Below are 72,089 nucleotides of genomic sequence, written 5' to 3'. Positions count from 1 at the left end.
GCCAGCAGTGAGGCAAAAAGACAGATGACTAGAGGAATGACCAAACCATCCATTCCTTGGTAGGACATAGTGAAATATGATTTCTGCATTAGGTTACGTAAGATTCGGAGTTCTGCAGTCTGTGAGAGATTTGTGGAGAATTGCACAGAAACTGTTTCTTGCCCCAGAAGAGACATCACGTTGTAAGAATTGCAATTTTCACATTTAGATATATTCATTTTGTGCGGCTGAATGTAAGCTCAGTCCCAAAGATTCTGCTGCTTGTATCCAGAGCCACGATGATCTTCAAATTATTCTACCTATTTTGAAGCTCAGACTTTAGCCAAGTCTTTTTCTGAGTATTATCTGCAATGTTACTGCAGATGACGCCTGCAGCCAGATATAGGCCACAACTAGTTTGACGCTAATAAAGCAAATATTTTCTTTAAAAATTGCAGAAACTGTTCGGGTTCAACGCCAGGCACCAATCCTACTTCGAAGCATTGCTGACTTTAGTTTCTTTAGTGCAGGAAGCAAAGATTCAGGTTTATCGCAGGACAACCCAGTCTCATTCCACCAGGATACCAAACACCATCATCCTCTTATGGTTAACATTGACTACGATCCTTGAAGATATGGGGTTTATTCTCATGGAGAATTCTGCATCAGAACAACTCTCAAATGAGCTGAGATTTGAACAGGGTCTCGCTGCAACTAATTGCTTTTTCTTCCTGTCCTTCATTACCTTTGACTAACTATTTGATTTGACACTCCAATTCACACACACTGTGCATGGCCAATCGAGGTGAATAATATGTCCTGTTTACCCAGGACATTATTTGGTTCAGGACCCACTGATAATGGAAAGGATGTGAACTTGAACAATCAATCCTCCGAGCTACTTACGGTTTTGTAATTTTAGAAGCATCTTGCGCAAGAATATCAGCAGATGACCAATTAATGGCACAGGCTGCAGCAACTGCCTGGATAATATGATGCAGAAAACTGAGTGCAGAAACCTCAAAAGGATGCTGAAGGAAATGATTCACTTGATGGATTATAAACACATTTAATATTATGTCCTTTTTTCAAAAATACATTTATTCATACTTATAACTATAAAACTCTGATCTTGGATGTGTATTTTACTTGGATGTGTATTATCCTCTCACTTCTGAGGTATGAGGTTCCCATCTGCTTTAAAAGGGCATCAATAATAACGCTGCCCAAGAAAAGCAAGGTGACGTGCCTCAATGACTATCGACCACTAATGGCACTAATGTCTTTGGTGATGAAGTGCTTTGAGAGGTTGATTATGGCGCATATCAACTCCTACCTAGACAAGAACCTCAACCCACTGCAGTTCGCTTACCACCACAACAGATCAACGGTGGATGCGATCTCAATGGCTCTCCACTCCGCTCTGGACCACTTGGACAACAAAAACTCATATGTCAGGCTGTTATTCATTGACTACAGCTCGCCGTTTAATACGATTATCCCCTCCTAGCTGGTTATCAAGCTCTCAGATCTGGGTCTCCGCGCATCCCTCTGCAATTGGATCCTCGACTTCCTCATTCACAGACCACAGTCTGTCCGTATTGGTGGAAATGTGTCATCCTCGATAACAATCAGCACGGGAGCACCTCAAGGCTGCGTGCTCAGCCCCCTGCTGTGCTCACTCTATACTCATGACTGCGTAGCCGGACATAGGCAAACTCCATCATCAAGTTTGCCGACGACACCACTGTTGTGGGATGAATCACTGATGGTGACGAGTCAGTTATAGAAGTGAGATCGACCGATTGACCAAATGGTGCCAGTGCAATAACCTGGCTCTCAACACCAGCAAAACCATGGAACTGATTGTGGACTTCGGAAGGGATAGGATAGGGACCCACAATCGCGTTTAAATCAACTCGCCATTGATATAAAGGGTGGAAAGGGTCAAGAACTTCAAATTCCTGGGCATGCAAATTTCCGAAGATCTTTCCTGGTCCCAGCACACTGATGGAAATATAAAGAAAGTACATCAGCGCCTCTACTTACTGAGAAGATTACGGAGAGTCGGTATGTCAAAGAGGACTCTTTTGAACGTCTACAGGTGCACAGTAGAGAGCATGCTGACCGGTTGCATCTTGGCTTGGTTCAGCAACTTGAGCGTCCAGGAGCGGAAAAGAATGCAGAAAGTTGTGCCCACTGCCCAGTCCATCATCAGCTCTGACCTCCCCACCATCGAAGGGATCTATTGCAGTCGCTGCCTCAAAAAGGGTGCCAACATCGTCAAAGACCCACACCATCCTGGCCACACACTCAGAGATGAGAGATCCGCTGTCGTCAGGTAGAAAGTACAGTAGCCTGAAATTTGGTACATCCAGGTTCATGAACAGCTTCTTCCCCACAACCATCAGGTTATTAAACTCACCATCAAACAAACTCTGAACTATAACAGCCTATTGCACTTTATCTGATTATTTATGTGTATATATATGGTCTATGCTATATAGACACACTGAAATGTTCTGTATTTATGCTTACAATATTCTGTTGTGCTGCAGCAAGCAAGAATTTCATTGTCCTATCTGGGACATGACAATAAACTCTCTTGACTCTTATATTTATTTATTTATTTATTTGTGTGTGTGTGATCACATCTTCTCGAAAAAACGACGAGGTGACGGTAAACAGATGTACATATTTCGATAGAGATTTATCCCGTAGTTCAAAATTGCCTTCTCGGAAAATGTATGCATTATTTCTCGAGTTATTCATCAAAATGTTCAAAAATCTGAAATAACTTAGAAAATAAAACCGGCTGGCTTTGGCTGATGACGTGATGACGTCACAATGGGTATGCACGCCGTTCCACACGCTGCAAGTGACGTCACCCGACCGCCGCTCGCTGCCCTCCCCTCCTCCCCCCTCCTCAGACTGAAGAAGAGTTTCGGCCCAAAACGTTACCTATTTCCTTCGCTCCGTAGATGCTGCTGCATCCGCTGAGTTTCTCCAGCACCTTTGTCTACCTTCGATTTTCCAGCATCTGCAGTTCCTTCTTAAACATTTTTTTTTCTCTACATTCATTGTACCATCAATTTAACATATTATAATATATTAATATGCTTCAAAGTCACTCCTGTTTCCTCTCCTGTTTGAGAGGCTGACACACAGGACACAAACCCTTAGTGTTCAGTGGTGGCAGGACCCTGACCTGTGGTCCTTCCCCACAGAGCCTTTGCGGTGACTGCCCTGTGCTTCAGTCCATCCATCAGCATGTACTCCTGTACCTGAAATGGGCCACTGCACCACTCATTAATAGTAAGATTAAATGAGAACTTACCAGTTTGAAGTTTGATCTTTATTTTATGAGGAGTTACGTCGAGGGACTACGTGAAGAAGGCCGTCCAGGCGCACGCGCGTCGAACTTCAAAGCAGCGGTGTGAAATCACAGATGATATATACCGAAGCATAATAGTAAGCTACGTGATACAAAACCTAACTTACCTTTGATCTTTGTTAGGGTGGGAGCGGAAGGCACGTAGTCCCTCGACGTAACTCCTCATAAAATAAAGATCAAACTTCAAACTGGTAAGTCCTCGTTTAATCTTACTATTTTACTTCGGAGTCACGTGAGTGGCTACGTGAAGATTTTAAAGCTTCTGTGATTTCAGGCCGTAGATTCAATCACTGCATTTTGATTGACTCTGTGAGTGAAAAACAGTTAATAACATGCAACCATAACATTTGTTTAATCAGTTAATAGTTTATTTTATGATAAACATTATGTGTCCCATTTTAATCACTAGGGACATTTAATACTGAATCCAAAACAGTACCACCAAATACACCAGGGTCTGCAATCTCTTTGTGGTAATACTTGTGAAACATCCTTTCATTTGCTCATCCTGCGGCCGCGAGGATATGGTCTATTGGAACGTCCAAATCCTTGGCCGCCGATGTTGCCGCCGCCCTGGTGGAATGAGATTTAAATTTGTCAGTATCAATTCCTGAATCCAATAGCACCTTCTTTTTTATGGCTGATAAATAATGCGGATTCTACACCTCTAAGGTGCTTGGTGGCCTCAATGTTGTGTTTCAAATATGTAACTACGCATAGTCTTTGATCTGAAGGATATGCTGAAAAAAACAATTTACACCCAGAGACTCCTGGTCTGCTCTGTTTTAGCAGGTCATAGACATAGAATGTAATTTCCTCTGTTGTCATTCCCATTCTGTCTATCCTTAACTTGTGTAATGTTTGTACTCTTTGGGCTGAGACTAAAGCCATTAACATGACTACTTTCATGGTGATTTTGTCTAAATACAAATTTGAGATGGGATCCCAATCCCTAAGCAGTGTTAGTACATCCCTCACATTCCAGATTTCCGTATATCTCGGTCTGGGAGGTTTAGCATTAAAGATGCCCTTCATATATCTACAAATCAACGGGTCTGATCCTAGAACCTGTTGTTCAGATGGTCTCGATAAGTATGCCGACAAGGCACTCCTTGCCGTGTTGATCGCACTATAACTTAATTAGCATCAAAATGCAACGTTGACAAGAATTCTACCACATCTGAAGTGTCTGCAGTGTGGTAAGAAATATTTTGTGTTGAACAAAACTGCTCCCATTTCTTATAGTAAGAAATGTACTGCTTCTGGGTACTATCCCTCCAGGATCCTGCAATTACATCCATAGTGTGATCTGATAGTCTTCTTCCAACATATGGTCTTTTTAGAATCTGCAAATCAACAAATCAATACGATCATGTAAAGAATGAAAATCACCAGTTACAGGGTGCACGAGTAGGTTTTCTTGTCTTGAGACATGCATTATAGGTTCTGTCATCATTTTTAACACTAGTGGATACCATGGTTGTGTGGGCCAGTCTGGAACCACCAACAATCCTGAAGCATTATCTTGTTTGATCTTCTGTAGACACCTACTGATCAGATAAAAAGGAGGAAATGCATATAAGAGCATTCCAACCCAATTTAACGTAAACGCATCTACTCCTGTTGCACCTGGATCTGGTTCCCACGAAACATATTGAGGTAACTGGTGGTTCAATCTGGATGCAAACAAGTCAATTTCTGGTTTCCCAAATCTTTTCACAATTTTATGGAAAATGTCACGATTTAACATCCATTCTGTATTGTCATTAAAAGTTCGTGACCTAGTGTCTGCAATTATGTTGAATTTACCTGGTAGGTAAATTGCAGAAAGCCAAATGTCTTTCTTAATACACCAGTGCCAAATCATGTTTGCCAATCTGTCACATGCTTCTGAGTTGATTCCACCCATATGATTGACATATGCCACTGCCGTAGTGTTGTCAATCTGAACCTGTACATGCAAATTTTGTACCTTGCGGCAAAGGGCTTTCAACCCATGAAATACACTTAATAATTCAAGATAATTAATGCCATGTGTCTCGAGCAAAGGTTCTTCCTCTGCATTCCATCTACCTCCACAGCTTGAGATGTCATCAGCAGCTCCCCAACCTAGTGCACTTGCATCGGTTTGTAAAATGATAGCTGGTGATTCAATCAGAATTTTTCTGTAAGAACAATCAACATTTTTAATGCACCATTTTATATCCTCAATTACTGTGTTTGGTAATTGCATGGGTCTATCGAAATGACCAGAATGTCTTTTCAACGCCAATACCTTTGCTCGCTGCAGCTGCTGATAATGCAGTTGGCCAAGCTGAACAGCTGGAAAAGAAGCAATTAGTTTGCCAAGTAGTCTTGCCATTGGCTGATTGATGGTTGTTTGCCTGCAATTAGTTCCTTACAACAGTCAATAAGCTGCAGCTTTTTGTCCTTGGGTAAGGTCACTTTCATGTGCTCTGAATTAATAGTGAACCCCAAGTAATCAATTATTTTGTTGGGTGTCAGTCTGGATTTATCTGGGTGGATCACGAAGCCCAACTTTTGAAATGTTAGTTTGACTTTTAAAACTGATGCTGTTGTTATGGCTTCAGTGTCTCCCACAATTAAAATGTCATCCAAATAAGCCATTATCAAATGGCCTTGGGCTCTTAACAATGCCAAGATTGGTTTTAGCAGTTTTGTAAACAATCTAGGGGCTGAGGTTAAACTATTAGGCAATGCTTTGAATTGTCACAATTGATTCATCCAGACAAATTTCAAATATCTACGATCTTTAACATGCACGGCCACAGAGTAATATGCATCTTGGAGTTCTATGCTTGCCATATAGCATTCTGTTGAAATTAATTGCAAAGAATTAGTAAATGTCTCCATTTTGAAATGTTTATACTGTACAAAAGGGTTAAGACTTGTAAGGTCCAAAATGAGTCTACAGCCACCATCCTTTTTTGGTCTAGAGAAAATACTAGATATGAACTGGTGGTTTTGATGTTGTTTTCTCAATTACCCCTTTTTTACTCAATGTCAATTTCTACTTGAATGATTCTAATCTCTTCTTTAGAGAAAGGGTGTATTCGTCTTGGAATATGTTGAGTAGGGGGATTTTTATTTTGGTAGAATTCAATTCTAAACCCCATTATACTGCACAGTATATATGCATCAGATGTTATTAGTTGCCATTCTTTTAGGAAGAATTGTAACCTTCCCCCAATTTGTGAGTAGGGCTCATCAGATATGTTTCTCTCAGAACCAGAACCACCTACCTCAGGGTTTCCTGGTGTCACTTTTTGTACCTTGCCCCTTATGGAAATACCATGTCCTCCACGTCCTGATGTCGCACGCCAATATTGTGTATGCGGGTACGAGCGATTTGGTCCTTCACCAGTTCCCATTCGATATGGATATTGCCTTCTAGCTGTGCTGCCAAACATCGGTGGTTTCATCATCCCGATAGTTTTTTATTCTTCGTTGAGAACCTTCAGCTTTTTGGCTAGCTCTTCTCCAAAGAGTAAGTATGGCAATTGTATATTAGATGGTTTACAAAGCCCTGCAAACTTAGGATGTATGTTAGGTCTTATCGCAGTTTTACGAATACAGTTTATTTCAAAATGTGCATTACACATCATTCCCATCGCATCCTGCTGTGACGTTGTCACATTTCCTTCTTCCAGGTCTCTGGCAAATGCCGTAATGCTTGACCCAATTAATCTTAGTGCCCGCTGTAACCTCATTTCTTGAGCACGTACTGTAGTGCCCATATAACTCCACACTTCACTGTTAACAGATGGAACTGCTAGCAGAGCACAATTTTGTGGGACTTCATATTTGTTCACAATATCATCCATCTTGGTTCTTCCAAATGATGGGAAAGCAGGTAATTTATACTTTCTGCTATATCTTCTGGTAGAGGTTGTCCCTTGTGTCTGGGACTACAGAACCTTTGGGCCAGCCCTGGTACTTTTCTTTTTTGTGTTGAGCTCTGGTCCTCAATAGATTCATTGTCAGAGTATTCTGGATATTCCTCCTCATAATGGGTTTCACCTGGCATTTCTTCATCAGGTATTTCATGCAATGCCTCTCTTATCGGCCTCTGCTTTTTTGCCCCTCTTTGGGGTATATCCAGCTCTTCCATTGAGCTCTATACGGGCAGCCCACATTTGGGTGCTGCTCCATATTCTGGGTCTCCTGTAGACCAGCGTCTGTATTGTCTTTCAGACATTTCTGTTGCTGCCTCCGTGCTAGGCCAGTCAACATATTCATCTTCATCATCAGGCATTTCGGTCACTGGCTCAAATCTGGGCCAGCGTTTCCCAGAACCTCTCCTGGGTGTTCCATGCGGTTGCTCTTTAAGCCCGCGTTTTTTATACTCCTTCTGGAGTTTGCCTTTATAAATCATTTTATCCATGAGGAATTCCAGTTGAGAAACTCTGTCTGACTTGATCTCTGGTTCAGACTCGTCCGAGTCTACAGGCCTATTAGTTTTCTTTTTGCCCTTGCTCCCTGTGGGAGTTTCAACGGGACTTTTTTCTCCCGGTTTAGAAGTACTTGGTTTCTCTACCGTCGACTTTTTAGTCGGGCGCCCGCTACTCTCAGACATTTTGTCTTCTTGAGTGCTTACTGCGGTGCGCTTTCCCTTATTCCTCCCATCTTTCTCCATAAATTAAGACTTGCCTGTCTCTACACGCAGTCTCCCCGGGGAAAAGCAGCCTGAAAGTGAAAGTAAAATACTTACGTTCAGGTTTTCTTTCACTCACCGCTTGGAGGTTGCGTACCTCCTTCCCGCGGTCGCAGCGCAATGCGTCTGACGAGATGACGCGCGTGCGCCTGGACGGCTTTCTTCACGTAGTCACTCACATGACTCCGAAGTGAAATGGATATCTTACTCTAGAACAGTGGTTCCCAACGTTTTTTTAGTTCATGGCCCCCTTGGGCTCTTGCCCCCCCCCCCCCCCCCCACCCCCCACCCCCCCCCCCCCAGAATTAGGCCATGAAGTCTACTCCACCATTCAATCAAGAGTGACCTTTGACCTATCTTTCCCTCTCGACCGCATTCTTCTGCATGGAAGTCTGCACCGATCAGTGATCGCCCGTACACTAGTTATATCCTGCACACTTGCAAACATTTACAGAAGCCAATTAACCTACAAACATGCATGTCTTTGGAATGTGGGAGGAAACCGGAGCAACTATAGAAAACCCAAGCAGTCACAGGGAGAACGTACAAACTCCATTCGGACAGCACCTTTAGTCAGGATTGAACCTGGGTCACTGGCGTTGTAAGGCAGCAACTCTAGTGCTGTGCCACTAAGCATCACCGTTGGGAAGTAGCAGAGGCAGAATAAGTGACAGGGCAAACTTGTGGCAAGTGCAGTGAGGGGTGAGGTCATTCAGTTTCACGCAAGAGAAAGTGACCAGTGTATTACATAAATGTGGAGAGAATGGAAATTGAAGGGCTTGAGAAAGCTTGTTGATGAGCGCAAATAGAAAGTTCATAGGTTAACAAAACAATTGCTTTAATCTGCAGAGGGCTATTATCAATAGCCAGAGGATTCACAGTAATTGGTACAGTATATGTTGGTTGGACCTCAGCTGGAGCTCGCCTCTTTTCTTTTGCTGGGTATTGGACACCTGAGGAGAGTAAATTGGTACCTGCGAGTGATAGTGGTATTAGAGGTGGGGTTAGGGGGATAAGGGTGCATTTATTCAATGAACAATGTTAAATTTCGAGGAAGAGTTACGCAACGCCCACTGCCTTGAAAAGTACAATCCTGCTTTTTTAATGCTCATCGACGGTGGAATCAGCTGCACAGATGGCCTGGTGGATGGCTTATCTCTATTATGTGAGCTTTAGGAGACTAATACAGATGCACCGTGTACCAGAGTACCTGTGTAAACAGGCTTTAAGTGCAGGCAAGTTAATGTGAATTAGTGACGTAGAACAAGCTCTCACTAATGATTTGCTGGCTATTGTTTCCAGATGCAGCAGGTAATCTCGACTTCGCTGAAAGATCGGTTTACTGGGCAGAGGTAACTTTGTATTGTTTATAAAATGCCCCATTCAAAAGCAGAAGGAATTACTGCACTGACACAATCATGCATGAGAGGGTCATGAGTGATTCAAATTACTGGAGTGGCAACACGGAGGCCTGGACTAACAGTCAAGTGGTCTGGGTTGAAATCGCACCATGGTAGGCGAGGAACGTAGATCCAGTTAGTAATTTAGAATAACAACTAAATTTAGTAATAACGACTACTAGACTATTAGATTGTGCTATAAAATCATACATCTTCTTCTTTAATCGCCTTATTCTGCTGTTGTTATATGTGATTCCAATCTTTGATTTTGATATAACCAAGCAAACCATTTAGGTTTTGGCTGCTCATTGCCATTTTTCTTAAGTGGCAATTAGGGATGGGCAATAACTACTGGCTTTGCTAGTATCGCCCAGTTCCCAAAAAATGAATGAAGAAACTGTTGTTTTAATCTGTGAGGCACCTTGGTATTTATCAATGTAGCTAATACTTATAGACAATAGGTGCAGGAGTAGGCTATTCGGCCCTTCAAGCCAGCACCGCCATTCATGGCTGATCATCCCCAATCAGTACCCTGTTCCTGTCTTTTCCCCATATCCCCTGACTTCCCTCTCATCCTTCTAAACTCCAGAGTGTACAAGCCCAGCTGCTCCATTCTCTCAGCACATGACATACATATCAGCAATTATTCTAAATTTAACAGTCCAATACAAAATGAGTCCTAATGCATTTCCCAAAGTTTCTATCCCTTTTTCAAACCAGTTATCTCTCCCGTTCTACCCAGTGGATGGACAAAGGCCTATGGCTGGAGTCAACCTGCACCATGCAAGCAACATGCATCAGCGCCTTTCCCAAGAAGATATCTGAAAACCTACTATTGATTCTGTACCAGACACATGAATCATGAATGTTAGAAGATGTAAAACAACATAGAATGCTCACAGATGTGCAGTCTACCTGGTTTGCTATTTATTTTTAGAAGACAAATTCAAGAACTCCCCAGATAGACACAAAATGCTGGAGTGACTCAGCGGGTCAGGCAGCATCTCTGGAGAAAAGGAATAGGTGATGTTTTGGGTCGAGACCCTTCTTCAGACTAGACCAAGTACTCCTCAATGGAATATAAATCAATGGGGATTGGTTTGGTAATTTAAGACAGATTTTCTCCATAAATTCTCTGCTGCTATGGAGAGAGTTTACCAGTGCATAAGGGATTAATATTGTTCAATGAATTTAAAAATGAAATGTTTCTCTGAAAAATAGGATACATTTACCTTGAGCAATTGTACCACCCATGTCAGGTGCTTGGCAGAGATTCTGTTCGACTATAGACCCAAAATTTCCCTGCCACTTTGTCAGAATTGTACCAATACTGAAATATCCGTCAGACACATAGAGAGGTTATATTGGCAGATTGACAGGAAAATTAGGACATTTGGGGCCATATATCCAGTTCCTTTGACATTTATATTATAAATTGAGCTGATTGATTTTAATGGATGTTTTGGACGGAAAGGTCAAAGTATATTTCTTTGAAAAGGGATGATCCTAATAGTTAATTCTGCTTAACTCACTGTCGAAAATAGGAATGGAGGAATACCACATGAAGTCAGGTAGCATCTATGGAAAGAGAAAGTGAGTCTTGAAGAGTTGTGAATATGAAATATTAACTCTGTTTCCTTCCGTACTGACTCATCACAATAGAAATCTCTCGACTGTTCCCTTTTTGCAATAAGGCTTAATTTTTTTTAATGAAATCTGAATCTTCCTTTGGTTGAGTGGAAATTATGGCAATGAGAAAGGAGTTTCAAAGGTTATTTTAGTCATTCTCTGGAAAAGGATCAGATAAGGGAACAGGTAACAGGGACATTGTTTTTCATTCAGATAGGTGGTGATGAACAGATGGGATAGTAAAACAAAGTCAAATTACTGCTAATGCACACATTCCATTTTCCCTAATGGGCTCCCCCCTCCCATAACATATGTAGTAGCCCATTAGGGAAAATGGAATGTGTGCATTAGCAGCAATTTGACTGTTTGACTATTCCATCTGTTCACCACCACCTATCTGAATGAAAAATAATCAGTTGTGCTGTTTTCAAGAGCTACACTTGCTCTGAAGTTTCAGAGAGGCACAGGGGAATAGTGTTCCACAGATAGTTAAACTTGTCATACCGTGCTGTTGTATTGAGAGATCGCAAGGTGAGTGTACAGGAAATGAGAGATCTGAATGCTGAATGCATATAAGAGGAGAAGGGGTTCATTCTATGTATCTTACCACAGATTGTAAGAGTTTGGATTAAGTAATTGTTTCCAGTGGATTAAGATCCATCTCAGCCGAATATTGGAACTGAATGAAATTCAGGAAGCGATTCTAACCATTTAGGATCACTTTTACTTCTCCAAGAGGACGATGAAGACAGTTGATTTGTGAATCCACACTTAATGCAGCAGGATGGCTTCACTTGGTGCAGAATGCACTTTTCTTTTCCACTCTAATGGCTCATCAATCCCAAACTCTACATTTGCCTCCAGCACTATTGCTGAGATATACTTGCGATGGGTTCAGGCTTTGTTGCGGGGCCGAAGTAGGCTTATCATCATCCCTGGAGGAATCTGCGTCTTTGCATCATTGCTAGCCAGCCCACTAGTCTTGCTCGCCATTTTCACCAAAAGCACCCTCCGCCAAGAATCCAGATACCTGCTGCTCGGCAACACTTTGATCAGTGACTTGATTTACTCGGTGATAAACTTCAGCATCCAGCTTTCTAATGCTTTCCAGCTGAGCTCTCCCAAGGTGGTGTGTGAATTGCTGCTTTTCACTCTCACGACTACATGTTGCTGTGGGATTATGACAATCACAGCCATGGTGATAGACACCTACCTGGCTGTTAACTGGCCTCTGCACTATATCACTCTGCTCCCCCCTACTAGGACAGTCAGATTGGTCATCTTCATATGGTTTTTGGTTACTTTGCCACAGTTTATCATCACTATCATAATGATAGCAACACAACAATCTCCATTTTGCAAGTTGAAAGTGTGTGCAGTGGACTACATTTTCCTAATAGTTCCACACGGTGCTGTCCTTGCTCACCTTTTTTATGGGATGTTCATTGGTCTGTTACTGTTATGCATATGTTTGCTGCTGGGTTGTTATTTCATGTTGTACTGGAAGACAAGGAATTCCGGGATATGGAGAGGCTTTACCTCCAGGGCAAGACTCACCTTTCTAATGCACTCTGTTGTCCTCCTCTTTTACTTTGGTTCAATGCTACTGCTTATATTTGAAAGGATTTTATATTATTGTGGCATGATTAAGTTTGAGACTGTTACTTTCATCACCTGGGCATTGTCTAATGTAATAATGATGGCACCAAAGGCCCTAGCACCCTACATGTATGCAATGAGGTACAGAGAACTAGCAAAGGCTATCAAATCATTCTTCTTTGTAAAAAACTTGAATCAGGTGGAACCCTTGTTTTAATCCTGCAAGAAGATAACATTAATGTAATCCCCGTGTTTGTCAGAATGTATTAGTGTTTAACTAAGGTTATTATGTGGGCTCTAATGTTAAATATGTATTCCCCTTACCTACAAAGCATTATCAAATATAAGCACTGCATGAGGGATAGGGCACAGATTTCAAAAGCACAGATACCAGTGAAGCTGCTGGTTGTGACCTCAATGGCATTTTCATGGAGCAATTAATAACAGCACAACAACTTCTATGTCAGTTTAAGTCTGTGTGGTTCGGCTTGTCAGAACATGCAGAATCATCCTGGATCTGCCCCACAGAACTTGTGTGGACTACGGGCCCTGGCTTGGCCCGTGCACCCTGTCCACACTGCATTCCCCACCTCCAGTATTCACACACACTGTCCACTGTCCATTCCCAAGCTCCAGCTCACACACTATGTCCACAGTTTGTACCTTGGATCTGGCCCACACACCCAGTGCACAGTCTGTCTGTTCCCTGTCTTCGGCCACACACTTGGTCCATACTCCATGCCCCTGCTCCTGAATACAGATCCCATCTCCGGCTCACACACCCGGTCCTCGCTCCGGACCCAGGCTGCACCCACATACCCTGTTCACAGTCTGTTCCCTGGGTCCGGCCCACACAAACAGTCCACAAACCGTTCCCAAACTCTGGCCTACACACCCTGTCCACACTGGATTTCCCAAACTCTGGCCCACACAAACAGTCCACACTGGATTTCCCAAACTCTGGCCCACACACCCTGTCCACACTGCATTCATCAACTCTGGCCCACACACCCTGTCCACACTGGATTCCCCAACTCTGGCCCACACACCCTGTCCACACTGGATTTCCCAAACTCTGGCCCACACAAACAGTCCACACTGGATTTCCCAAACTCCGGCCCACACAAACAGTCCACACTGGATTTCCCAAACTCTGGCCCACACACCCTGTCCACACTGGATTTCCCAAACTCTGGCCCACACAAACAGTCCACACTGGATTCCCCAACTCTGGTCCACACACCCTCTCCACACTGGATTCCCCAACTCTGGTCCACACACCCTCTCCACACTGCATTCCCCAACTCTGGCCCACACACCCTGTCCACACTGCATTCCCTAGGTCCAGCTGTACATTTGTCCCATGATCCTGGCCCCAGTAGTTCCTGACTAACCAGACCCAGTTCCAGCCACAGATCCACCCATGTTTCTCACCACAAACCTAACCCAACACTGACCTGAACCTTGATTCCAGCCATACACCTGGTCAGGATTCCAACCAAATGTACTAGATGTCAGTACAAGATATTAAATGCAATCAATCTCATGGAAAACTGGACACACCACGTACCACAGGCGTTGGGTCTGGAAGAACAGGCTATATTTACGAACATTCCCAGTAATTCATGGGCAATCTTGCGAGGGCACATATCCCTGGGTATCATGGATAATGAAGATTTGTCTGAAGAAGGGTCTCAACCTAAAACCTATCCATGTTCTCCAGAGATACTGCCTGACCTGCTGAGTTACTCCTGCATTTTGTACCATTTTGTGTATTAACCAGCATCTGCAGTTCCTTGTTTCTTCTAAGTGAAGATTTATTGTTGTTTTTAAGTCAGTGCAATGTAGGAAAACATGACAACCTGTACGCAGCAGGTTCCTGCAAACAGGAATAAAATAAATCATTAAATCATTTGTTGGGGGTGTTATTTATCCTTGATATAGTGAACTTCCTTGATCACTATTTAGTACTTTCACAACCATTTGATGTTGGTATAAGTATTGGTTTATTTTTGACATGTGCAGTGAGGTACAGTGAAAATCTTTGTATTGAGTGCTATCTGGGCATATTTAATTTCATTGTTGAGTGCTACAGGTTGTGCAAAAAGAGAAAGAAAACAGAATACAGAATATAGTGACACAGCTACAAAGGAAGTGCAGATTTAAACAAATGCAAGGACTGCAACTAGGTAGATTGGAAAATCAGGAATGCATCCATAGCATATCAGATGTCAGTTCAAGAGTCTGATAACAACAGGAAAGAAGCTGTTCTTGAATCTGCTGGTGCATATCTTCAATCTATAGCATCTTCTGCCGGAGAGGGGAGAAGAAAATTACTGGGGCGTGAGAAGTCCTTGATTATATTGGCTGCTTTTCTGAGGCAGAATGAAGTGTAGATGAAGTCGAATGGGGCGGGTGTTGGAGAGGCTGCTTTCATGATGGACTGGGTTGTGTCGACAACTCTGCAATTTGTTGAGGTCCTGAGAAGAGACAGTCAAAGGCATCTAGGATTTTCTCTCTCTGCACTTTCTAATCCACGGGGTTTCAGTTTCAGGTCTTAGCAACAACTCTGATCTGTATTTCACAGCTTTAATGTGTCCTTAGTTTGTTTATTCTCTCTCTCAATGGGCCTCAATAATCTACCAATAATCACCATTGGTTGTGTAGTGGTAGTTACTGCCTTACAGCACCAGAGACCCGGGTTCAATCCTGATTATGGGTGCTTGTCTGTACAGAGTTTGTACGTTCTCCCCGTGACCTGCGTGGGTTTTCTCCAAGACCTTTGCTTTCCTACCACACTGCAAAAACGTACAGGTTTGTAGGTTAATTGGCTTGGTAACATTGTAAATTGTCCCTGGTGTCCGTAGTGTCCCGTGTGTGTGTAGGATAGTGTAAGTGTGCGGGGATCACTGGTCGGTGCAGGCTCAATGGGCTGAAGGGCCCGTTTCCGCGCTGTATCACTAAACTAAACTAAAACTAAACTAAACCATCAACCAGAAAGCAGAATCTCCTTCTCAATTCTGGCCTTCCCCTCTTCCCTTTGTCCCCTCCACCCTTCCCCACCCTCTCCGCAACTTAATGCAAACTAATTTGTTTTCCCACTTCCTTCTTTGAGTTGAAAGATTTTCAACCTGAAATGTTAGCTCCATTTCCCTTTCTGCAGATGCTGTCTGACCCGTTGGTTGTTTCCAGCATTTTCTGTCTTAATTTAAAGTCATAGAGCATCAAAACAGGCAGTGAATATCATGGGTATGAGGTCATTAATATTTCATAATAGTACCAGTCAGTATTCTGAGTATCTTACTTTTGTGCTGGGCGAGTAAAAATAAAGGAGAATGCTTCAACTATGTAGTCAGCGAAGCAATCATAGTTGTTCGTGCTGAGGAGTCACATATCCTCAGTTACTATCCGGAGCAGGATCCCTCACCGGGGATCCCTGGAGAGGAGCTCCGACCGCCGGTCCTGCAGTCTGCGGTGCTTCTGGCTGCGGCGCGGCGGGGACTTTAGATCTTCGACCCCCGGTCTGCGGCCTACACCATCTTGAAGCTGCGGTCTCCGGTAGGGAAGCACCGATTTGGGACTTACCTTGTCTGCATATCCGGCCGCCCGCAGCGGCGACTGCGGAGAGTTGTGGTCCCGACCACAGGGGAAAATGGAGGAGGACTGACTAAACTTTGTGCCTTCCACCACAGTGATGAATGCTGTGGTGGAAGTTTGTGTTAAATTTTTTATTGTGCATTGTGTGTTCTTTTTTATTGTACCGCTGCTGGCAAGTTCATTTCACTGCACTTTATGTGCACGTGACGAATAAATCTGACTTGACTCGATTTTCCTGAAGACAGACGAAGCACACATTTGGCAACGTTAAGCCTGAAGTGACTTCATGAGGTTTTAACCTACATCATGTGAACTTGTGGAGCATGGATTATCATCTGATCCATTTACATCGTTTGATACATTTGATACATAACAGAAGTAAAATATTGATTCACTGAACATCCCTAAATAATTTTGTTTGGCAAATTAATTTCCAGCTCCCCTACTTTTGATCTTGGATACATGATTTCTAAGTTTATGTTTCAAAGACTTGGCTCTTTGGACATTTATTGAGATTTCATTTAAGACTGTAATTAATTGGAATGCATATACAAATGGATCACTTATTTACAATTTACATGCAAATATAATTAACATGAATGCACTGGGGCCTAAATTTATTTAATCTCTGAATCTATTTAACAGTGCTGTAGTGAGCAGAGCCACTGCTTTGCCACGTCAGTGACCCAGGTTTGTACCTGACACCAGGTGCTGTCTATGTGGATTTTGCTTATTCTCCATGTCATGGTGTGGGTTTCCCCTGAATGTATCGGGCTCCTTAAATGATAAAGAAATGCAAGATGGGAGATTAATTGGCCACTGTAAATTGCCTCTGGTGTGTAGGTGCAATATGGAATCTGGGGAGTAAAACAAAATGGATTCCATGTAGGATTAGTGTGAATGAGTGGTTTACAATCAGAATGGACTCGATGGGCTGCAGGGCCTGTTTCTGTGCTATATCACTATGACACTTAGTATGTTATACTTTAACATTCAAAGTTCAATGTAATATTTTTTTTAATATTTCTGCACAAAATTTACAAAAAATCTTGAAACTTGACAATTATCTCACATGTTTTTACGCAGCCTAGTATGGATACGTGTTATATAATCGTTCTTGACACTATTTAGTATGTATGGGCCTGTGCTGGTTTCATATAATCAATTTCAGCTTAGTATAGAATGTAATGCACTATTATACAAGATATTCTGATGTGGGATCTGATACATATTAATGTTATATTGAATAGCATATCCTGACTCAATGCTTAATATGTTTTCTTCCTGCATTAATAACATGTAGTCAATGGGACGCTTATCATTTCCAAGAAAACAAATAGACATTGTCATGAGAAAAATTTTCAATAATTTGATCACAAAAGCGAATCATCAATCATAAGGCAACATTGATGTGATCCAGCCAGAATAAATCACAAAACTAAAGCAAAAAGAAAATATATAGAGGAAAAAAAAATCCTAGATTTGAAATTAGATGATTTTCTTACAGTTTATCTCTGATAGTTCTTCCAATTGCATTCCTGTATTTCTCTCCTTTATGTATATGGAATTATAAATTCAAGATTTCAGAAAGGAAAAGTTTGAAACTGTTCAAATCAAATATTTTCTTAGAAAAGGTATTCAAGGAAAATATCCTGAATAAGTCAGGCACTAAAGTGATCCATTGTTACAGAGACATAGAATCATAGGATGTCACAACACAGAAGCTGGAATAACAAAGAACAAGCAACCCCACAGTGCAAGCATATCCAAAAAATATCAGAATGAGATTGGGGAAATGGAGTGCACTTGGGAAGATGGAGTTTGGAGAACACACCAGATAATGTTCGTAATAATGGCAAGTGAAAGAGATTTAGAGATACCAGGATGAATTCCAAGTAAAGATTAGAGCAAAGCTATGATAAAGAGGAGTGTGTAGTAACTGCAGATGCTGGTTTAAGCCAAAGGTAGACACAAAATGCTGGAGTAACTCAGCGGGTCAGGCAGCATCTCTGGAGGGATGAAATGGGTGACGTTTTGGGTCGGGATCCTTCTTCAGACTAATGGTATAAATCAGCATCTGCAGGTTCCTTTTTATTGCATTAAGAATCAAAATGAGTTAGGCACAGCAGGAAACATATTGAAAATGTAGTAACAGAGAAACTGACGGAGGAATGAATTTGGAATAAAAGGAATCAGAAAGCAAAATCAGCCTGCAAATTTGGAGAAACAGGTAGGCCAAGAAAACAGAGAGCTGGGTCTGACCGGAATAACAAAAAAACCCTCAATCATTATCAAGTCTCTCGCACCATTAATGGAGAGAACGATCTTGAAGCATTATAAAAACTGACGGAAAGATGAACAATAAACAAATGAAGGCAATATGAGGACATTATATTCTACTTTATCTTATCAACTCATGTGTTTCTCTTTATACCTGCGGGGTTTCAAATTCCCCTCAATCAATAACCGGATAGATCAATTTAACAAATGCGTTCAGTGGGAATTACAAGATCAATGAAGACGTGTGATGTGAAAATTCCTTCTGTTCTCTGCCTGGAAAACCATACAAGAACTAAATATATTTTCTGTTGTATTAAACCTTTTTATTGAAAATTTTACAGGATTAGGCTAGTACATAGTGATTGTGGTGAGGCAGAGTGACCTGCAGGGAGCAGCATTTATATGAACAATTGCTTTAATCATTGGGATATTTCCTGGAGACACTTCCTATCCTATTAATTTTAGATGGGATTCACATCATCGACATACATTATCCAGAATATACATAAAATATTCATGATGTTCCTTAATATATCAGCAGAATTGAATCATAGAACTTAAGCACAACAAATTGAAATGTATACCAGAGGCAATATAATAGATACACATTTATCAAGCTAGCTTTGTTATGAGTTTGCCATACACTGGCTGGTGACCAAACCTCATTGCTTTCACTAATTATTTATTTATAGTCATCAATAATGATAGAAATTGGTGCAAATACTCAGCAGGTCATGCAGCATCTGTGTAGAGAGGAAAAAAGTGCACATTTTCACGTTGATGAATACAGTAGATAAAAGCCCATTAATCTAGAATGTTAATTTTGCTTTCCTCTTTATAGATGCTGCTTGCCTCGCTGAGTATCTCCAGCACGTTTGTGAACTCACTAATAAATTACTCCATTGTTAGATTCTCGGGAGTAAAGTAGGTGGCCTGACAGACACATGCAACTTCTCTTTACCAAATGTGAAACATTTGTCCTCTTGTTATGAAACAGTTCTATGTTTGATTCAAAATGAGCATTAGCAAAGGTAGTAAACAAAAAATGGTCATATGTGTACAAATTAGTTTTCAGCGGACAAGTTCGCGGGAAAAACCGGGGACTGGAACGACGAATGTCAGAGTGGAACGCACGCGCGCACACACGCACACACGCACACACGCACACACGCACACACACACACACACACACCTGTGAAGTTTGGCGGGCATTTAACATTACCGGTCGGTTATCCTTGGCTCTGAACACTCGTGCTTACGTCTTTTTTTCCCAATGAGCCAATGAAAATATCCTGTTCAGCAAAGGTCATTAACTAAAACTACCTACAACTACCTTGACTACCCATAACTACATGGCGACCCCATTACAACTTCACCTACGACCACAGGATTATCGATTTTCTCCATGGCGACCAATCTATGGTCGCAGAAAAATTTTCACCCTGTTGAGATTTTTGCGGCGACCATACTGAGGCCGCGACTAGTTCCCAGAATGCGGGAACTCCTCGCGACCATGAAGGAGACTCACCAGAGACCACCAGCGAACATGTGGCGGCCATGTGGCAATCATGAAGCTTCACTCGCCTAAAAAGTCACCTAAGTGGGACAGGCCCGTAAGAGATACAGCATGGAAACAGGACTTTCGGTCCACCGAGTCCAAGGCAGAATCCAAAGAAACACTACCCAAGTTCAATTTATAAAATGTATTAGGTAAAGGGAATTGTATAGCGACAGCTGGTGGTGACTTTGGTTAGTCAAACCCTCAGATTGGCTGCATCGATCACGTGGGCGTGGGGGGGGGGGGCGACTTTCGCATGCTTTTTACCGAGTTGTGTCATTCTAGCGCCACACTTGTGGAAGTAGCATCGCGTTTTTGACTGTCATACTGACCTGAGTTAATTTGTTGTTTTACCGTTGCAAAATAAAGCAACCTGCAGGGCAATGTTTCCGTATTTTACCAGTGCTTCAAACTGAACACTGCATAGGGAATCGAACAATTCATTTTGATCATTCACATTAACCTCTTAATTTGGATTGTGAGTGCCCTGGTGAAGATTTAACTTTACTGTTCTTACACCAAGAGAGGGACCAAAGTTATGACCCCTATCACCATGAAGGACTCAGCAGCAAGTGCATAGGAACATCATCACATCGAACACCATCCCGACCTGGACATGCACTGCACTCACTGTAGCTGTCAAAGTCCCGTCTAATAGCATTGTAGGCGTCCCTTCACCACATGGACAGTTCAGGAAGACAGCTCAGCACCACCTTCCCACAATCATGGGCATTGATCCCCTGATTACTTATAGAGAACAGATTTCCACCTGCCCAAGAAGTGTTGTGGCATTATGTTGAATGAACAGTTTTCTGTAAATCGCAGCTTAAAAACTGGAGCATAATAATCTTGCAGCATTATGAGAACCTGGGGCAGGTGGAACTAGTGTAGATGGGGGCATGTTGTTTCGCACGGGCATGTTGGGCCGAAGGGCCTGTTTCCACACCGTATGACTCTATGAATAAGAGCCAGTTGTGTTGTTGCCAGGATCACATTTAGTAATGAGAGTGGATAAATTAATACACAAATTTAAAGCATGATTACAAACTTCACTATATTGTAGCAATGTTACAAAATGTTGAGATTTAAAAAATCAAGTCTGCAATTTATCCCATCAGATAAAGCATAAAAAGAAGTTTAATTTGACACCTAATTCACTTTCATATCTTCATAATTAAAAAGATTATGGCCATTTTCATACTCGGAAATTAGCATCTTGTTCCCTATTGCTTTTCCATTGACAAATCAAAAGCTGTGATCGAGGACAGTCAAAAGCCCATAACTTTCTTAAAAATTAAGAGAACTGAATGAAAATTTCAGTTATTATAGATTGAAGCATTCTGAAACAAATATGAAACATCTTACTTGGATGACCTGAAATTAAAGCATATAATTAGCTAGGTACCTAATTGTAGCTAATTACAAAATTGACCGTTGTGACGGAAACAGTAATAAACACCCAGACTGCCTTGAAAATTCAAAAATGTGATATTCTCAAGATCAGAACTTTAATATTATTGTATTATATACTGTAAGTCCGTAACAGTAAATAAATTACAATTTCTAGCAATAGACCAAGTCTTTATGGAGAAGATCAGTACACCTTGTATCAGCTAGCTGGTACATTGGCATATCATAATCAGTAGCATCATCATACTCCTCAGATTGTAAGCAATAAGCAACTCTGTACACCTTGTTTTTCCTCAGCATTTCAATTATGGCATTGTAAACTACAGGTTTTTGCTCTTCAAACCACACATGACATGCCTTTCTGCCCACTACTTTCCCATTAAGAATGTTGTGTAGATCATCACATTTGGAGTAGTCCAAATTTGGATAATCTCTGTGAATGCTGTCTAAATCAGTCTCTTTTGTTGGGCATTTGGATTGACAATTTTGCATTTCTTCTTCGGCGACATCTGTTTACAATGTAAAGGGGAAAAAAACTGAACAGCATTAACAGAAACAAGTTATTATTTGCAGTTTTAGAAAAAAAAGTAGAAATCATAACGTTAAGTGTTACTACAAATAGTAAATACCCAACAAAACATTCATATTCATCAGTTTCATCTAATCAATTAAATTCATCTAAATTCAATTACTAGATCTAAACATCTATCCATTTCTTAAGAAAAGGCTGAATTTTTTAAATAGCCTAAGTATCCAAATAACAAACTGATCCCATTCACACGCGTTCACAATATAACATGATTTTTCAATCTCACTTTGTCATGAATGTATATGCCAAATGGAAGGAATTTAATGTTTAATTCCCATAAATTAATCCAGAAACATCCACTCTCAAGATAATCAAAATCATTATTTTTTGCACAATACATCTGACTAAAACTGTACTGTGGATATTTAGTGTGAAAATATTGATCATGGATAGACAATAACACAAAATATAAATGATTTAGATGCTCTTATGACATTTGTCCAAAAATAATAATGAATTTGATTATCTTGAGAGTGGATGTTTCTGGAATGTGATCGATTGGAATGTTGCCGTTGCCGTAAATTTTAATCCCATATCGGCAGGCAAGACATGGCCGATTCGTATGGAGCCTAAATAACATTTTCGCATCATAAGATTAAAATAAAGTCACACCAAAAAGCAAAATAATATGTTAAATAAATGACATACCTTTTGTTTTGTCCTGATATTGCAATCCGTGATGTTGAAGGTGTTGAAGGCATTTTTAGTCGCGTTTAAGTTTAATCCAACGACGCAATGGTACAGCAATGTATTTTTAAAAACCAGCGAGCGGAAGCGCGAACGATTTTTCTTCATCAGCTAGCAGCCCGAGGAAATCCCTCTCCGACAACCAATACAAACCTGCATTTTAATCCCTAGCCCCCCCCCCCCAAAGTCTCAGGAATCGCAAGCAGCGGCAGTGGCAGATTTGTAGCGCCGCTGATGGTAGGTTTTGTAACAACGCTATATATTGCATGTGAGTACCAGCAATAAATGGCAAACAAATTACTCTAAAAGGTTTCCGTGACATGCAAAGTATCTGTTTTCTATCTAATGTTCTAGTATATACTCATTGATTCAATGATTCAGTGAAGTATAATTGAATCATTGTTTGGACAGGTTAGCAACAGAATTATAGTCGAGGTATAAAATTCACTTCCTTGATTGAATAATGGCAGATGTTTGAGAGGCATCCAAGTCATGTCAAGTGAGTTTATTGTCATATGTCCCAATTCTTGCTTTGCATCAGCAGAACGGAATATAGTAGGCACCAATACGGAACATATCATATCAGTGAGTCTATATACCATCCAAGGTGGCATTCTTGGAATAATAGCATAGATTTCTGCCAAGAGTAAATGAAGGTCAGTCCCAATTAGTTATTTAATGCATCTGCATACATTTGTCATTTGTGAGTCAATTGGGACTTGGACTGACTTGGATTGTTTCCCCTGGAATGCCAGAGGTTGTGGGGAGACCTGATAGAAGTATATAAAATTCAGAGAAGCATAGATAGGGTAGACAGTCAGAACCTTTTTCCCAGGATGGAAAAAATCAAATACTGGAGGGCATAGTTTTGAAGTGAAAGAGGCCAAGTTTATAGATGGCAGGGCTTGTTTTTTACACAGATGGTGGTTAATGCCTGAAATGCATAGCCAGGGGTGGTGGTTGAGACAGATACAATTTGGGGCGGCATAGTATAGGTATGTTACAATACTTACCTTCAGCGGCGCTGCAATTCTGCCACTGGCTGTGCGCGATTTTGGCGCCTTTGAGGGGGGTCGGGGTTAAAACGCAGTTTTGTCCTACCTTGTCCTGGATTATATTTGGTTGGAGTGCAAGCTATTGCTGAAGAATCGTTCCGACGGGCGTTCTGTGTATTTTTTTTTTAATCGCCCAACAAGTTCAGTGCTGGAGTAATTTTTAAATCAGCTTCTAAAGCCGTCAATGGGGACGGATTTCACGTACGGGACAGGTAAACGAAAGCCGTTTATTTTATGTATAAAAGTGCTCCTTAAGATGCCTTTAATTCACATTTTAAGTTGCGAAATGGTGATTTTTTTCCCCATACGAACCGGCAGTATTTTTCTTGCCGATACGGGTTTAAATTCATCGCAACCGCAACGTTCCAAATGATCGCGTTCCAGAAACACTCACTCGCAAGATGATTTAAATGGCCATTAATTTACAGGTATTAAACATTAAATTCCTTCCATTTGGCCTATAAATCCATGACAATGAGATTTAAAAATTATGTTATATTGTGAATTCTTGTGTGAATGTTATTTGGACACTTAGGCTATTTAAAAATGTTAATCTATTCTTAAGAAATTGATAGATGTTTAGATCTAGTAATTGAATTTTGTAATTAGCTACAATTAGGTAACTAACTAATTATATGCTTTAATTTCAAGTCATCTAAGTAAGATTGTTTCATATTTGTTTCAGAATGCTTCAATCTAAAATAACTGAAAATTTATTTCAGTTCTCTTAATTTTTAAGAAAGTTATGGGCTTTTGACTGTCCTCGATCACAGCTTTTGTGTTAAGTCATTGGAAAAGCAATAGGGAACAAGATGCTAATTTCTGAGTACGAAAATGGCCAGAACTCTTTTAATACGGAAGATATGAAAGTGAATTAGGTGTCAAATTAAACTTATTTTTATGCTTTATTTGATGGGATAAATTACAGGCTTGATTTTTTAAATCTCAAAATGTTGTAACATTGCTGTATAGTAGCACAAGGGCAGCACAGTGGCACAGCAGTAGAGTTGCTGCCTTACAGCGCCAAAGACCCTGGTTTGATCCTGATCTTGGGTGCTGTCTGCACGGAGTTTGTTCGCTCTCCCTTTGACCGCATAGGTTTTCTCTGGGCGCTCCGGTTTCCTCACACATTCCAAAGTCATGCAGGTTTGTAAGTTAATTGACTTCTCTAAATTGTCCCCAGTGCATAGGATAGAACTTGTGTATGGGTGATGGTTGGTTGGAGTGGACTCAGTGGGCCAAATAGCCTGTTGCCATGCTGTATCTCTAAACAAAAGTGGCATTTAAAATACTTTTGGATAGCCATGTGGATATGCAGGGAATTAAAGGATATGGATTACGTGCAGCCAGATAAGATTTGGTCTTGGCAGCATGTTCGGAACAGACATCGTTGGCCGAAGGGTCTGTTTCAGTGCTGTACTGTTCTGTATTCTATCTATGTTCTATGGTGTTTGATGAAGGGTCAAACATCTAAAAAGCATATCATTTTCACCTGAATGATGCAGCACTGATTTCTGTTGTGACACCAATTGGAAGGCCCATTGTCATTGCCCAATGTCATTTTGCAATAATAGTGATGCAATCCCCATCTCCAAGCTTTACAAGTGTAAGGAGCGCACAGATGGAAAATTATCTGTACGGTCAAGTCACGGGGCAATCCCCTACACAAGTCTAAGAATGGAGGGAGTTTTGAAAGTTTAATAACTTGTCATATCACATTAAATTTGGAAAGGCAGAAGAGGTGGGGACAAAGCAGTAAGAATAAAGGACTGAGCCCTTCACCTGATGCTGTTGTGCTCTCCTTATTCCCAGCTATAATCTCAATTTCTACTTGCTAAATATTAACCAGTGCAGTCTGCACAAATATTAGGCTGATAGGACCACAACCTTCTAGTTTCCTCATCTCAATCTGTTTCAACCAGTGAGATTTCCAAAAAAAGAAAAACCCATTAGAGGAGTAATGTTTCCAGTCAGTGCAACCATGCATTAAAACTGTACACAAAGTAAGATCAGACTTTCACTCACCTGACTGAGCCGGGCGGCAGTAAAGTGCATTTGCAAATTGAATCGCTGTTAAGCAAATCTCCGAGGCCAATTGCCTGCTGGATGGAAATGGAGCTGGTTCAGTAAATATCACTCTTGTTGACTGATTAAGAAATTGAATGATAACACCATTGTCATCAGCATGAAAAGGCCCTCTCTGCCTTAGGAACAGAGTAAATAATGAACACAATAAGCATTCTGGTGCTCATGCATTATAAAACCTTGGTTAAGCACAGTCACATGGGGGAAGGGAAGTTACACCGAGGAAGTATTGCACATGTTAAAGTTGCAGGTTTGACTGTCCAGATGAATACCCGATTGCAGCCATATTGAAAATAAATCTCCCTGATATATTGACCTTTAAGCAAGTATGTTTCACCATACTTTATACTTTCTTAGTGTAATCTTGGCAGGGTGCTTCCTGGCAAGACCTGAGGCACAGAAAAGAGATTCTAAACATGTATTCTTTTTTCCTCGATACCATGTAAAATATATCCCTTGATGTAGCCAGCTATTGTGAATACACCCATGTGGCACATTTTCTGTATTTAATTTGGTTAGAAGGATCAATATAAAATCATCCAAATAGTTTTGGTTTCAAGCCACATCTAGGACATGAACTCCTGTTTTTTTCTTTGCAGTGTGATAGGATTAATTTTTTAATAATGCATTTTGTGAAATGGATCAAAAACAAGTTAAATGGTCAAATCTGCTGGCATGAAATGGAGCAATTGGTTTAGTTGAGTTTAGTTCAGAGATACAGTGTGGAAACAGGACCCTCGGCCCACCAAATCCATGCCGTTTTCAGAAGTGCTCCTATGTATTCACCACAACACAGGCAGATAACAATTAATGGTGGTCAATGGAATTCCATTGTCCTGATTAAAATGATGGATTTACCCTGACTACAAGTCTCGAAACCTTGGTCACAGTTTCAGCAAATGAGCAAGACATTTTGTACTCAAATTAAGAGAATCGGTACATTAATCAGGCATCTTAAAGTTCCAGGATTGTTGCAGAGCACTTTCTTTCATTAAATTAAGCATGGGAAGGAGACTCATGCCCTGTGACAATACAAAATCCCTGCTAAATAAAGATGTACGATCCAAAGTTTGCATGATCTATGCTCGATGGTTTGCCATTTAGTCATATCCAGATGAAGTACTGGAAACGTATTTTGTTGTTGAGGAGTTCTGTGGGCTCTAGATTAACATGGAGCCCGTTGCAGGAATGCTTCATCTTGTTATCTAAGAGACAATATATTGCATAGAGCCAGACAGCCAGTATTAGTAACAAAGTCTGTGAAATCCACCACCTCCCCCAGCAGTTTGCATTATGTGTTTTCTTGTAAATTAATATAGGGATCCTCTTTACTAACTGTCAGTACATCATCACAAACATGAAATGAGTTATGAACACATCAATCAGTAGCTTTGGGTTGAACTTTCTTCTAAACAGACAGCAACATCATTGTGTCTCTTCACTGGTAGAATAGAATGCTTACTACTATTATACAATGCCTCGGGTAATTTATGCTGCTTTTTCTCCTTATCTAAGAAAATATTAAATTTCCATCTGGCTCTCCAGATTGATTGCTGCATGGCAGGAATATCATATCAGGAAATTGGATAGTTAGACTTGCGTTACAGTTTAGATGAATATGACAGAGATATCAATGAAATGTACAAAATTCTGACGGGGCTAGACAGTCTAGATGCAGGGAGAATGTTTCCCCTGGTTGTAGAATTGAGGAAAAGTGGTCACATTTTCAGGATAAGAGGGCAACATATTTAGGATAAATTTCTATCCTTATGCCCCTGTCCCACTTAGGAAACCTGAACGGAAACCTCTGGAGACTTTGCGCCCCACCCAAGGTTTCCGTGCGGATCCTGGAGGGTTTTGTCAGTCTCCCTACCTGCTTCCACTACCTGCAACCTCCGGCAACCACCTGCAACCTCCGGGTACCACACGGAAACCTTGGGTGGGGCGCAAAGTCTCCAGATGTTTCCGTTCAGGTTTCCTAAGTGGGACAGGGGCATTCTCCTTGTGCCCAAATTTGAAGGGAATGGGGCATTTCTCAAGTTAAAGAAACTCAATAAAGGCTGTTACCAAACACGCGGTTGAAATGCCAAGAAGATGAACAGAGTGAAAGATTTACCACTCGTCATCAATCACACCCAACAATCATTTACACCAACAGGCTCTACTGTCAGATCAGTAGAATTCAAGTAATTACAGAAAGTAGGAACTGCTTACAGTTTACAGAAAAAGACACAAAGTGCTGGAGAAACTCAGCAGGTCAGGCAGCATCTCTGGAGAACATGAATAGAACATGAATTTATGAATCCTCCATGTTCTCCAGAGATGCTGCCTGATCTGCTGAGTTACTCCAGCACGTTGTGTCTTTTCAGATAATTGTACTATATGATACTCCAAAATGCAAAGGAAAGATCAGCAATGGATTGGCATGGAATGCTATTTATTGTCATTCAAACCTAGGTTTGAACAAAATTTCATTTCTACAGTTTTTTACATTACAAAAAAAACCCAAGACCAACACTTAACACAGTTTACATAAACATCCATCACAGTGAATCTCCAACACCTCCTCACTGTGATGGAAGGCAAAGCCTTTTATCTCTTCCCTTTGTTCTTCTCCAACTGCAGCGTCAAGGCGAACTGGGGCTCCGATGTTAAAGCCCCCGGCGGGCGATGGTAAGTCCCATGGCCGTTTAAGCCACGCCGGGCGATGTTAGACCCCGGCTCCATGTCCTTTAAACCCCGCGGTTCCAGCGTGAGAAGTTGCCGTTGCGGAGCTCGGAAAAGCGGTCTCCCATCAGGGACTTGCGAGCTCCCGATGTTACTGTCCACCGGGCTTGCGGCCGGAGCCTCCGAACTCGAAAGTCGTGTCACAGCCATGCGCCACCACAGCTCTTCCTGCTCCGAAGATGGTGAGTCCGCAGGCTCCGTGACTGGAGCCCTCAGGTTGGTCCCGGCCCGGAGGCTGCCGCCGGCTCCTCGATGTTAGGCCCAACGACACCGGAGACCCGACAGGGAAAATGTCGGGTCCCCGCACAGGGAAGAGATTAAACGGTTTCCCCCCCACATATACACAGCTAAAATAAATACATTTTTTTAAAAACTAGCTCAAGACATACAATTAACAAGACAAAAATTTAAAAAAAGACAGACGACTGTAGTCGAGCCCCTGCCGTTAGGCGCCGCCACTTACTTACATCTGATGTATCCCACCATTTTTGTTGGTCATTGAGTTTCAGGTCATTAGTGACTTAGATTTCGATGGTGAAAATGTAGCTAGAGATGTGGTTCGAATCTCTTTTTAGTGACAATCAGCACCTTGCACCTGTTTGGTATGAATGTTACTTGCTGTACAGCTGCCCAAGCCTGACTGTTATCTGGATTTTGTTTTAGAGGGGGCATGAACTCATTCATTCAATGAGATTTTGAAAGTAGAAGTGAATATACTGTACTGATCGGTAAACACTCTCTTATGGGCTTTGATGTTTGGTAAGTTGACAGTAGTGCTTCGAGAGATTGGTCCTCCAGCACATCAAGGACTATCTCCCTCCAGACTTCGACCCCCACCAATTCGCCTATCGCCCAAACAGATCCACAGAAGACGCCATCACCGTAGCTCTCCACTCTGTGCTGAGCCACCTGGAGCTGGGGCAGAGCTACGTCCGGATGCTCTTTGTGGATTACAGCTCAGCTTTCAATACTATCATTCCGGACATTCTCATTGACAAACTGGTCACTCTCGGCCTCCCCACTCTCACATGTGCCTGGATAAAGGACTTCCTCACCAACCGGCCCCAGACTGTGAGACTCGGCCCCCACCTCTCCTCCACTCGCATGTTGAGTACTGGCTCCCCACAGGGCTGTGTGCTAAGCCCTCTCCTATACTGTCTCTACACCCACGACTGTAGTCCGGCCCACAACAACAACCGCATCGTCAAGTTTGCTGACGACACTACAGTAGTCGGACTCATCTCAAGGGGAGATGAGGCAGCCTACAGAGAGGAAGTCCTGAAGTTGACAGCCTGGTGCTCAGAAAACAACCTGGCTCTGAACACCAAGAAAACAAAAGAGCTCATTGTCGACTTCAGGAGGCACAGCACCGACTTAGCCCCCCTATACATCAACGGCGAGTGTGTGGAGAGGGTCTACACCTTCTGGTTTCTCGGCGTCCTCATCTCCGCTGACATCTCCTGGACAGACAACATCACAGCGGTCATCAAGAAGGCTCAGCAGCGGCTGCACTTCCTGAGGGTTCTCAGGAAGCACAACCTGGACTCCAACCTGCTGCTGACCTTCTACCGCTCGTCCATCGAGAGCCTGCTGACATACTGCATTACAGCATGGTACGGCAGCTGCACCATGGCAGACAGGGAGAGGCTTCAGAGGGTAGTTCGGGCAGCACAGAAGATCATTGGCTGCCCTCTCCCCTCCCTGATGGACATTTACACCTCCCGCTGCCTCAGCAGGGCGAAGAACATCATCAAGGACAGCTCCCATCCTGCATTTGGCCTGTTCGACCTGCTGCCCTCAGGGAGGCGCTATAGGTGCATCAGAACAAGGACAAACAGACTTAAGAACAGTTGCTTTCCAAAAGCCATAACCTCCCTGAACTCACACATGTACTGACTTCACAGCCTAACCCCAGGACTTCCATCTATCCACCTACTGTAATTTGTACTGTAACTGTAATTTTTTTTTAATATGTGCAATAACCCATATTGTATATAGGAATCCTATTTATTCACTCTATTCATCCATTGTCTTTTTATAGATATGTATATAGCGCCACAGAACTGTGCACCTTATCCCACCCCCCTTTTGTTTTGTTTTTTGTTTTTTGCACTAATTACATGTCTGCACTGAGTAGGAGCTGCTTTTAATCTCATTGTACATGTGTATAGTGACAATAAAATGGCATTCTATTCTATTCTATTCTATTCTATTGCGGCTATACTGCCACAGCTTGACTAAATTGTTATAGGTTATGAGACAACAAACACTGTGCCCTAGGTGCAGGGCCTGTTACCTTTGCTGCAAACAGCAACCTCAGCTATTGTTTAACATCACTTGGAGTGAATCAAATTTTCTGATAGATTATGAATTTTGGGAGGAGATGAAGATGGATATTCTACTCTGTACTTCCAGACGAAGTTGAGGTAAATCGATCATCCTTGACAGTGACGCAGTGGGCTGAGCTGTTGCCTCACAGTACCAGAGACCCTGGTTTAATCCTGACTTCAGGTGCTGTCTGTGTGGAATTTGTATGTTAGTCCCTGTAAGCGCATTGGTTTCCTCCAGGTGCTCCGGTTTCCTCCCACATCCCACAGATTTATGGGTTTGTAAGTAAAATGGCCTCTATAAATTGCCCCAAGTATGTAGTGCGTGGTGCAACAGTGGGGCACCACTCTATCTACTTCTGTTGCCACTTTCAGGGGGTTATGGCCTTGGACCCCATCAATGCCGTTTCCCCTTACATTTGACCTCCCAAAGTGCAACACCTCACAGTAGCTTGGATTAAACTCCATCTGCCATTTCTTTGTCCATTTGTGTAACTGATCTATATCCTCTGTATATTTTGACAGCCTTCCTCACAAACCGCAACTTTAGCAATCCTTGTGTCATCTGTAAACTTACTAACCAACCATTCTATGTTTACGTCCATTTGGGGAATCAGGAAAGTTCTCCTGGTCTTCTGGTCAATATTCACATTCAGCTGAATTAACACAGATCATCTGACCCTTATCTTACCACTCTTGATGGAAACTGGCAGGGTGACATTCTCTGTAGATAGGCACAAAAAGCTCGAGTAACTCAGTGAATCAGGCAGCATCTCTGGAGAAAAGGAATAGGTGACATTGTGCGTCGAGGCCCTTCTTCAGATCTTGACATTTTCTTTACTGCTACAGACTATATTTCCTTAGCTATGAAGTACTATTGGAAATTATTGAAGGCTTGGCACAAAAGTACGATCTTTCTTGCTGTCTGAGATAGGTTGGCAGAATTATTGCAAAATAACAGAGCTGTTGAATTGAGTCCTAAGTTATTGGTGAGAATCTCAGACACCTACACAACAGGATATTTAGGTGAACGTTACACCTGAGGCACTGAACCTCTGGTGTAATGATTGTATTTAAAATTAAAATACAGAAAGCACAAACTAATTGCAAGAAAATAAATATTGGGCTGTGCCCACTACCTTAAAGTTTTAAATAAGCTTCAAAGTAGAGGGCACAGCCCAATATTTATTTTTCTTGGTTCGTGCCTGTATTTAAATTTGAAAATACATGGCTGAATGGAAGATTATATGTATTGAGTACACAGGTTATTGCGTAACTCATACATCTAGGACGTTCACTGACCAAAGAGGTGTCATAAACATGATAAAATAAAGACGCTTGCATCCCCTGGTGGCCGCAGAGTGAAGTGATGCAAAATCTAGAAAGCTGCACACAAGTGTAAACGTACAATTGTTAGACTGGAGGATAAAATAGGGAGACATAGACATACATGTAGATGGGTTGGTGAGTAAGTTTGCTGAAGACCACAACATTGGAGAAGATGCAGACAGTGAGGGATGCTATCAGAAGTTACAGCAGGAAATAGACCAGCTGCAGAAATAGGTAGAGAAATGGCAGATGGAGTTTAATCTGAGAGAGTGTTAGGTGTTGCACTTTGGGAGATTGAATGTAAGGAGAGAGTGTACAGTTATGGCAACACTCTTAACAGCATTGATCTGCAGAGCTGTTTAAGAGACGTTTAGATAGGCACATGGAAGTGCAGGAAATAGAAGGATATGAATCCTGTACAGGCAGATGATATCAGTTAAACTAGGCACCATTTTCAGCACAAATATTGTGGACCAAAGGGCCTGTTCCTGTACTCCACTGTTCTATGTGTAGGAAAGAACTGCAGATGCTGGTTTAAATCGAATGTAGACACGAAATGCTGAAGTAACTCAGCGGGACAGGCAGCATATCCGGAGAGAAGGAATTTGTGACGTTTTGGGTCGAGTCTCTTCTTCAGACTGATGTCAGGGGAGTGGGCGGGACAGAGATAAAATGTAGTCGGAGACAGTAAGACTGGTGGGAGAACTGGAAAGGAGAGGGGATGGTGAGAAAGAGAAAGCAAGGGCTACTTGAAGTTAGAGAAGTCAATGTTCATACCGCTGGGGTGTAAGCTACCCAAGCGAAATATGAGGTGCTGTTCCTCCAATTTGTGCTAGGCCTCACTATGGCCATGGAGGAGGCCCAGGCCCGAAAGGTCAGATTGGGAATGGGAGGGGGAGTTAAAGTGCTGAGCAACCGGGGATCAGGTAGGTTAAGGCGGACTGAGCGGAGGTGTTCAGCAAAACGATCGCCGAGGCTGTGCTTGGTCTCACCGATATACAGGTTCTGTTCTGTTCTATGTTCGGTGTTCTATGTTTTGCTCTATATTTGGCGATTCCGTTATTATACTTCAATTTCTTTTACACTACTTCAGATTGCACTACTATTTTTGCACCATTCTGCTGTTTTGCAGTCATCATTGTATGTATTTTTGCATATTGTTTGTTTTGTTTTTGTATTTGTCTTTTGTTTTTTTACCTTGTTTGGGATGTGTTTATTTTTGTGTGGGACTAAAGATGGAAATTAGCCACTGGCTACAATCTTGCATATTACATGCAAATGTTTTATTAATATGCACTGTTCCTAAAAAACTAAAAAAATAAAATAAAATAAATAAATGTATACAGATTACTCTATGATCTTCATATGGACAAGGAATTTTCATTGCATAGGAAGTAAACTAATCTGTAATCTATACTTTTTAGAAGTCAGTACTGCTTGTCCATTTACAGCAATTTCAGACTCTGAGAACACACTGTGCGTAAAGATGGTCCCCGATTAAGTATTTTTGGATCAACTACTTGAGTTTATTCCTCATCAAAATCACTGACCCCTAATATCAATTTGCAAATAATTTCCATTCAACTAAAATCAGATATTTTCAAGCTAAAAGACATCTTTATCTTGGCCTAATTAATAAATTGCAGAGTGTTTAGACATTAGGGAAAATATTGAGGGGGATATAGAGAAAATAAATGATGGGAACCGTGTGGTCTAACCCTAACCCTGATAGGGCAGTGGAGTCAGATTATTTTACGACAACAAGTGGGTAAGTGTGGCAGGAGTCAGGTAGCACCTTAGGGTGAGTATTGAGGTCAGGCCTTGAGAAAACACTGGTAAATTGGATTAGTGTAGTTGGGTTCTTGATGGTTGGCAGGGATGGAAAGTACAGAGGAATCTGTTCCATGCTGCGGACTATGACCCAGTTGAAAAAGGAAAAGTACTAATCGTTCAGCCCCTGGAGGATGTTCTACTATTCATTTTTTTCATAGTTAAAATATGTGTTATTTACATTCCATAAACCTTACCTATCAAGCAAACCACTGAGACATGTCTGCATATTTTAATCTGAGTCTGCAGTCTCTCTACTCTTGGCATTTACTCTCTATATCCTCCTGTTCTCAAATGTCTCCCTTTTACACCCAAGTGTTTTCCAGTTATGCATCCTCAATATCTGAAGTGTAGTTTCCAGTTTATTTTATACATTTAAAAAAAAGGCAAGAAGTCATTTTGGACCTGATTTAGATTTCCAACTCTTTGGACAATGCAGTGTTTGCCCCACAGGGCTTTGTTGTGTTGGGTATGCTCCCAGTTCTTGGTCCTTTCCAGTGAGAAGGTCTCCAGGAGACTGGCGGGATTAAGAGCCTCTGACTGTCCAGATGAAGTTTGTTCAAATGCCCCAGCCAGCCCCTCTGGAGGTGAGCAAGTGCCTGTGCTTTGGCTCTGTGTCATACAGAGACTGCTCCAGGGACGATGCGCCGGATGTGGGTGTAGGACTTCCTGACGGTGACACTCCCGTGATGTGAAACGCCGCGGGGCAAGACACACTCCTCTGTCAGCTTTTGCTTCTCCGTGTCCCAGCAAAGCACGGTGGCGATGACCTCGTTCTTCTCGTCACGGCCGCCGGTGATGAAGAGCTTGTTGTTACATGCTGAGATCCCACAGCTGGCCCGCTCATGACCAAACTGTGTGACCAGAGTCCACAAATCCTCTGTGGGGCTGTAGCAATAAAGGGCCTTCATGGCACCACCTGGGGAAAGAGAGAGAGAAATTTATGCTCAGGGAGCCATGAGTAGCTCAGAGATTACTGAGGTTTAGTTACCCAAAACCAAGTATGGAGGCTTGGCTGCAATGGTGTTCTGGCTCACATACAATTATCACAATTGTACCAAAGTTCTCCTCTCTGCACATGCCAAATGCCTCGCATCTCCACTTACCTATAAAACTCCCCTCCAATCTTTCACTTCATACCCACAGCATATCCCACAAGCACACCTAGTCACCTCCCCACATGTATACTCACGATGATGCACACCTTGCTTCATGTCATTGACCGTCTCACCATAAAACTCATCCTACCAGCATACCTGACCATACATAGCCTATTTGCCACATCTCTCAATCCTACTGCTGGCCTCATAACATCCATAAACCACACGGCATGTTCCTAAACACCTTCTTGCCTCAAGCCCACATCACCTTTCCATTTATCCTAATCCTGTGCTTTTCCTTCTGTGCATCTGCCTCAATCCTACCTGAGCACTTCTCTCAATGGCCCCATAGTCTACAATAGACCCACTCACCTTCTTACTCTGTCACACAACAGGGTTTAACCCACCCACTCAACATTTCACCATATCATTTAATCCCACTCTGCCTTTTCACACTAATCTTCAATCTTTTTTTCTCCAGAATCATATTGAGCTGGTCCCTTGACATTGTTTACACTGCCTGCTACAGTGTCTTTTCCCAGGTAATTTATCCCTCAAATTAAATAACCTTTACAAATGATTTCCTTTGGACTTCACCTATCTTTAACCTTCCTTTTTTTTTAAATCTCTGGCCTTTATTCCATCCATCTGCTTATCAAAGCCCCCCCCCCCCATTACCTGCCACAATTTATCCTGCATCTCCTCTATTCCAAATTTCTTCTCTCTCTCTCTACAATCAGTCTGAAAAATCTCAACCCTGATACAAATTAATAGACAAAGCCACTGGCTCAACCTGAAATGTCACCTATCCATGATCTCCAGAGATGCTGCCTGACCCAGTGAGCTAATCCAGCACTTTGTGTCCTTTTGTGAATTAACCAGCATCTGCAGTTCTTTATTTCTACTCTTTCTTACTCCTCCTGAAATTATAACTATGTTTTGCTCATCCAATTCTTCCAAAAACAATTTGTTCCATCATCCATGTTGCTGGCTTGGTTATGTTTTAAGTTTTCCATCAGACAGAGGAGAAATTAATCCTATGAAGCTGCTCTGAAAAGGCTCATCACCAACAAAGGATTGCCCCGAAGGTGGCACTGTTGTTTGCACTCAACATATGATAAACGGCCAGAGGAATATTAGCTTTTCAGCAGCAACATTCTACACGTCGGTGTTGCACGTTACACAGGTGGCAACTGGCAAAGCCTAGGGGAGCTAAAAGCAGCTTAATTAAATCTGACATTGTCCCCAATGCCAGACCATTCAATATAACGAGTTGCAGGTGAAATCTCAACCCTGATACAAATTAATAGACAAAGGCACTGGCTCAAGGTAACTGAATGTTAGGTTGTCATTGGGCCTCAGTACTTTTCACTGATGTTTTGAGATCAAACATATAATAGAGTCTTTGTGCTGTGAATCTGAAACTCGGGGGGTAAATGTAAAGGAAGCTTTGACTTTGCTAAATGATGAGAGTACTGATGACTTAGTGCTGACTGGGTAAAACTTATCTGTGGTGATATCCTCGCTGTGGGAACACACAGAGGGAAATTTTAGTGCTGAAGCAATGCTCTTAAGATAAAAACACAAAAAAATTACTTCTAAACACTTTAAGCCACCTATGATCATTCATTGAAAAAAATCTACCTTTAGAGGTGTTAAATCTTAGAGCTAAAAAAGAGAATTTTCAACCAAGAACCTATGTAAACTAAACTAAACTCAGCTGAGGTTCTGACTGCCATGACCTCCCATTAAACCAATGGAAAATGCTGGTTATGTCTCCTCTTACCTGGTTCCTTGGTGAGTCCATAATGTAAATATATATATATTTTTTGTTATTTTGCAAAGACGCCTTTCTGCAGTTGTATAGGGCCCTAGTGAGACCACACTTGGAGTATTGTGTGCAGTTTTGGTCCCCTAATTTGAGGAAGGACACTCTTGCTATTGAGGGAGTGCAGCATAGGTTCACAAGGTTAATTCCCGGGATGGCGGGACTGTCATATGCTAAGAGAATGGAGCAGCTGGGCTTGTATACTGGAATTTAGAAAGATGAGAGGGGATCTTATTGAAACATATAAGATTATTAAGGGTTTGAACAAACTAGAGGCAGGAAACATGTTCCCGATGTTGGGGGAATCCAGAACCAGGAGTCACAGTTTAAGAATAAGGGGTAAGGCATTTAGAATGGAGATGAGGAGATGAGGAAACACTTTTTCACACAGAGAGTTGGGAGTTTGGTGAATTCTCTGCCTCAGAGGGCGGTGGAGGCCGGTTCTCTGGATACTTTCAAGAGAGAGCATGAGAGGGCTCTTAAAAATAGCAGAGTCAGGGGATATGGGGAGAAGGCTGGAACCTCGGCTCTGAAAAACTCAGTATCCTTTTCTAATAATTGATTGATCTGATTCTTAATAGCTTTAATTATTCTAACATCCACAAATCTACACTGCGCTTTTGTGGATTTTCATTACCCTTTGTATTTAAAAATAATTTTCCGGTCATACATTTCAATGGCCTGCCCTGTGCTAGAGGATTGTGACATCTTCTTCAATCTTAATATCTCTGTTTCTAATCTATTGAATCATTTTAGCATTTTAGTTAGACTTTTCTGTCAGCCTTCTACAAGCAAGTCAAGTAAAAACAGTGTCTCCCCACAATTTAACCGTTTAAAACCATACTGTCATTCTGAAGAATTGCTAGTTTACTGCAATACTTCTAACTGACCCTAAAAGCTTGGAACAACATGGGCTCATTTCCTCATTTGTAGTCCAGCTTCTTGAAATGAAAGTTAGCATTCCATTTGTCAATTTGTTTATGATTTGCCTGTGTTTGCATATACCATATTCCTAGTTGTATAACTTTTAAAATACTCCCAATTATTCTAAAGTGGATTTATAATGGATCATCTTACACTTTGCTATGGAGTTCCATCTGCTAAGATTTGTCGATTTAGTTTAGTTTTAGTTTAGTTTAGTTTATTATCACATGTATCAAGTTACAGTGAAAAGCTTTTATTGCATGTTAACCAGTCAACGGAGAAACTATACAAGTGCAAGATAAAGTCCAGTAAAGTCCAATTAAAGATAGTCCGAGGCTCTCCAATGAGGTAGAGGTAGATCAGGACCGCTCTCCAGTTGATAGGATGGTTCAGTTGCCAGTTGGGTAGAAACTGTCCCTGATTATTTTGATTATTAGATGATCACCTAGATTATTCTGTAATTGCTATGCCATCTCACACATATTTATGAGTTGTATGTAATAAACAATTAAAAAAGGAATCGGCAGTTTCACTCAACTTTTCTTCCAAGATGCCTGGTCCATTAATATCGTTAACTTTGACTAATAAAATCTTAATAGGTTTAGAAATGCATGGAAGTAAAGTTAAGGCATAGATGATCCATGACCAGAATGTGGAGCTAATGGTCTTTGCAGTCCTAAATATCTCTTTGTTGTGAACTCATCACTCAGAACTCCACAGAAAGCAATCAAATTCACATACCCACAACATAAATATGCTCCTTGAATGTAACAGCATTGATGCACTTGGCTTCTATAGGCATAGGTGACTTTGGGCTCCACGTATTTGTTGCAGGATCAAAACACTGCGTCCTGTCTGTAGCCAGTTTCCCATTGGGTCCTCCTCCAATTATATATAGTCTCTTAAAATAGGTAGTAGCAGCAAATGAGCTCACGTTTACGAGGAGCGGAACTCCCTGTAGCAAGAGGAACAACATTAAATAAAGTATTTAAATGATTCATAGATTGAACAATAATCTATCTGAATATGAAAGATAGACACAAAATGCTGGAATAACTCAGCAGGTCAGGCAGCTACCCTGGAGAACATGGATAAGTGACGTTTCGGGTCACTTATTTCTTATGACCCAAAATGTCACCCATTTCTTTTCTCTACAGATGCTGCCTGACTGGCTGAGTTGCTCCAGCATTTTGTGTCTATCTTCAGTATAAACCAGCATCTCAGTTCCTCCTACACATTGAACAACGGCTTTGTCATCTTACCCAACTCTCCACGATTTCCCAATATCTCATTTTGAAAAGCACCTTATTTGGGTGTGAATTATGCACTAAGGTCATTAAAAGGTCTAAGCATAGACGTGAGAAACAGACACGGCAGAAATAGTTGCAAAGACAAACTGTGACACAGGAAGCAATGTGTGAAATGTAAAGAAAGTACACAAGGAAACACTCAAGGCATTGTGGTTTGAGATTTGCATTGAGTTACTTGGTATTCTCCTTGATAGATACCTCAGTCCAGCAGTTGTGAAAGGAGTCGTACACTTCCACACTGTTGAGTCGTGTATTGCCGTCAAAACCTCCAACCGCATATACCTTGCCATTCAGAACGGCCATCTTGTGCCGCCACCGGCCAGTGTTTAAATATTCAACTTGAATCCATTTATTTAAGGAGGCATTGTACTTCCACACTTCATGTTGAGTTTCTTTACCACCTGGAAAGCCCCACAGAAATATGAGAATGAATCTCCCAGACATAAACACACTGATCATTCCCAAGTACATTTATCATGGATGAAACAAAAAATATTCCCCATCACTGGAGCACGTGAACCTGTGCTTTTGCCCAGATCTGCTCCGACTTCTCTGGGGAAACTGCATCCGTCTCCCTTGGACAGAGAAGATGAAAGGTGGGGGCAGAGACTGGGGTTGAGAGCAGCATTAAGATACCCAGAATGGTGATCCATCATTGTCTTTTCATCTCTGGCCTTTGTCCTACCATCTGCCTATCAAAAAACTGCAAACACTATAAAACTGACCATAAAACATCTTGCACTGCAAGTGAGAGCACAGACACCCACTGAAAAGATGGAGCTCAGATACACAAACACAGCCCCGAATTTGTGTGTGGCTGCACAGGCCCAACTCAGGTGTGTATGCGTAGCTCTGGAGTGGTAGAAACCATGCTATAGTTCCCAGTAATTCCAGACAATGCAGGTATTAGTGCAATTTGAACTCACTAATCTTCTTGGCGAAGAGACAGATCTCTCAACAGGCTCTGACTGATCAGCAAGATTGGACAAACAAATGAAATGACACAAATATTGCCTGGACACATCAAGGGAACTGGTGAAATGACAGCATTTTTAAATAACATAGTTACAGTAAGTTGAATGGCCTTCTGTGTTGTTATAATCTGATTTAATGAATGGTTTCATATACATTCCCTTGCGTTTTGAAGGCGGTTAGTTAGATATGCAAATTGGAAAAGGTTCAACGGTTGAACTGTTTTGAATTTTGCATATTTCACCACATTGAAAAAAAATGTAATGAAAAGTAGAAAATGCTGGAAATAACAGGTCAGGACACATCTGTGGGAAAAGAAACAGACTTAACATTTCAAGTCAACGTTAACTCATTTTCTCTTCCCACAGATGCAATCTGACCTGCAGAGTATCTTCATGATTTTCTGCTTTCATTGTAGATTATCTAACATCTGCAGCTGTTTTTTCTTTATTTTTGCAATTAAAAGTTCGTTCTGGAACAAATCTGGAGGAGGAGAATTACAAAAAATAGAATAAGATATCGGTTTGGTGGCACAGTGGTAGAATTGGTGCCTTTCAGCATCAAAGACCCGGGTTCGATCCTGACTAGGGGTGCTTGTCTGTACGAAGTTTGTGCATTCTTCCCGTGACCTGCATGGGTTTTTACCGGGATCTCCGGCTTCTTCCCATACTCCAAAGGCGTACGGGTTTATAGGTTAATTGGCTTGGTATAATTGTATATTGTCCCTAATATGTGTAGGCTAGTGTTAATGTGCAGGGGTCGCTGGTCGGTGCAGTGAAGGGCCTGTTTCCATGCTGTATGTCTAAACTAAACTAAACACCATGAAATCAGGTAGCACTCTTTTGCCCAAAATATAGTGAAAACATGATGCCCCTCCCTCCTACTCCCACCCCCCTCACACCTGTGGGAATTAACAGCGCTATGGAGGAAGCTGTGTTGACAGGTTAAATGCAGTACTAATTCATAAATACCAAAATTAGCTTCTAACAAATATCCTCTTTGCATGTTCGTTTCCTCCCAAGATGCAGTTTACAATTTTTTTTTCAACATTGAACTCTTTGAAAGTAAGCCTGGCAATGCGCCAAGTAGTGTGGAACTTCCATTGGATTTATTTTCGGAACAATGGTTAAGGGAGCTGCCGGATCCAGCAATGGCACATGTGTAACCTGGTGTTCTGAGTTTTTTGGTTCATTAAGCTGAGACATTGTTGACCTTTGTAAAGTTTCATATTTTCTTATGACAGATAAGGAAGCCATTCAGCCCATCTCCCCATTCACTGTCCCAACATTCCCTGTCAGGTGAGGCCATTGGTGAGGAAGATAGGAAAGCACGGAGGAAGAACTAGAGGTTTTGATAATACAGTAAACCCTCGTTATTACAGACCTATTTATAAGGTTTTGGTTATAGTGGACAGACCTACTGACCTTCACTGCCAGGGTTGCCGACGCCATCCTCAGCGCCGACCTTTACCTGCACTCCAGCCGCCTCCGGGCCGCGACCAATGACTCCGCCGATCCCTACCTCAACTCACCTGGATTTCAGGCCGAGTTCCAAGCTGAGAGTCTGAAGAATGGTCTCAACCAGAAACGACACCTATCCATGTTCTCCAGAGATGTTGCCTGACCTGCTGAGATACTCCAGCACTTTCTGTTGTTTTGTGTATTAACCAGCATCTGCAGTTTCTTGTTTCTACCATTTATACAATGATACTCTATTACTTGGTAATCTCTTATTAGGTTATAGCAGACAGTTGGCAATAATGGTGATCCATTGAGCCATCTCTCTACACGGGCATCCTTCCCATTTACATCAGGAACCAGGGTGGAGAGTGCCGCACAAAGCAGTCAATACAATTTTTATGTTTAAGGCAGCTCAGGGAATCCCAGGTGCCTGTCATTCCTGTGGTTTGGAAAAGTCCAAACCACATGAAGTGCAAACTTGGGCACACTTGTGCAGATGAGATCGCAGTTGGTTTGAGTATTTGATGGGACTTTTCCTCGGGTTCTGGCAGCATTTCAGCTCCCGACTCCTGGTTGACTGCCACCCAGTATAAATAGGGCCAAGTCAATCAGAGGACTTGTTCACCAAGCTGTTTCTGAACCTGATCGTTTACAGGTCCAAGCAGCAGGCCACCAGAGGGTCCATCGAAGCTGACTACCTGCCTCTCCTCCAAGATTATTTCTGTGCCAAAGCAAGACTAGTGGCCACTACAAGGGTTAGAGTTCAACCAGGACAGTGAGGGGAGCATTTTAGATTAACCTCTGTGTTAATCTTGTAAATAAAGTTACACAAAAATGCTGGAGAAACTCAGCGGGTGCAGCAGCATCTATGGAGCGAAGGAAATAAGCCGGTTTCGGGCCGAAACCTTTATTGTGAAACAAAATAAACAAATGATCTAAAACGGGCTCAGTTCAAAATAAAAGGAAAAAAAATTGCAGAAACACAAACTGATGCTCCCTTAGCACTGTCCCCCATTACCAATGCGCTGAGATTCATGGGTGTTCTAGTCCCTGTATCGCACCTTGATGTTCGATAAGTAAACAAATGTGGGCAACGGATTAACTAACTATTATTAACTAACAATGGATTAACTAACTTAACTATCTCAAGCCTGCAGCTCACCTGAGATGTAGACCTCATTGCGGAAAGTGATGCAAGCAAATTCCACCCATTTCTTGTTCTCGCTCTCCATCTCCTGCTCGGTAATCGGCAGCTTGGCAACCTCCAGGCGACTTCGCCTGAGAGGATCCAAGCAGGTTACCTCTGCCACAAACTTCTCATCCTTCGTACAGCCGCCGATTATCATGAACACCTCTGACTGAAACTCCTGCATCCTGGGCTTCGTCCTCTCTGAAATAATCTGTACACACCAAAGGGGAGGAGGAGACACCAAGTTAATCAGGGTTTCATTTGCTGTTGCATTAGATTAAAGTAAATGTAAAAATTGGACATCTTTATTCGACCATACAAAGTTGCCAAGCTGATTTCAACCACGTTTCAACCATAATTTGTCCAATAGTGTTTCACAGAGTTATACATCTTGGTAACAGACTTTTTTGGCTGAACTCATGCATGCCAACCAAAATGGCCATCTACATCAATCCCATTTGCCTGCATTTGGCTCATGTCCCTCTCAAACTTTCCTGGCTATGTACCTGTCCAAATGTCTTAAATTGTGCTGGACAAGGCTACATCCACAATGCTGCAATTTCCTGCAGCCATGGGCAGTCCTGTTGACAAACTTAGATAACCCCATTGGTTGATGAGAGATTTCTCTCCACCACCCTGACCAATATTTATCTCTCAATTAACATTAAAAAACAGATGACCTGGTTGATACCATATTCCTGTTTTGTGGGCTTTACGGTGCACTAATTGGCTGCCATATTGACTACATGAGCACCATAACTATGCTTCATAAAAAGTGTTTGACTGTAAACAAGAGTGCTCCCCTCTCCTCTCCTTTCTCCCTCACTCCCCCTCTCCTTCTCCCACTGTGTTGAGGAAAGGCCACAGGAAAAAATAATAGCGGAATGGGTTTGCTACGGGGGTTAGCATGGACTTGTTGGGCTGAATTGCCTCTTCCTGTATCTTTAGGAAGTATGGACTTTCAATACCTGTCTATTTGCTGGTTGTAGATTTAAACATGATCATTCATTTCTGACCACTCCTCTAGACTGATAGTGCTGATATAGAGCTATTGATGTTTTAAAATACCACTGGGTTTATGCTTCTTCCTTAGTTTTAAAATGCTGCTGATTACTAATCCCTGATATCTTGAAGCCTGACTGGATTTCTGCCACTAAAGCAGCTTGAAATTTGAACATTGTAGTAAATTAGGTCATAGAGTCATACAGCACTGTGGAAACAGCCCACCTTGCCCACACTGACCGACATGTCCCATCTAAACTAGTCTCATCTGCCTGCCTTTGGCCCATATTCCTATTCATGCACCTGTCTAAATGTTTCTTAAATGTTACTATTTTGGATTGGTCTTCACTGTAGAAGAAACTAAATACATTCCAATAACATTGGATACGAGGTTACGTGAGGGGTGGAGGAAGGAAAGAAGTCAAAATATTCTCCACCACAAGAAAAAAAACACAAGGCAAACTAACGGGGTTAAAGCCAAAGAGATCTGATGAAAATTTTTTAAATTGTAGGTGCTGGAAATATGAAATAGGAACAGAAAATGCTGGAAAAACCCAGTTGGTTAGAAAGCAGCGATGGAAAGAGAAACAGTTAGCTGAAACACTAACTATTCTTCTTTCCACAGATGCTGCTGCACCTGCTTCCTTTCTGCTTTTATCTCCAAGACCTGGTAGGTTGCCTTCAAAGGACCTAAAGGGAAATCATTGCAGAAGAAAATGAAACCTTCAGTTGTAATTTACCAAAATTCACTGGATTCTAGAGAGGTCCCAAAGGACTGGAAAAATGCAAATGTACACCAATATTCAAGAAGGAAGTTCATAGAAACCAAGGGTGCATTGGTCAATTGGCAGACGTCTTTTATCCAGAAATAATGGATAAAAGGAGGTAACAACAGAACATCATAAGACAAATAAGTATTGGCGACTGGATTTTATGAAATGGATATTGCACTTAATACATTTGCATGTTCTTTGAGGATATAATAATCATGATGTAAAGTAGATGGATTGTATTGGATTTCCAAAATGCATTTGATAAGGAGCCGCTTAAAAGGTTATTCTCTGGATTAGAGTGCACCAGGCTGGGGTTAATATATAGGTGTGTACTGTGGAGTCGCTGACTGGCAGAAAACTGATAGTTGGGGTAGATGACATATTTGGCTTGGCAATCAGCAATGAGTGGGTTGCTATAGCGATCAGTGATGGAGCCTCAACCAATTTTAATCTATAAACTAATCTATAATCAACTGGGTGAAGGGACTGAGAGCCATATGGTCAATTTGCTGGCGATACAAAAAAAATTGTCCTTCAAAAACGTATCACATGTGTCATATCAACCCCAGCAGCTCAGTGTAAGATTGAGCACATTAGATGTTAAACAACAAACATTTAAAGTGGGAACTGTGCTGCTTTTCAGCTTTCTCTCCCCTAATACAATGTCTGAAGATGGGTCCTGACCCAAAAAGTCGCCTGTCTATTCCATCCAGAGATGCTGCCTGACCTGCAGAGTTACTCCAGCACCTTGTATTCTTCCTTTTAATGCATTTTTTTCTGTCATTCAATCAATGTTTTATTCGTCACATACACATATCAGTGCAGTGAAATGAATTTGCCAGCAGCGGTATAATCAAAAAAGAACACACAATGCACAATAAAATTTAGCACAAACATCCACCACAGCATTCTTCACTGTGGTGGAAGGCACAAAGTACAGTCAGTCCTCCTCCATTGTTCACCCGTGGTCGGACCCATAAACCTCCGCAGTCGCCACTACGGGCGGCCGGATGTACAGGTCCTCTGTACATCCGCGGCTTGGAGGTCCCGAATCGGGGCTTTCCCAGCGCAGAACGCGGATTCAGGATGTTGTGGGCCGCAGGCCGACAGTCGGAGCTCTTCTCTGGCTGTCCCCGGCGAGGGAACCCAGGCTTCGGATGGTAAGACCACGCCGCACCCGCGGCTAGAAGCTCCGCAGACCGCAGCTTCAGGATGTTATAGGCCGCGGGCCGGTGATCCCCAATGAGGGATCTCAGGCTCAGGACGCGCGCTTGCGGCTAGAAGCTCTGCAGACCGCAGCTTCAGTATGTAACAGTCCTCAGGCCAGCGATCGGAGCACTCCCTTCTGGCGACCCCGGCAAGGGCTCTCCCGCTCCGCGATGAAAAGTCCACGCTGTGCCCGCTGCTGAAACTCGGGGCCTGACTCCGGTAAAGACCGATCCAATCCATGCTGTTAGAGGGGACATGGAAAAAGTCGCCTCTCCGTGGAGGAGGTGACCAAAAGCGGTTCCCCCCCATATCCCCCCCCACACAAGACACACCGAGAGACACTAAAGAGACACCACCCCCATCACCACCCCCCACACAAGACACACCAAGAGACACTAAAACAAACATTTGGCCGCACTAAAAAAAAACAAAAAAGTAGAAATAACGAACACGCTGCTGGCAGGGCAGCCCTCTCGCAGCGCCCCCACCGACCTTCACCCTGTCAATTTATACATCCAAAATATTCATTTGGCTCTCCATCACTCAATATTCCTATTCTTGCTAGCCTCTACTGGTTCCCAGCTCGATAACATTTAAAAATCCTTCACATTCTTCTGTGGCTCGACCCACCATCGCCAATGAAGAACTGGGGCCGATGGTGCAGTGAATCACTGTGGGAGTGATGCATCATTGCAAGTAACATCTTTCCTGTGAGATATTAAACCAAACATTTATCTGCTCTCTCAGGTGGATGCAAATGATCCCACTGAATTACTTGTAAGGAGAACAGTGAAAATTGCCTTGGGCTTCTGACCAATACTCATCCTCAGCCAGAAGCTGAACAGAGTTGGTATGTGGAATGAGCTGCTGGAGGAGGTAGTCGAGACAAGTACCATAACAACATTTAAAAGATATTTGGACAGATACATGGATAGGAAAGGTTTAGAGGGATAAGGGCCAAACATTGGCAGGTGGGACTACTGTAGATGGGGCATCTTGGTCGGCATCGGCAAGTTGAGCCGAGGGGCCTGTTTCCGTGTTGTATACCTCCATGACTCTATATAATAATGCATTGCAATATTTCATGTGCTTTTGTTGTGGTCAAACTGTAACACATTACATGATTTCATGCAACTTTGCTGTGGTCAAACTATCTGTCAGAGTGCCTGCACGACAACAGTGGTACATAGTGACAGTAAAGACTTGGAAATCCCGGAGTCTGCTGGATAAATAGAAATCTTTCCTTTTCCAATATCCACAGCCACCAGTACAAAGCAGAAAAATTGAGCAAACCAAGTTAGAATGACCGAATCTGTGCTGTGTGTTCCGACCTCATTGCCTGACAGATGGTACATCCTGGCTTCTTGCAACAGAGGGAACACGTCTGGGTTTTTCCACACAAGTTCATCGCCTTCCACCCACTCTACAAAGTACCAGGGGTCCAGGAGGGGCAGGCGGACATGTCTCAGCACCTGGCACAGCAGGCCCTTCCTCTCGGCCTCTCGGTAACGCACCCAGCGCATCACCGTCTCAAACACCTGCTCCTCCTCGGTGACGCAGAGCTCGTCGGCGCCCAAGATTTCCGACAGGATCTCCGCCGGCAGCTCGAGGAATTCCTCGTGGGTCAGCACTTGGGGGAAGTTCTGCACAATATAGTTCTGCACGGATTTCCTCAGCCGGTCCAGGGAATGAGTGTCGGCCAGCCGCAGGATGCCCACGCAGTTGTCCGGGTGCAGAGCCTCACTGAGGAAGTTGGCGCAGGCATCCACCATCCGCAGGAACTGTTGGACAAACAGACACACAGTCAGCAGACCTGCAAGAATGCACCTCCCTCTGCCACTTCTGTTAAAGCTGCCCCGTCTATTTATTTTGTATCTGCTGTTTCTCACTGGGCTCAACCCTGCAGACACGTACAATCTTTGCAAGTTGTTACCCTTCAGGTGTGAGCCTGAATAAAGTGCACAAGGAACAATTGTGTCATGGGATACGTTAAGCATGCATAAATTTATGGCTGATTTGACCTTTGTTTCACCTCTACCAACTTGCCTATTCCTCATATTGTTTGATTCCCTCTAAGGCTAAAAATATTATCCATTGCATATAATTAATATAATTGAATTTAGTTGAATATTATTATCAATATTGATGTCTTCAAGAGAGAGTTAGGTACAGCTCTTAGGGTTAGCGGAATCAAGGGATATGGGGAGAAAGCAGGGACGGGGGACTGATTTTGGATGATCAGCCATGATCGTTTTGAATGGAGGCTCGAGGTTTCGAATGGCCTATTCCATCACCCATTTTCTACATTTCTATGTTTCTAATATTACATAAGACTCCTGGGTACAAATTCCAAAACATTCACGATTGATATCCCCTCACTTACACGCTGTATCTTGAAACTAAACTAAAATATTACCTCATTGTCTCGATTAAATTCCATTTGCCGCTTCTCCACCCAACTTTCCAGATGATGTATGTCCTTCTGTACCTACGACAAACATTCTCACTGCCTACAAATCCACCAATCTATGTGTCATCATAAGCTGCTTATCAAGACACATGCATTCTCATCCAAGTCATTAGTATGTAAGATGAACATTAAAGTTGGAGCGCCCACCCTAATGGTACACCATTAGTTACAGATTTACGGATGGAGAAACAACACACCACCACTACACTTTGCCTCCAATAACCAAGCCAATCTTAAAACCATTTTGTCAAGACATCTTGGATCACATGTGTCCACACTTTCTGGACTTCTGGCCTAATCACTCAACACATTAAAGGATAGCAGCTCTTGTCTGCAGTCATGACTGCAGTATATGGGAGCTCCCGGACTGCTAAGCAAATTCACCTGCAGTAATTGTTTGAAATGGTTGTTTTGGACCTGGAAATGGCAACACCTCGTGTGATAGAATCCTCTGATTTCATCAATGGTCATGAACAGGGGAGTGTGACTGCAAGTGAGGTAGGTAAGGGAACCAAGGAGGGCAGGAGTCTCAGTCTTTGAGTTTGTAGTTGCTACAGGCTGTTTAAATGCAGGCGAGAGCTGATGGATAGTTAACCTATTGCACCATGTTACAGGAAACCACATCACGCAAGAAACAGTGATATTAGGGAACAGTGTACATCTGGTCTAAGATTCAGATTCAGATTCAATTTTAATTGTCATTGTCAGTGTACAGTACAGAGACAACGAAAAGCATTTAACATCTCCCTGGAAGAGCGACATAGCAAATGATTTGAATAAATAATAATAAGTGTCCGGGGGGGGGGGGGGGGGGGGGTGATTGGCAGTCACCGAGGTACGTTGTTGAGTAGAGTGACAGCCGCCGGGAAGAAGCTGTTCCTGGACCTGCTGGTTCGGCAACGGAGAGACCTGTAGCGCCTCCCGGATGGTAGGAGGGTAAACAGTCCATGGTTGGGGTGAGAGCAGTCCTTGGCGATGCTGAGCGCCCTCCGCAGACAACGCTTGCTTTGGACAGACTCAATGGAGGGGAGCGAGGAACCGGTGATGCGTTGGGCAATTTTCACCACCCTCTGCAATGCCTTCCGGTCGGAGACAGAGCAGTTGCCATACCATACTGTGATGCAGTTGGTAAGGATGCTCTCGATGGTGCAGCGGTAGAAGTTCACCAGGATTTGAGGAGACAGATGGACCTTCTTCAGACTCCTCAGGAAGAAGAGACGCTGGTGAGCCTTCTTGATCAGAGTTGAGGTATTGTGGGTCCAAGAGAGGTCATCGGAGATGTTGACTTCGGAGATGTAATGTTTTTAATTGTTAAATAGATCATAACCCACTTATCCCAAGAACAGAAGAAAGCTATTCAGCCAATGCTTTCCCAGAAGAGCTATCCCATTTGCCCCAGTATGACATTCCCTATTTCCCTATACATCACCAATTGATTCTTTTGCCACTTACCTGTAATTTACCAGGATACGAATAACATCTCAGGAAAAATTGTACATCGGCAATTGAAAAGCAGGAAGAATTGAAATAAACTACAATCACCAGTGCAGTCCTATAGAGTAAATTATTAGAGTTGCAATCTCTTTGGACCCTGATGAACTTCATCTTAGAGTCTTTATAAAAATGACCGGTAAGATAGATGTTTAAGAAGGAACTGCAGATGCTGGAAAAATCTAAAGTAGATAAAAATGCTTTCGGGTGAGGCAGCATCTATGGAGCGAAGGAAAAGGTGACGTTTCAGTTCGAGACCTTTCTTCAGACAGATGATATGTTGATTTTAATTTTGCAATATTGTCAAGATTCACGGAGAGTTTTATTAGACTTGAAAGTAGCAAATATTACTCCTCAATTCAAAATGGGAAGGAGTTCGCAGGAAACCACAGGCAATGTGTCAAAGAGAGAACACAGTGTTGGGAAATAACCCAGATAAGAGCAGTTATGAAAAACATGGGGGAGGATCTAGGAGAAGTGGTCATAACATGTAATGACTAAGAATGAAATATAATAAGTTAAAGTTTGGAGAAAAAGTCAGCCACTTGGAAACACAGATGAAGCTGAATTAGATAAAGTAGTAAATATGTGGAGGCAGGAAGGCATTTCAATAAAGTGCAATAATGAAAGTAAATGGGATTAGAATAAACACAGTATGTTCCTGTAAAAAAGGGAATAAAACACCTAAGAATGAGATGCTACAATCGAGTAACAATGGGATGCTACAAACAAATAACAAACATAAAACTAGGTCTAAAGAATAAGGCTTAAGCAAAGTGCAAAACAAGAACAAAACAGATGAAAAAATTAAATACAATTGGCTTAAAAAACTATTAAATTATTTTTTAAAGCCTGGAAAAAATGCAGAAAAGTTTATTTGTTTTGTGACAATGCAACTGTCAGGAATGAATGAGCTGCCCAGGACTCACTTTAGACATCTGGAGGGAGACCAGAGAGAGGAATCATTAAAATGATTAAGAAACTAGCTGCTTGGCTGCTTCCAAGATGGCGCCCAAACCATGTGACTACAGGGCTGCCAACTCTCACGCTTTGAGCGTGAGAATCATGCATTTGAACAAATTCTCACGCTCTCAAACCCCTGTCCCACGGTGTGAGTCCACCCACGAGTTATCCCGAGTTAAAAACAAATCAAACTCATGGTAATCACGTAGAATGAACGTAGCGGGAACGTTGGAGCTCGTGGACGTAACTTAGCGACTCGTAACGCTAATGGCAGGTACTCGGGAAACGTGTTAACTCGTGAAAATTTTTCAACATGTTGAAAGATTTCCACGAGTCAAATATACTCTTGAAGGAAAATTTTGATGCTTTTAAACTTGTTGTATTAGCGTAGTAGCCCGTGAGTTTACCGCAGTGACTCGTGAGTTTACCGTAGTGACTCGTGCGTTTACCGTAGTGACTCGTGAGTTTACCGTATTAACTCGTGGGTACTCTTAACTCGGCAGCTGGACAGAGAAAAAAAAGGTGAGTAAAAAAAGGTTCGTCAAGTCTGCGTGTCAGGAATGATCCCCTGATGCTGGAGACACCTGTGGGAATGCATTCCCGTTTGAATAAATGTAGGAAGGAACTGCAGATGGTCGTTTACACCAAAGACAGGCACAAAAAGCTGGAGTAGCTCAGCGGGTCATGCAGCATCGCTGAAAAAAAGAGTCTCGACCCGAAGCGTCGCCTATTCCTTTTCTCCGGAGATGCCGTCTGACTCGCTGAGTTACTCCAGCTTTTTGTGTCCATCTCTTGTTTGAATAATATTGTTTGAAAATGAAATGATCCACACCAACTCTTAAAAATAAATCGCCTTTATGTGAAAAATAAAGCAATTGCAAAACTTTGCCAACACGAAGGGGAATATCCTTTGGGGTCGTTCGCTACCATCCGCAGTCACGGATAAAACAGTGTAGGATATGATAACGTGGCCAATGATACAGGTGTGAGGCGAGATCCCCGAAATACAGTCTGCCGAGCGATGAATAAACAGGGGTGAGAAATGTACTAACTGTCAGCCTATATATTGAAAAATCAGTGTGTTTAAAAAAGTGCATTAGACAAGAAACCTTTACAAATAGCGAAGCTTCGCATATGGCAGTGCACACTCCTGGTGTAAATGTCCCAAAGGGCGGAAACAGGCCCTTCGGCCCACTGAGCCAGTCGTCAAACACTGATTTACCTCAAACTCATTTCTGCCTGCATTCACATCAATTTCCCACCTGAGCTCCATTTGACCACTCACAGACACATTGGGGGAAGGTGATAGTCCTTCAGGTGTTTTTGCCATTCATTTCTCATCGAGTCATGGGTTCATACAACACAGCAAGTGTTGCGGGGAGCGAAAGGGAGCATTTGGGGGAAACTCCATAAAATAGTACCGGAGGTTAGAATCGAACCCGGGTCCCTGGAGCAGTGACACACGCTACTCGAGTGAACGTATAATGAAATGAATGAGGACAGACAATAATCAGATTAATTGAACTCATCAAAGGGTGTAGATTTAACGTGAGCAGCAGGCAGAATAGAGGGCATCTGATGATTTTTTTCTCAACCCAGTAAGTACTGTAGTTGTAATCTGAGAACACGGCGGAGGCAGGTTTACAAAGTATATGGGCCAGAACTCGAATAACGGCCAGGAAGGTTATGGTTGGAATGGGCATGGTGGGCGGAGGAGCCTGTTTCTGTGTTGTATGAACCCATGACTCGATGAGAAATGAGTGGCAAAAACACCTGAAGGATTGTGAGATAATGATCATGGATGACTTTTAATGGAAAGTCCACACATACAGAGAGACAGCCAAGAAGAACTTCATATCTACACTCAGATGGACTGGCAGATGGAGGAGATAGGAGTTGGGGGAAAGAGAGGAGAAGCCCAAGAGAAATACAGGGAAAGGGATATTGGAAAAGACAAATGCTGGAATCCTCAAAACGCATGTCAAAACATTTAAAAGGTATAAACACATAGCAAATAGGTGCAGGAGTAGGCCATTCGGCCCTTCAAGCCAGCATTGCCATGCAATATGATCATGGCTGATCATCCAAAATCAATACCCCGTTTCTGCTTTCTCCCCATATCCCTTGATTCCGTAACCCTAAGAAATTTAAACATGGGAGGTTTTTTAGAGTGGGAAAAAAACTGCATGACATAATTTTTATCATGTGATGATTTTTCCACATGTCGGTAGTCGTTGTTGGCTCAAGGGAGAGGAACTTGGTACATCGCAGAAATGAGAAGTAAACGGCAAACTTAGACATACACGTGGGAACGCGTTGAAACTCATGAACATAAACTTGGAATCTCGTAGAAAACCACGAGTTTGATTTTTTCTTTAACTCGGGATAACTCGTGGGTGGACTCGCACCGTGGGACAGGGCTATCACGCTGATCACAAATATCTCACGCTCTGTCGTGAGAAATTCTGTGATCAACGAAAAATTCAAAACTCTGATAAACTGCATGGGCCACGCGTGTTGGAGAGCCGGGGCTGAGGGAGGGATGGAAGCAGAAGCAGCGGCGGGGACAGATGCGGGGAGCCGGGGCTGGCGAGTGTTTGCGGGATGGCGAGTTTTTGCCGGGCTGGCGAGTGTTTGCGGGGCTGGCGAGTCGCTCGCTACAGCTCCGGCCATGGAGCAGCTTCAGTGCAAGAATCCCGGGCCATCAGAGGTGTCGGAAGCCTTGCGCTGCTGCCGTGAGAGTCTCTGTGCTGAAGGGACAGTGACTCTCAAAGGGAGGCTGGAGAGAGAGAGGGGAAGGAGACAGGGGAGAGAGAGAGAGGGGAGAGAATGGGGAGAGAGAAGAGGGAGAGGGAGAGGGGGGGAGAGAGGGGAGAGAGAGAGGGGAGGGAGAGAGAGCTAGGGGAGAGAGAGGAGAGAGGGGAGGGGGAGAGAGAGGAGAGAGGGGAGAGTGAGGTGGGAGAGGGGGGAAGAGAGAGATGGGGAGGGAGAGGGGGAGAGAGAGGGGGAAGAGAGGGGGAAAGAGGAATAGAGAGAGGAGAGAGAGAAGAAAGAGGGAAGAGAGAGGGGGAGAGAGGGGTGGAGAGGGAGGAGAGAGGGTAGGTGCGAATGGGAGAGAGAGGGGAAGAGAGAGGGGGAAGAGGGAGAGATGGGGAAGGGAGAGATGGGGAAAGAGAGAAACAGGGAAAAGAGAGAGTGAGGGGGGGCAAAGAGAAAGAGGAGCTAGAGACAGGAGAAAGAGAGAGGGGAGAGAGAGCAGGTGGGAGAGTGAGGTGGGATGGAGGAATGGGGGAGAGAGGGGGAGAGAGAGGGGTGAGAGGAGGAGAGAGAAAGGAGAGAGAGAGAGAGAGAGAGAGAGAGAGAGAGAGAGAGAGAGCGGGGAGAGTGTGGACAGAGAGCGAGCAAGAGAGAGAGAGGGGGAGAGAGAGGTGGAGATAGAGAGAGAGGGAGAAAGAGAGAGAGAGGGGGAGAGGGAGAGGGGGGAAGGGAGAGGAGAGAGAGAGGGGGGGGAGAGAGGGTGAAAGAGAGAAGAAAGAGAGGGGGAGAGAGAGATAGGGAGAGAGGGGGAGAGAGAGTTGGGGGAAAGAGAGTTAGGAGGAGAGAGAGGGGGAGAGAGGGGGGGCGTGAGAGGAGAGAGAGCGGACGAGAGGGGGGAGAGAGAGAGACAGGGGAGAGAGGGGGGGAGACAGGGGAGAGTGAGGTGGGAGGGAGAGAGAGAGGGGAGAGAAAGAGAGGTGGAGAGAGGGGGAGAAAGAGAGAGAGGGAGAGAGAGGGGTGGAGAGAGAGGGAAGAGAGAGGGGGGAGAGAGGGGTATAGAGAGGCCGGGCTTCCAACTCCCATGCATTGCGCGTGAGAATCACGAATTTCGCCAAATTCTCACGCTGATCACAAATTTCTCATGCTCTGTCGTGAGCAATTCTGTGATCAACGAAAATTTAAAAACTCATATCAACTGCATGGGCCATGGGTGTTGAAAGCAAAAGCAGTGGCGGGGACAGATGCGGACGGGGAGCGGGGCTGGCGAGTCACTCACTGCAGCTCCGGCCATGGAGCAACTTCAGTGCAAGAGTCCCGGGCCATCGGAGGCGTTGGAAGCATTGCGCCGCTGCCGTGAGAGCCAAATACGCCCAGGTGACTGGCATGGATCAGGCTGCGGCTCGGTGAATCCTGGAGGTAGTGCAGGCCAATTCACTGGATGTTTTCAAGAGAGAGTTACATTTAGTTCTTGGGGCTAACGAAATCAAGGGATTTTGGGAAAAATCAGGAGAGCGGTACTGATTTTAGATGAATAGCCATGATCATATTGAATGGCAGTGCTGGCTCGAAGGGCCGATGGCCTATTCCTGCACCTATTTTCTATGGATACCCCCAAGGCCAGTGATCAGTAATCGCTCAGCCTCCCCACTTTCAAAAATGCTCCGCGGCCCCTGGTTCAGACAGAGCACTGCCAGATGTGAGCGGGGAACTGAGGCCAGTTGTCCGTGATGTCTGGATCCCAATGCTCAGCTCTTCATGTTTCGGAGTTGGTATATTTTATTGATTTGTAATTAGCCTGATTTGTAATTAGTTGACAAAACCTTAATTTATTAATCTGGAATATCCAGGGGGATGGGATAAGTGTAATATTAAAATGACATGCAAGGTGTCAGGCTGTCTGTCACAACATACAGCCCTGATAACCCATTATTTCCTTCAGTTAAATATTGGGAAGGTAGCACTATTGTCATTTGCCACTCAATTATTATGTTTGTTTACCTCACTGACTATTTCTAACCCCCCCCCCCCCCTCCTCCTCCCCAATTCCTTTGACAGGTGAATAGAAATGTCCCCAATCTCGTTGTTTTATTAATTGAACACGTAGATGAACATTCTCAAGGAGTGTAATCAAATGGAAACTGATTCACATGCGATATTTAAGAGTTTGTTCAAAGAAGGGGCATATTTTAAAGGAGTGACAGAGATACTTGCAGGGGAATGTGTGAGGAGATTATTATTTGTCTTTAGTTTTAGCTTGAACTAGGACATCGGAAGATTCAAAGTTTAATATAATAATTGTGCTGATACTGACCCCAACCAACCACGTAATGAATATCATCCATCCCGGAGATTTTACCTTTATGATGCCATTTAAACTTCACTTGGATTTCAATCACTTCAATGTAAAAGTAATTGGGAATGGGGAGCATTGGAACAAAAATTTGCCCTCGGTACATATTAACTGTAATGTAATAATGTATGCATGTTGATAGGTGCAATCAGAACAAAGATCTTTTTATCATTGGTACACAAAAATGCTGGAGAAACTCAGCGGGTGCAGCAGCATCTATGGAGCGAAGGAAATAGGTGACGTTTCGGCCCGAAACGTCACCTATTTCCTTCGCTCCATAGATGCTGCTGCACCCGCTGAGTTTCTCCAGCATTTTTGTGTGCCTTCGATTTTCCAGCATCTGCAGTTCCTTCTTGAACACAAAATCTTTTTATCATTGTTGTGTTATAAATACCACAGAAAATATTATGTACTCTCAAGATCATATTTAATAGAATAATATTGCTTAAATAAATAGTTATTGAACTTCGCATTTCGGAAAAGTCCCAGCTGAGAGGAAGACAGCAAAATACTGAAAATATTGGGGGTGAAAATGACTTCAGGCCAGTTTGTTACGATAATGAAAGAAAATTGTAACAGAATACTTATACAGCTGAGTGAGTATAATTTTATGGATAAGAAATTGTGTTCAACCAATTGATGACTTATTTGACAAAGTAACTAGCATGTTAGATAACAAAGAAACCAATGAATGTAGCAAATTTTGTTATCCATAATTTGGTCTGCGAAGTGCCCGATAAAGGATTACTGCATTAGATAAGCACCTGTGGACTTGAACGAAATAGGTTAAGTCCAGGGGGTCAGATATGGGGCTTTATGTGTGGGCCAGATATATTGTCAGTGCAAAGGGGCTAGGAGCAAGACCAAGTGTGCATCCAGAGTCAAGGTCTGGAATGGTACTAGGTGTGCAGTCAAAGCTGGGACCAGGGGAGTGTTCAGCACTGGAAACGTAAGCAGGTAAGCAGCTATGATCAGGGTAGAATAGGGGGGCAGGTGTAAGGCTGGACTCAGGGTCAGGAATGAGATAAGGTATGCAACTGGAGTCAGGGCCAGGAGTAGTACCAGGTGTGCAGTGAGACCCAGGTTGGTCAACATGAGCCAAGTGTTTGATTATAACCTGATTTCCATACATGTATACACGAAGATCATTCATGTGCTGCACGTGCTGATCAGAGTCTGGGCTCTACTGTGGAATGTAATTAGGAATGTAATTTAGTCTAACCTTATTCATAGCTAATCCAATTGAAAGCATATATATTGCATTCAAGTGTAAGTTAAAAGACGCGCTACAGTATGCACCATATTGCATAATTTCAAGCTGAAAAATGCAAAAGTTCTGTGCCAATGGAAGGGGGGACACCTCCCACCCCCTCCTCCCACCCCACCCCACCCCACCTCCTCCCACCCCAACCCCCCCTCCTCCCACCCCCCCCCCCCCTCCTCCCACCCCCCCCCCCCCCCCCCCTCCTCCCCCCCCACCCCCTCAGTCGCTACACTCCCTCGGGCTTGGTCTCTCGCAATTTCTCACTACCAACTCTCACCCCATGTTGGCAGCCCTGTGACTATATGCGTGCTAGCCACAAAAGCAGATATACAAATTCATATTACAATAGCTCCATACTCTTAAATCTCTATTCCTTTAGCAACACTTCTCAATTTAACCATGATCACTAAACGTTATTCCCTTACCATGTATCTATACACAGTAAATGGATTGATTCTAATCATGTATTGTCTTTCTGCTGACTGGTTAGCAATCAACAAAGGCTTTTCACTGTACCTCAGTACACATGATAATAAACTAAACTGAGCTGTTGGATACGGACAAACTGAATGAATTATGTTTAAGAGCACATATAAAAATGATAGCAAGTAAGAGAGAGTGAGTAAAATGTACATCTTAGTGATCGTGAGGTGGATGAAGCGGGTGCATTTTATAATTAAGGGTGAAGGAAAGAAGAAAATAGGTACACATGGAGTAATGGATGGGAGAATGTTAGAGCAGAGGGAACTTCTTTAGAATGTAAAATAGCTAGGCCAAATAACGCGATTCTCTACAAAAGATCATTGCAGACTTCAAGTTGAGAAAGTTACTGCAGATGCAGCAAGATTTACCGATGTGAAAACCACATCATCCTCCTGTTGACTGACTCATCAGGATGTGTGCGTCTTGAAACCTTCAGAGATACCAGCTGCAAAGAACAAACAACTAAAAAGTAACAAACAAGTTCACTTCCCAAGAGAGTAAGGGATCTAAACACTTGTCTCATCAGTGGAGAACCTGCTAACTTTAGGGAAGTGTGAAGCAGAAGAAGGCTGTGGAACAGTTTCATATCAAATCAAGTGATGACAAGTACATGGAGTGGAAGCTGAGATATTTATGATTCCATTTGATGTGACGTGTTTTGTGGTACCTCGTTCGGAAACAACAATGCACTATTTACGGTTTGATGCAAATAATTCCGTTTGAATCAGTAGTTCCACAAACTGGTTACAATCAGGTGCAAACAAAAGCTATTTCCTGATCAATCTGAAGCCATTGTCCGCAAGGGGAATAGGTTGCAAATAGGGAGGATTAACAGTATGTCCACACCATGTCTCCTCCAGTTACTTGTGAAGAGCAACAGGGTTAGACCTTCCACAGCCATTGATCTCTCCTCCTATTTACCTCTGCCCATTGCATTGCATGCAGATAGTAATCAGCCACTGCTCTGCATGAACACCCCTCAACAATTAAAATCAAACAGCCTGACTTATAGCCCGTATAGTTAGGTCTGGCATGTCCTGCTATTTTAAAAGGTTATTTTGGCCAGCAGAATTCTCCCAGGTGGTTGATTCAGAGCTCATGATTTTTATACCATTGGTAGATTTTTATCCATGTTTTAAGTTGATTGTTACCATGAACTGCAACAGCTGCAACCATAAACCAGTGATTGCAGAGGAAAATTGAATGGTATGAATGAGCCAAATAAAAATGAGTAGATAAAATTATGTTGGTTTTGAAGACGACAGGAAAAGGGTGCAAGCTCATGGTCAGACTTTGCCAAGGATGAAAGCTAAATAGAAGGGAGCCAGATATCTGATACCAGATACAGTGGCTAGTGAATTTAACTGAGGCTATATAATCTGCTTTTATGGAGAGTGATCCAGTGTACCATGGCATTGGGCAGCCCAATAGTGCAGCTAGTGGAGCTGCAGTGGCTTGGGTCCAATGGCCCAAGTTTAGGACTGATCTTCAACGCTGTCTAAATGTTTTCATGTTTTGAGAGAATTAAGAGAGAGTGTCAAGAGTGTTTGATTGTCGTATGTACTGACAATGGAACAATGATATTCTTACCTGCAGCAGCCTAGCAGTCAATAAATGAATAACTTTAATAATAGTACAAAAAAACAAAGTCCACAGTGCAACCAAAGACAGTCCATAGAAGTTGCTGAGGTGAAGTGCAGTGTTATGTGGTGTTCATGAAAGTGATGGTCGTTACTATTCTTGAAATTGGTGGTCACCATTTTTAGGCTCCTGTACTTTCTTGCCAATGGTAGGAACAAAATGAGAACGTGGCTGGGGTGATGTGGGACTTTAATGACCACGAGTGGACATCAAAGAACATCAAAGAGGAGGATGACTGAACTTTGGGCCTTCCCTCACAATGGGAAACTTTGATTCCGCTGTGTGGGGATGTTTATGTTAAAGACTATTATGTTCTGTGTTCTTTTTTATTCGTATGGCTGTATGGTGACCCCAAACTTCACTGCACCAATTGGTACATGTGACAATAAATGTCTTGAATCTTGAATGTCTCTTGAATCTCGCTCTTGAATCTCTTGGCTGCCTTTTTGAGGCAGTGCCTCCTCTAGATCTCTTCAATAGTGGGGAGGTCAGTATCTGTGATGGACTGAGCTCCGTCTGTTCTCTGTTCTTCCCAAGACTGTGGATTTCTTCTGCTTTTTTTTATCTCACATCCCAAAAGTGTGCATGTAGGTGGGTGACTTGGCCATTACAGATGGCCCCCTAGTGTTTGGGTTATTGGCACATTTTGGAGTAAGTTGATGAGAATGTGTGGGCAATTAAATGGAATAAATGTAAATCTGTGCTTGATGGTCAGTAAGGATATAGTGGGCTGAATGGCCTGTTTCCATGCTGTGCAGCTATGAAAAAAAAGGGTCTCAGGACAAGGTAATAGCTCAATTTTGCAGGAAGAGTACAAAGAAATGTAGCAAAAGTTTGGATCATGACCACTTTTGGGCAAAAACACATCTGTCCCTAAGGAATGGCAGCAAAATAAACAAAAATCGCGACTGCTGCAACTTTGCTCACCTGAAATAGACTGGCAGCTTCTAAAATTCTTTGGACATTCTGTTTGGTGATGAAGACTTTGCTGGTGTAAGTATAATCCAGTAAGGTCTCCATGGTGCTGGCATCGACTCCTTTAATCGTTATCTTTTCTTCATGTTTTTCTTTAAGATCATTACAAAACATTGCCCTGTGAGAAAAGGGAGATCTCTCATAAGATTCACCAACATTTTTTTTTCTCTGCCAGTTCTGTATTTCCTTTCATTGACAGTGCAACACTCAGAGGCAAGTATGTGGTGGTGCAGATTTCATTATAAGTTGTGCTACTGTTATTGTTTCATTTTTCTCCCATAATCTTGTGAAGCCACACATCACAAAAAAAGGCCTTTCAGTCTTCCACACTAATCACCAAGCACCCATAGGCACTAACTCTTTGTTTCCTCTGAAGTCTCCTTCTTCACAATTCTGCTATTGTATCTTATTCTAATTTCCTGATAATCTGATTTCCTATGAATCGTTGAATATTTAACCCAGAAAGTATGGACACAGCAAGTTGCAGCACCAGGTGCAGTGGTAGTGTTGTTGCGGTATAGTGCCAGAGACCCTGGTTCGATCCTGTATACAGGTGCTGTCTGTATGTGGGTTTTCATTGAGTACTCTGGTTTCCTCCCATGTTTCAGTTTATGGGTTAAATGGTTTCTCTAAACTGCTCCTAGTGTGTTGGATGCAAACTGGGATAACATAGAACTGGGGTACAGGTGATCGTTGGTCGGTGTGGACTTGTATTCTTCCAGATAAGATGACAAATACTGCACACTGTGCTCCAACTCACCAAAACAGTATATTTATAGCAAGACGTCTTTATTACTAAACTCCTGTCCCGATGGCATAAAGGTTTACATATAATTTAACACCTAATTTTTGATGCAATTGTGTAGATCTGGGATGGCTGGTTAGGGTGAGATCTTCCAAAGGCTGATTTTGTTTCAGATTTAACTTTAGAACATAGAACGGCACAGCACAGGTGCAGGCCCTTTGAGCTATAATGTCTGTGCTGAACATGATGCAAGGTAAACCAATCTCTTCTGCCTGCATGTGGTCCATATCTCTCCATTTCCTGCTCATTCATGTGCATATCTAAAAGCTTCTTGAATGTTAATATCTTAGCTGCCTTCACCATAACCCTATCAGCCAGCATGTGTTCCAGGCACCCACCACTCTATGTGTAACAAAACTTGCCTTGCACATCTCCATTAAATGTTGCCCCTTGCTGTCTAGTCTTTGATATTTCCACCCTGGGAAAAATAAGTTCTGATTGTCTACCCTATCCTCTCATCAGTCAGGAAATTGAATATAGAAGTTAGGATGCTATGTTACAGTTGTACAAGAGGTCATAGGTTTAAGGTGAGAGGGGAATGATTTAATAGGAACCTGAGGGAAACATTTTCATAGAGTGGTGGGTATATGGAACAAGCTGCCAGAGAAGTAGTTAATGCCAGTACAATAACAACATTTAATAGACATTGTGGACAGATAGGAACGGTTTTGAGGGATATAGGCCAAATGCAGCAAATTAGACTAGTCTAGCTGGGGTATCTTGGTCAGCATGAACAAGTGGGCCGAAGGGGCTTTTTCTGTATTATATGACTCTGGGTCATTTGGTTAATGGGTCATTGGGAAATAAATAAAATAAACAGAATCTATGAACAATTATTCTAATTTATACTCAATTCCATGACTGATGAAGGCCAATATGCCAAAAGCCATCTCCACTACCTTACCAGGGAATTATTTAATCATACTCCCAGATCCCTCTGCAAGGGGATTGCCAGATGGAAAGCTTGTAACATTGTATAAGAACACGGGTGGCCATAATAATTGTAGCAATTTCCCTGATCAGTATTGGGGAGAAGCGTGAGGGGAAAGGAATTCTTCACCTGTTTTGCTCTGGCCAGGTCTAAGAATTTATCAAAGAATTTATCCTGAACCCCAGAGTGGTTTTAGAAACAGAAGATCCACAAATGATATGAACTCCTCAATTTGGCCGTTTTTAAGAGAAATGTGGCAAGCAATAAATGTGTCAAGCAATAAATTGCTTTTATCAATCTCACCAGACCTTTTGATTACGTGAACATGAGTGGTTTATTTGAATTGCTGAAGAAACCCGGTTACCCACTAAAATCTACGGGCGGCGCTGCCTTGCAGCTGCGGCTCGCCTGCAGTCCGTTTGTCTTTTTTTTTCTTTTCTTTTGTCCCGTTGTTACAATTTATTTTGGTTTATTTTAGCTGTGTATGTGTGGGGGGGGGGGGGGGTGAGAGAAACATGTTTTTTAACTCTTCCTTCGGGGGGGGGGGGATGCGACCTTTCTTGCCGTATCCTATCCCCCGTCTCCGTCTGCGCTGAGGCCTATCGCGGAGCTGGCGGCCTCCAACTGGGACCAACCTCGAGGCTCCAGTGGCAGAGCCAGCCAGGACTTACCAACGCAAGGCTGGCCGACTTCGGGGCTCTGGTGGTGTTGCGACCCGACTTCCGACCCGACCGGAGCCTCGGATGCTCGGCCACGGGCCAGTGGACGACATCGTCGGGAGCTCGCGGGTCACAGGTTGGTGACCTGTTTTTCCGGAGCTCCGGCAACAACAGCTGGACTGGAATGCGGCAGCTTTGACCGCCCAGAGTTTGAACCGGCCCGTTCGCGGAGCTCGGATTCAGACGCGGGACTTGCTTACCATCACCCGGCGGGGTCACGACATCGGAGGCCTGGATCGCCTCAGCGCAGAGGGAGAGCAAGGGGGGAAGAGACAAGGACTTTGGGACTTTTTGCCTTCCATCACAGTGAGGAGGTGCCTGGTGGACTCACTGTGGTGGATGTTAAACTGTGTTGAGTGTGTGTTTTGTTATTTATTCTATGTTATGACTGCAGGCTAAACCATTTCGTTGCACTGAAAAGTGCAATGACAATAAAAAATTGAATCTGAATTTTACTCCTTTCAGGACAAAAGGATTAAGATCGACCACAGTGAGTTTATATCAGAAACCTCAAAAATGCACAAGGTCAATAGACCACAAGGTCAAGGTCAAGGTCAAGAAAGATCCCAAACTGAAACACCATTTGTCCAGTCCCTCCACAGATGCTACCCAATTCCTTGAGTTACTCCAGCAATTTATGTTTCACTCATGGGCCTGTCCCACTTAGGCGATTTTTTAGACGACTTGCGGGGACAGTCAAGTTGCCGGCAGTCGCCTGAAAAACTGGCAACTGGAACGGCGACTGTCAGAGTGGAACACACACACACACACACACACACACACACACACACACACACACACACACACACACACACACACACACACACACACACACACACACACACACACACACCGCTTCTCTCACCAGCCAGTTATGCAGGCGGGGGAAAGGGCAAGCGGGGGGAGCGCTGACTGAGTGAAATTCACACGGTGCAAAGCCAATGTAAAACAGACACATACAGGAAGGTTGGTGCTGTAATTAAGACGGTGAAAGCACAGTGTACGGGAAGGGTCACGTAAGTCCTTTAAAAGGGGGGAGAGGGGAGAGAAAGCGGGAGAAGGGGGGAGAAGGAGTAAAGACAACTTTTAAGAGATGCACGGCTGTGAAGCTCAGTGGACATTAACATTACTGGTCGGTTATCCTTGGTTCATTACCTTAGTGGTCCAAGGATATTCTCCTGGAGTAGGGGCAATATATACCACCAGGGGCGCCGGGGAGATGGCCAGCCCTGCCTGCAGTCTGTTCGTTTTTTCAACTTTTTGTTATTTTTAGTGTCCATTTAAAATTTGTTTTTATGTTCTTCAGTTTATTTAATGTGGGGGGCGGGGTGAGGGGATCGGGGGAAACTTTTTTTTCAGCTCTTACCTTCCCGGAGATGTGATCATTTTTCGGATCACATTCTCCGGGCTCTGCGGCCTACCAACGCTGGAGCTGTGAGTCTCCTCGGACTGTCGTGAGCCCCACCGCGGGGCGCGGACACCATCGGAGCGGATCCCTTGCCTGGGATCGCTCCCACCGCGACCACCGTGGACTTACCAACAAGGGCTCGCAGTCTCGGGAGAGGCAAGTCAGGAGCTCCAACGCCGCAGAAGGTTCGTCCAGCCCCGACACGAGGTTCGATCGCCCGGCGCGGGGGGGGCTGATAACCCCCCGATGCAGGAGCTGAACACCTCGACGCGGAGGGCCCGAACACCGCCGGCTATGGGAGTTAAGACCATCCCATCAACGGAGGCTCGAGGCCCACGACCAAGGAAGAACAAAGGAAGAGACTTGAACTTTATTTCGCCTTCCATCACAGTGAGGAATGTGTAGGAGTCACTGTGGTGGATGTTCATGTTAAAGATGTTTTTGAATCTGTTGCTTTTAATTGTATGACTGACCTGGCCAGTGAAATTCCTCGTATGTTGCAAAACATAATTGGCGAATAAAATCTGATTCTGATTCTGATATATCCTTTTTCCTCTGGAAGACCATTTTAACTTTGTATTACAATCCACCACTGGTGAAACTAAAGCAACTCTCTGTTCTATGACTTGCCTGGAAATGAAGAGATGCCTGCGTCACACAAGCTAAACATTATCTGCCTGAATTAGTGAATTAGCTGGTCGTCATCTGTCAGCTATCTTTGTGAACTTGCTGCATGCAAATTGACTACTGAGATTACTTACATAACAGTTCTTACACACTGCTAAAATCAATTGGTTTGAAACTTTGGATAACATAAAACATGTTATGTACTTTTCCTTATCAATTGCAAATGTTGAATCTGATAAGGAATATGCTGATTCATACTTGGGCTGGAGGGTAAGACTAGGTTACATGGCTCCCTTTACCTAAGCCAAGCAAGATGGACCAACTAGCCATAAATCTTCTATGAAAAGGTTTTCTAAGATTCCACTAAGATTCCACTCTAAGATTAATATTGTTTTGGGGGGCTCTTTGTTAAAGTTGAGCCTGTGAAGTACCTTAGAATGTTTTCATCATGTCAAAGGAATGCTGCATTATTGCAAGTTGTTATTCATTTGAAATAACCTGCTTCATAGGAGGCCTTTTTTTGGGCTAGTTAAAAACTAACCGCGATCAAATAAAATGGGATCAACATTTTTTTGTTAGTATTCTTATTTTTCTCGGGGCTCTTTGCAATAGTAAACAGCATCTTGGCACAGTTTCGTAATACACCTCCCTTCTTGCATTTCCCCATTCTGTTGACATAATGGTTGCAAATCGACAGTCATTGCATGTAAGAGGAAAGAAACCACAGGGTAAATCAGCTGACACAAACCTGATTTATCAAAGGTCGGCAATTTTAGCATCTGCAAAGTGAACAGTAATTAATTGAAAGGTAGTTATTAAATATTTATTTGTCTCTTTGTTTAGGTATACAATATACAACTCAAAAACAAATCTCTCTTGGAGGAGGACAATTAAAATGATCAACAATTTCCATTTATGTAACACTTTCGACATAACAAAAACATCCCAAGGTACTTTATGGGCACAAATTTAACAATGGGTTACATATGCAATACCAGGCCAAGTAAGCACAAGCTTGATTAAAGTTAAAGGTTTTCATCAGCTTCTTAAAGTAAGAGGGCATGACAAAAACCTTTACCTAGTAAGTTGCAGAGCAAGATTCCTCTTAAGATTGCAATGGCGTTGGAAATGAAATTATCAAGCATGCCGGCCACAAGAATAAAGAAAGCCTTGGCTATTCTTTGCTTACCTGAAGTAGCTGCTAGCAGCAGCCAGGACTACCCTGTGACAGGAGAACTCCCTGCCATCCACGGACAGCACAACATCTGTCAAGGACCTCTCCAGTCTCAGGTTCTCCAAGCCACTCTGTAAGACAGCAGAGAGTCCACTGTCGTCAAATGTCACCTGCCCATCGGTCGAACTCTGGATCAGCTGCTCCACACTCTGGGCTTGGTGGCTGGGGGCCTGGTCTGTACTGTTTTCTACTATGTCTGCCATGTTACATACAACTACCGTCTTCTTTTTTCCGCTAACTATAGCTGCGCTTTAAGATTTCAGAGTTGGTTGAATGTTGGCCTTTAACGGATTTCCTGTTCAAGGCTTGCTTCTTATCAGTGACCAACACACGCACACACACGGAACAGGAAGAGCTGCACTTTCTCGTTTGTCTCCCCATGTCATTAGCTTACTTTTGTTTTTGCGTGGAGTTTAATTAGTCCACCAAATGAGACTAAATCATCCCAGTTGTGTTTCTTCTGTGCAAATTGAAGTCAATATGAATAACGGTTGTGGATATGATACAATAAGGAAGTGTTATTCTTAAAATAGATAAAATGCTAGCCTAACTCAGCGGGCCAGGCAGCATCTCTGGAGAAAAGCAATAAGTGACGATTCCGGTCGAGACCCTTCTTCAGACTGAGAGTCAGGGGAGAGGGAAACTAGAGGTATGAAAAGGTTCAGAACTTGGGTGTTATTTAGATAGAAGCAAGTCTCAAAACAGTTCAAAAATGAAAGATTCAGTAATGTTCTGCGTCATAAAACCACACGGCAGTCAGTTTCAGAAGCAAACCTTTCCTCGTAGCAAAGGTCTGCTGATCAAAGAGATGACAACCAAGTTTCTGTCATGGATTGTGTGAGTTTCTTTACTCTTTTTAAAATAAAATTCATTTTCTGAGATTCAGCCTCTTGGTAGCTGGACTGTCCAAATGACATGCAGAACAATATTAATGCCCTTAGTGTGTAATATTACAAAATCCATATTAATACAAAGATGATTTGTTGCAAGGTATAAATTCACTGCAGCCAGTGAATAATAACAAGAATACTCAGCATCACAATAGATTGCAGCAAAATGCAGCTGTCAGGCAGCGTGGTGCTGAGTGGCCTTGTTAAAGATGGCTTCAAAGCAATGCTGGAGCTGTGGATGGAAGCACAAAGATCATTAATGCCCTAAATAATATCTAGTTGTTAGGATAACATGATAGAACCCAACCTTTCACATTGTTGAAATCATCTGCCATGTGTCCGTGTGTTCAATCAGATGTATTTCAGAAGGTGAAGCAAGGGTTCAAAGTTCATCGATGCTTTTTCTATATTCCTTCATCGAGCATTCTAAAATTGGAAAGGATACAATAAATCTCTTATACTGTATTCTCATCAAATGCTTGCTGGCAGATACAATAGCAGATGGATTTGGTCTAAGGCTCCTTCCACACTGCCTTATCAGTTTTATCAAATTCTGCTGTGAATTTGGTTAGCCGAAGTAGCATTTACTGCTTTTCCCCATTTGTTCCTGAGTAGTTAACAGTACGCTACTTAAATGAATAATTTTAGTTCATTGGGTAAAATTGTAGTACTAACAATTACTAAGGCAAATAAAATGGAAGCTTTCGTTGCAAGAGAATTTGCGTACAAGAGTAATGTATTCCTTCCATTATATAGATCCTCCTGAAACCACACTTGGACTATTGTGTTCATTTATGCTCTCCCTACCTCAAGATATTTGTGATGAAGGAGTGCAGTGAGGTTCACAGAATGATTGCTGGAGTGGCTGTTTTATTATGTGGGGAGAAGTAAAGCATACTGCCCTATACTCTCTGACGCTCAGAAGAATGAGGGGAGATCTTATTGAAATCTATTCAATCCTTAAGTGGCTTGGTAGAATAGATGAAGAGTTAATGTTTCCTTGCCTGGGTGAATAGATCCAGGGGTCAAAGTCACCAAATAAGTGGCTGGACTTCATCATAGAATTAGAAACATAGAAAATAGGTGCAGGAGTAGGACATTCGGCTAGCACCACCATTCAATGGCTGATCATCACCATGGCTGATCATCCTAAATCAGTTCTCCGTTCCTGCCTTCTCCCCATATCCCTTGATTCCGTTAGCACTAAGTGCTATATACAATACAATCAGTTTTATTCGTCACATTGCACATTAAGTGCAAGTGAAATGAATATCTAACTCTCTCTTGAAAACATCAGTGAATTAGTCTACACTACCTTCTGTGGCAGAGAATTCCGAAAAAGCTTTTTGACCCAGAGAGCACTAAGCCTTTGGAATTTTCTCTACCAAAGAGGGCTGTGGAGTCGCAGGCATTAATTATATTCGAGGCAGAGATTGTGTGTGGATATTGAGGTATTTCAGGGATATAAGGTTGGTGCTGTAAAGTGGTGCTAAGGTACTAGATCAGCCATGACCTTGCTGAATGACCAAGCTGCTTGTGTCCTGATGATACCTGATGAAGAGATGGTGGTGTTTCCATGTGCCATGTTCATGGTAGGAGCCATGATTGGATGCCATTGGAAAAGTTGCTGCTGGCATTTTGTGCTTGGCACACACTGCAGCCACAATATGTGAGTGGTGGAAGGAGTGAATGTATAATGTAGTGGATATGATAACAATCCAGTGAGCTGTTTTATATTGGGTGGTGTTGGGGATTTGACTGCTATTGGAGCTGTACTCATCGACACAAATGGTGGATATTCCAACACACTCCGCGGGCCATCTTGATGGTAGAAATGTCTTGGAGAATCAGGAGAAGAGTTTCTTGCTTCAGGATATCAGATTTCAACCTTACAGTCACAGACACAGATTGTTCTCATTCACTTTGATGTGAATGGGGACTCCTCAGGATATTGATGGTTGGAAACAAGGTGACAATAATGCTGTTGAATGTCTATGGTAGCTGGCTAGTCTTCCCCTTTATATAGCCATTGAGTGGCATATGTGACATGTGAACATCAGCCATTAGTGTGAATGTTACCCAGACTTTGTTGCATTAAGGCGTGGGCTACTTCATTTTCTAAGAGGTTTCAAATGGAATTACCAGTGAACATCCCACTTGTCGTGGGTGTTAATGAAGGAAGTGAAAGTGTCTTGAGGAGCTCCTCAAGATGATTGACCTCCAAGAGTTCCACAGTAGCACAGTTAGCAGAGTTGCTGCCTCACAGCTCCAGAAACCTAGGTTCAATCCTGACCTCTGATGCTGCCCGTGAGGCGTTTCACGTTTTCTCTGTGACTGTGTGGATTTCCTTCCACACCCAAAAATGTGTTGGTTGGCAGGTTAATTGGACACTGTAAATTGCACCACTGTGCAGGCAAGTGATAAAATATGGGAGAAGTTGATGGGAATTGTGGGGAATATAAAATTGGTATTAGTGCAAGATTACTGTAACTTGTTTCTTGCTGGTCACTCTGGAGTCAGTGAGTTTCTATGCCGTATGACTCTATGAATCACAATAATTTTCTTAGTGCAAGGTACGAGTCTATCCTGTGCAGGTTTCTTGAGAATCTTCAATAAATCAATTTTACTAAGGCTTCTTAATGCCACACGGTAAAATTCATCTTAATGTTAAGAACACTCTCTTTCCGCTTGCCTCCCGGAATCAGCTATTTCGGTTCACATTTGAATTAGGATGATATATGAAATTTGTAACCAAGGAGACCTGTTAAAATCCATTGAGCATCGGTGGAAAGATTAATTTTGAGTAAATGCCACCTGAGAGCAAGCAACGCCATCCATCACTTTGCTGATGTTGAAAAGTAGATTAATGTTGCACTAATTCAGTTGGATTGATTTTACTACTTTTTGTTTACAGGAGAAATCACTTCAACTTTACTAATTGTTGGGTACTGTATAATCTCCCAAATGCAGCGGAGATAAATTTCATAAACCATGCAAACATGTTCATGGCCTAATCCACATTTCAGTCTCCTAACTGAAAAGGCAATTATTGATGTACTCTGGCCGTTAATTTACATGGGTTTTGGTTTCACTTCATTTGTTATAGTGTTGCCATGACACCACATGTGTATTGCTGCTAATTTTTGCAATACGTTCAATTGAATGGGAAACACTTCTGGGGATGTTATTTTGCCTATGTGATTGATCTTAAGGGTGCCAGAGTGTAGAAATGTTTTGTTTCAACATTTGTCAGATCCCAGACGGAGGATTAAGTTCAGTTTTGGGGATCCTCGAGAAGGATGTATTAAAGAAAAAACTATTTTGTGGCACTTTCTATGACCTTAGGGGTCTGAAAATGTTCCCCAGCCAGTGAATACTTTTTAAAATATGGTCATCATTGTAACCTATTAGTACAAAGCAAGAATGAAGAATAGTCACAATACGAAACGTCATCTATCCATGTTCTCCAGGGATGTGGCCTGACCTTTAGTCAGAGGGTAGTGAATCTGTGGACTTCATTGTCACAGACGGCTGTGGAGGTTGTCAATGGATATGTTTAAGGCAGAGATTGACAGATTCTTAATTAGTAAGGGTGTCAGGGGTTATGGGACAAAGGCAGGAGAATGGGTTTGAGAGGGAAAGATACGTAGATCAGAAGAAGGGTCTCGACCCGAAACATCACCCATTGGACTTTCTAACCAACAGACCACAGTCTGTTAGGTTAGACAAGCACACCTCTTCAACCCTCACACTGAACACCGGCGTTCCACAGGGCTGTGTGCTGAGCCCCCTCCTCTACTCCCTCTTCACCTATGACTGCACACCTGTACATGGTACTAACACCATCATCAAGTATGCAGATGATACAACGGTGATTGGCCTCATCAGCAACAACGATGAGTCGGCCTACAGGGAGGAGGTCCAGCACTTAGCAGCATGGTGCGCTGACAACAACCTGGCCCTTAACTCCAAGAAGACCAAGGAGCTCATTGTAGACTTCAGGAAGTCCAGGGGCGGCACGCACACCCCCATCCACATTAACGGGACGGAGGTGGAACGTGTTTCTAGCTTCAGGTTCCTGGGTGTTAACATCTCCGATGACCTCTCTTGGACCCACAATACCTCAACTCTGATCAAGAAGGCTCACCAGCGTCTCTTTTTCCTGAGGAGACTGAAGAAGGTCCATCTGTCTCCTCAGATCCTGGTGAACTTCTACCGCTGCACCATCGAGAGCATCCTTACCAACTGTATCACAGTATGGTATGGCAACTGCTCTGTCTCCGACCGGAAGGCATTGCAGAGGGTGGTGAAAATTGCCCAACGCATCACCGGTTCCTCGCTCCCCTCCATTGAGTCTGTCCAAAGCAAGCGTTGCCTGCGGAGGGCGCTCAGCATCGCCAAGGACTACTCTCACCCCAACCATGGACTGTTTACCCTCCTACCATCCGGGAGGCGCTACAGGTCTCTCCGTTGCCGAACCAGCAGGTCCAGGAACAGCTTCTTCCCGGTGGCTGCCACTCTACTCAACAACGTACCTCGGTGACTGCCAATCACCCCCCCCCCCCCGGACACTCCTCCCACAGGAAAAACACTATGTCTGTATATATGCTAATGTAAATATTTATTCAAATCATATGCTATGTCGCTCTTCCAGGGAGATTCTAAATGCATTTCGTTGTCTCTGTACTGTACACGGACAATGACAATTAAAGTTGAATCTGAATCTGAATCTGAATCCTTCTCTCCAGAGATGCTGCCTGTCCCGCTGAGTTACTCCAGCACTTTGTGTCTACCTCCGATAGATCAGCCATGATGGAATGGCGGAGTAGATGATGGCCGAATAGCCGAATTCAGCTCCTAAAAATTATGAACATGACCCGCTGAGTTATTCAAGCCCTTTATGTCTCTCCTTCGTACAAAGCAGGCCATCCACCTAACCCTGCCTCCCTATCTCCAGTCCAAAATCACAACGAAGAAAATGGCCAAATTATCATGTGAAATTGAATGGTAGATTGGACAGGATAATGGGGGTAGCTCTTTGGAATAGTGTTGTGGGATCTATTACACCGAAGGGCAGGCAGTGGTCAGTTTATGGCAGTTTCTCCCATTTATTAGCACAGGCTTCCCTTGATACCACACTGATATTTTAGCCTGGATTTAGCCT

General features: G+C 42.9%; 1 protein-coding gene across 2 annotated transcripts; it reads right to left on the bottom strand.

Moving 5' to 3' along the window:
* Positions 1–34,494: 34,494 nt before the first annotated feature.
* On the bottom strand, positions 34,495–66,361 carry klhl6 (kelch like family member 6). 2 transcript variants are annotated; one of them, XM_033031450.1, is made up of 7 exons: positions 65,991–66,361; positions 60,264–60,429; positions 47,225–47,698; positions 42,907–43,144; positions 39,511–39,713; positions 38,744–38,957; positions 34,495–35,069 (listed from the first exon to the last, which is right to left on the bottom strand). In XM_033031450.1, exons 1-7 carry the CDS (start codon positions 66,236–66,238, stop codon positions 34,768–34,770), a joined length of 1,845 nt encoding a protein of 614 aa, XP_032887341.1. In that variant the 5' UTR covers positions 66,239–66,361; the 3' UTR covers positions 34,495–34,767. The 2 variants fall into 2 exon arrangements, with proteins under 2 accessions (XP_032887341.1, XP_032887343.1); XM_033031452.1 differs by having other exon boundaries at positions 47,249–47,698.
* Between the last annotated feature and the right edge of the window lie 5,728 nt (positions 66,362–72,089).

The sequence above is a fragment of the Amblyraja radiata genome, chromosome 13, assembly GCF_010909765.2.
Source record: "Amblyraja radiata isolate CabotCenter1 chromosome 13, sAmbRad1.1.pri, whole genome shotgun sequence".
NCBI lineage: Eukaryota > Metazoa > Chordata > Chondrichthyes > Rajiformes > Rajidae > Amblyraja > Amblyraja radiata.
This window is presented reverse-complemented; position numbering and strand designations above follow the sequence as displayed.

What these genes read in the sequence shown, in the direction of transcription:
- klhl6 (XM_033031450.1), bottom strand. Translation starts at nt 66,238, where the DNA reads ATGGCAGACATAGTAGAAAACAGTACAGACCAGGCCCCCAGCCACCAA. An exon ending in AAGCTGCCAGTCTATTTCAG is followed by an intron (nt 47,699 to 60,263) that starts GTGAGCAAAGTT and finishes TTTGTCCAACAG; the next exon opens with TTCCTGCGGATGGTGGATGC. An exon ending in CAATGAGGTCTACATCTCAG is followed by an intron (nt 39,714 to 42,906) that starts GTGAGCTGCAGG and finishes GGGGCTTTCCAG; the next exon opens with GTGGTAAAGAAACTCAACAT.